This window comes from Haemorhous mexicanus, chromosome 2 (genome assembly GCF_027477595.1).
Source record: "Haemorhous mexicanus isolate bHaeMex1 chromosome 2, bHaeMex1.pri, whole genome shotgun sequence".
NCBI classification, from domain to species: domain Eukaryota; kingdom Metazoa; phylum Chordata; class Aves; order Passeriformes; family Fringillidae; genus Haemorhous; species Haemorhous mexicanus.
This window is the reverse complement of record NC_082342.1, coordinates 26,124,638-26,195,974: the sequence shown is the minus strand read 5'-3', so window position 1 is coordinate 26,195,974 and position 71,337 is coordinate 26,124,638. Positions and strand designations below refer to the sequence as shown.

Sequence of the window (71,337 nt, the reverse complement as noted above, 5' to 3'; positions counted from 1 at the left end):
TGCATAGTCATTGCTACTCATGCAGCACACTCAGTTAAAGGGAGCAGGAAACTTTGGGGTGCTCCAACAAATCCACAGCTAACACTGTAGCATTTTATGGGATGGAAAAGTTGCATTACTGGGAATCCTATCTTTTGTCAGTAAGGACAGAAAAGGCAGAAATACACAGAGGAGGTGATGAGAGGCCCACTAGAAGCAGCAAGAGAAAAAATACATTTTAAAAAATGAATCATACATTCCAGAGTTAAAAATATGCATTTTCTTAAGACTGGTTGCTTTAACAGGACATTTATAGGCCATGCATTTCCAAACTAGAATGATGGAACTTGTGTCATATCCTTAGGAAGCTTTTCAAGAATTACATAACAATGATCATCTACATGTTTGTTCATTTACTTTTCCCCCGCTTCTGCATAGTTTTATTGACTAGAAGTGATGATGAGTTATAAACCCACTTTCAAGAACAGCAGGTCTGAGTCCATGTCCTATGCAGGCTAAAATGGAGTAGGAGCTGACATTGCTGAAGTGTATTCTAAATAGAAGGAGTGACAGAGAAAACCACTGAATTTCTTACAATCTTTGTTTCTGTATTTACAGACTCTGGCTGACAGAAAGGCTGTCATGAGGCAAAGGCTGTATTTCAAAATGCCTCTATTGCAGAGGCTTACATATTGCTAAATGTCAGCTTCCAGTTTAGGACATCCAATAGGAAATAATAGATATAGACAACATTATCCTCCAAGATAGGCCACAATGTGTGAAACAGGAAAAGACCCACAGCACTGCCATAATATCTCCTTTGTGAATGGCGCGACAGGGACTGAGGCTTGTATTTATATGAGTCTGTTCAGAGCCACATAAAAACACTGGCCTGAGATGGGTCAGTGGATGTACTAAATGAAGGCACCATGGCATTGTTCAACATTGTCTCACTTGATTCTAATAAAAACACTTAGCAATGCCTAGACACATGTATTTCTGACCTGTTACATAGTGTGTTATCACACTTGCTTCCTAGAATAACAGAAAGGGAACTGACCTCCTACAGACATGGATCTGTGGGCAGAAGTTTTATAAGTAAAACAGGTTTATCAGACAAATGCGGCTTCTGGTTATCACTGCATCGCATGCACCCTCACAGCTTCTGCTCAAACGACAGGCTGCCTTCTAGAGGGCACCCAGTATTCAGTACAGATGATGGAGAATTCCCCCGGGGTAGAATGTGTTCATTTTTTCCCCATACACACGGAGTAGAAAGTTTTAAGTACCATTTTTCCCCCTATCAGTGAGTTTGGCCTGTGCAGGCTGCTGCTGAGAGAAGAGCATATCCCTTAATCACACAGCCCTCTGTCTAGAGAGTCAGCTAGAGAGAAGGATGAGGGAAGAGATGTCTAGTTTGGATTAAGGGATTGTTCCAAAACTTTCTGTTCAATGCAAAAAACACTGCACCAGACATTTGTGCTGTGAAACAGAACAGTACAGAGCAGAACCCTTCAAAAGGCACAGGATGGGAAGAATTTGGAAGATATAAAGTAACTTCTCATTATGTCCTGTCAAAGAAAGCAAATGGAGAACCAGAGTAAGTAAGGCAGAGAATTTAGTTATTAGCTTGTTACAGGATAAAAAAGGCTTCACCACTCCTCCAAATTACTACATTTTTCAAGCACAAGGTTTTCATTAATCCTTTTTTACAAATAAGTTGAGAAAAAGTATCGGTTAAAAAAACCCCAGCAATAATCCAACACTTTCCAAAATAATAAAGTTTCTTAAAGTAGGGGGGGAAATGGTTTGTTGCTTTCTAGACAGCTAAAGATTATGGAAGAAGGAGGTTATTGGTTTTACTGGGACTATATCACTCTTCTCCCCTCTCATTCCTCAGAGATTTATAAATCTTGGAAGCTTGTTATGTTGCAGGTTCATCAGGTGGGGAACTCATCAGTAACTTCTCAGGAAGGCTTCCATTTTAATAGGCCTATGATTAAATGAAGGGTATTTTAATTTGCTCAAAAAGAGAACCAGCATAATTTACACACTATGCTTATTTGGGGGCTCTTTCTTCATGGAACATAAATGGACATAGTTTTTTATATTGACATTAAAAGCAAAGGGAATCTGTGTATCGTGAAGCCTACACCGAGACTTGAAGCTGGGGTAGAATTCTGAGTACTGCTGGGAACTGGTTATTGCTTCAGTACAAATTTTTTGTCCCATTTAGAGTAAACTAACAGCTCAAATCCTATGGATCAAATACTCCTCTCCTATCTGTTGGTTTAATTGTCAGGGCTGTCAAATGCAAACATTTCTTCTCCTTGCAAGCCATTTCTGTTTAACTCGGTGCAACAAAATCAGAGCAAAGCAGTATCCCGAGCGCTCCGAGGACCCCCATGTGGCACTAGATGGCGTTGCAAAACAGCTACGGCACAGTTTGGTGGCAGACTACAGGGCCCGGGAAGGTTGTGTAACGGACTGCTCTGTTACAGTGCAATGCCCCAGAGAGCCTGTTTATGTCTACCCGGTCACTAAAACAGGCTTGGGTACCAGCTCCTATCTCTTTTAATCATATTTAACTCACGTGTGAATAAACTGCAAGAATCAACACATAGAAATCATCCATTTTCTCTCTCTACCACAGGCTGCTCCTGCAAATGAAGCCGCACACTCACTCATACCAAGCTAATCCACTGAAACCAGGGAAAGTGGCAAAGCTGGGGCTGTTTCCATACTGAATATGGCCCTAACTTGGAAAATCTGTCAGGCACATTGTAATGTTAAGCAGCCAAGTCAGTCACCGCCTTCCCTTAAAGCTTGTGGTGCAGCCAATTTTCCAAAAACTATATGGGAAGGTCTATTAATACTTAAGATTAGCTCATGGAACCCTGACAATATGAAAAATAAAAGCTAGGAGTTAGCTTGCTGCTCTGCTGGGAGCTTTGGGATTCAAGTCAGTATCCCATCTCCACCTGGACCAGGGCTGTCAGATGAATTTACCTCTGAATTACAATTGCATTGCCCCTTGCCTCTCAGGTCTGTGCTCAGTTACAGCTGTGTAGCTGACCTGGAGGCATTAGATTTGGCAGATATTAAAAAGGTGAACAATTTGGCTGTGCCTGTACAGTTTAGCTAACATGTTTGCGATGTTGTGTGAGCCTGGCACAGCCCAGTTCCCTTGCCAAGAGCTGTGCCTGTTCTGCAATCAGCAGATTCATGTTTACAAAAGGCCAAGTCACACCTGTAAGCTTGGGTGGGCACTTCCTATTTTCCTTCTTTCTGCACGGGATGTGTGTAGGCACCAAACACTCTCCAGGACTGGAATTCCAGATTGAGATGGAGCAGACACAAAAGGCCAATACAGTCATCTGGGACTTAATCCCGTGCCAACAAGAGATCCTTTAGTGCTCTGGCCAGCTCAGATAGACATGACTCACAATAAGTTCTTGCTATCTCCCTTGGAGAGTTACTTGAAAAGTTTTAATACAACTCCTCCTTAGCCTCCAAGGCTTCACCCTGGACTTGACTTTGACCAGTGATAGCATTGCTCTAGGCTCACTAGCAAGAAATCTCCTCCTCTCTGATTCTTCATATCACAAGCTGGTGGCTGGTCATTTGCCCAAGTTAACATAGCTACTTTTTTCACTACCTCCTCATAAGTCGGTCTCTCAGTCTCTCAATCACCTGTGCTGTTCTTCTCAAAGAAAATAAAATCTCTCCTTTTATAAATAGTTCTGGTGTGTACTTCGGTCTGCTGCTGATCTTTCCATTACCAAAATTTCTTGACATTTTAAAACCCACCATCTGGCTGCGCATGATGGCATGCAGATGTTAGTCATGCAGATGTCAGACATTTTTGGCTAGCAGTACAGCAATAAAGAAATATTTCTCTAACACAAAAACCTGAGATCTTCCTTTAAATGAACTAAATAATGAAAGGCTAGTTCTGTACTGGGCTCCCTTTGCTTTTTGCTGTTGATGAATAACATCACATTTTGCCACTTACATTTGGAAAAAATAGTGCTCATTCTTCTCCTTCATGTTGTTCCTTAAAAATCCCTAAAATCTCTTCTTAGCTGAAATGCCCCACACCACTGCCACTGAATTAATTGACCAAACTTTGGCGGCCACCACCACAACGGCCCTGACAGTCCTGCCTCCATAGTCTCGTTGCCCTGCATCCATCTCTCCACCTTGTCTCAACAGAGATTATAATCTCCCTGAAAAATAATCTCCTGAAAAGGAGATTTTCTTCATGTCCAGGTTTTAGACTGCAGGTACAATAGAATCATGGCCACAGCCAGGCTACTAATAGCCACTGGTGAAACCATAAACTCATTACAGGAATTCACAGCAGTTAACAAGAATAAGCTTTTTTCAGATATAATAGTGTATTTCCAAGGGTGAGATTAAGGACAAATAGGATCAGCATGCTGGCTAGAGTTTTAGCACCAGACAAATATTGGCAAAAGATATTTGCAGACAGTTTTCCAGGCGGGATGGGTGGCAATAGTCAACGAGTGAAAGAGTACTTTTCAGTAGGTAGTTTTTGATAAATTTGCAGTGCTGTTAGTCCACAATAGGACTGGGTTGCTTTCTCTGGTTTTTGGTGGTGATTGTTTTGGGATTTTTTTGTCCTCTGAAAGGGTTAAGAACTATAATCCTAGTGACACAATGAAAATCAGAGAAGAAAGTCTGTGGAAAAGGAATTAAATGGACTGGTTATCTGATCATCTCCTTTGTATCCAGCAGAGATGAGGCTGATCCCAAATGGTTTTGGAGAGCATGGATATATTCTTATGCTTCTGGAGATTAGAAAATCATTCATTATGCGAGGTGAAGTGAATTGGCTACTGTAATACGAGTCACCTCTGTAGAAAGGACACTGAAGAGAACTGGAGTTCCAAATACAGTAGCATTCCCAACAGTAGCAGATGTGCTGTGTCAGCTGAAGGTGGTATCAGTGTCAATTGCACTTCCTTACTCCAACAATGTGACTTTCAAAGAAAACTGAACAAAATGAGATATCTAAATCGTGTTTTACCCATGCCTACATTACTGTGCATTACTTGGTACTTAAGACAATCTCTTCTTGGTAGACAGAGGTTTTTGGTTAGTTGGTCTCCATTTTGAGTGCATGGACACACAAATTCAGTCACAAAATTTTGCTTTTGACTAAATTATGTCGGCTATATCTTGAATCTTCCAGTGCTGACATACATAAGTAAAAAAGCTTTAACAGTTTTGGTCATTTGTGTGTCAAATTTCCATTGCTACTGGAAAAATCCCAGGTCACCTCCCCTCAGTGAAAGCAGGAGTTTGTTATTGCAATTATGGAAAAAATAACAACATCCAGACATGAAAACTTGGACCAGTTATTTCACCTGGGATCTCTTTCACCACATATTTGCTTTCTCATTTCTTTCTCTCCTCTTTAATTTTTGGAAGGCTGTAGTCTCTCCTACTTTTCAGCTTAATTGTATCCTATAAATACGAGCAAAATCCAAGAGCCTTCACTGAACACAGGAACCTTGCCATTGATTTCAAGGCAGCTGGGTTCCATATACCAGGAACACATGTGGCCTCACATACAAGGCTGCCTTTAACATGAAGATAAGTAAGCAAAACGAGCAATGGAAATATCAGTCCTTACCATGTATTTCTCAGAAGAAGTCTGTTAGACAGATTTCCCTCTCTTTTTTGTTATTTTTGAGGTTTGTGAATTGCTGGGGAGTTTTTATCATTAACATAACTCTCTGAGATGAGGTGACAGTCTTCCAGGTCTTCCTGGGCTTCTTGACATTTCGAGTGACTCAGCCCACTCATTGGACAGAAATCTTGGCAGCACTGAACTCCTTTATTCCATGTATTTAGACAGAAGCTGCCTGGGCTAGAAAGTCTTTCTCTTATCATAAAATACTTACAGAGATACCAAACTCGCTGGTAAGAGCTAGCTGCACTGTAGCTATGCTTCTAGCACTAATGTGCTCCATGAGCAGCCCACAATGATCTTTTGGAGAAAGGCACTGAGGGTTTTTCCTCTGAATGCTTAAAAATAGGAATATGCATCGCCCCTGTATATTGTAAGGGAAAATCATCCAAAAAATAAACCTTGAAATGCTATCTAATATATAGACTATCTGATGTGTCATTGCAGATGTGAGCCTCTGCAGGGGTATAATCCAAGAACAGCAGCAATATATTAATAAAACATGCTTCGACCACATTTTTTCTGGCAGATAGGACTTTTGCACTGTAGCCCTAAATACATAATGAAATCCAGATCTTACTAGTTGCTGAAATGTCCTTTGTCAATAACTGTGAAAAATGTCTCTTACCCTGCAGTGTAAAATTGAGCTGTGGAATTTATGTGCATAATTTCTTCCACCCTTTAAAAGTATTTTATCTTGAATGAAAATACTGACACTGATTGTGCCTGGCAGAGACCAATCCCTACCTCTGCTGTATATCTTAATCCCTTCTGCACCAATTTTGTTTATGTGAATTTATTGCCTGTGAAGCAACTACATCAACAACATCAAAAAACCCCAGATTTTTTATTATTGTTTGATTAAAAAGTAGTATTAGTATTGCCAATCAGCAAAGAGATACATATGTACATCTCCTCAGTGTGAGACACTCTATCAGGGATGAGTCTTTTTTATTCTTTTTTTTTTTTTTTTCTGCTAAGGAAACCGTTAGGATTCAACTGTATTGTTAGGTTCTGGCCTGGTGGAAATCTAGCCACATGACACCAGGGTTCATTTCCAACCTGAGCTGAGATTATGTCAAAGACTTAAAAAAAACAGACAAGAGAACTCCTAATTCTCAAAATTTGGGCCAATGTCATGACTTCTCATGCTATTTTTACCCTCTTCCTGTTATCAGCTGAAAGCACCAGAGTAGTCAGCATTGTTCTATGGGCAGCTGCTGACCACTCGCCATCATCTCATGAATTATGGTTTAAGAACCAACCACCTACATTGTTCTGTGCATACTTCTACTTCCAGAAGTAGCACAGGGAAGTCACAGGATTCATGTCCCTGTCTTTGGAATGATGACACTAACCAGGTTACCCATTCTCACCCTCTCCCAGGTGAGTAGGTTCTGACCCTACAAAGCCACAGAAGGAAAAAAATCTTTCATGAAATAGGAATATCTGTATTCACCAGCCAAAGGGAATATTCAGGATGCTGGCATGGGCCTTCCTGAAGCAAATGAAACCCCTGAAAGGACATGGATCTTTTTCTCCCTCCAAATAGGATAGCTTCTGACTTGATTTTCTAAATACCTGAGTTTAAGCCGATACTTGTCCCCTTCTTGTCTGTCTCCCAGTGGACATTGGCTAGTAGACACTGCTGCTGAAAACTACTTCAAGAAAACAACTAACGGGCCCTGAGTTTCCACCTACTTGTACTCCTTTTCCCAATTTTTTTATTCCACCTACAGATACCTGGCCTGTGGAGTACCTGACAGAGCACCCCCTGCAGTGGGTGCCACCCTCCTCTACCATCCACCAAGGAGAGATTCCAAAAATGTCTGGCAGAGAAGATCTGGTTCAGGCCAGATGAGACAAGGGAGAGCCAAAGGTTGCCACTGAGTGAGACACAGGAATGCCTATTTCCATGAAGGAAAGAAAGAAGAGTGGCTCTTCCGAAGATTAAACACATGATTTACCTGATAACTTTGAAATAAAGACAAGGGCCATGTGTGCTTGCAAGTGAGCATAAACAGCCAGAAAAGAAGAGTGGTACATTATCCACACATGATATTTCCTGCTGTCACTTTCAGGCTTGAACTGTATTCTGTCTGACCTGAAGTAATGGGACATAAAAATTAAATTCTCATTTTACCTCAGTCTTTTGCCTTGCTTTGCCTTCCCTCCACTGAGCCATGCAAGCAGCAAAGTGAAGTGGTATGTCAGTATATGCTTAATTGCTTCTGACTTAAAACCATCAGAGAATTTGAATCTTCTCCATTGACTACCAATGAATGTAAGTCAAGAATGTGTGCAACCATGTAACTAGTAATTTTTTATATTCATCCCCAAGGCATTCTGACATGTAGTCCCTGAGAGTAATCACTGTGCACAGCCCTGTTTTGGAAGACTTTTCTACAGATGAACTGTGGCACAGTCTGTTTTTAAACATGATACTACTCCATTTTTACCCCTTCAATTTCATAATCAAAACAAGTCTTCAAAAACAAACCAACATTTTTAAAATTTAAATTAAAGGGTGCAAGAAAAAAATTTGTAAGGCAGGATGTTTTAGAATAGGTAATGACTCCCACAAACACATAAGGAACAATCCCTCCTGAATCAGTGCGCTCTGTTTTCTGGCAGAATCTTGTTGAAGTTCCTCTACCAGTGGAGAGGAGAGCTGAGTCTTTCCTGGTAAGTGAATGAGCTGATTGTATCGTAGGACAATTTCTACTTGATCTTATTCCAAGTGTGCAAATCCATAAGTGATTGCATTTGGGAAACGGCTGTCAAAGAGATCAGGCCTGGGAGCTCTGCATTAAGAAACCTAATATTTGTAAAGAGAGAAGTTGCATAAGCACCAGCACATATGAGAAGTGCACAAGAGAGAAGTGCACAAGCACCAGCATTTATCCTGCTTGAATCTGCTTTGTACCTCAAAATGGGGCTGTGAGAGCCATGAGGCTATTTCCCCTCTTCTTCAGAAAGGCTCAACATCAGCTGGCAGCCCCCAGACAAAGGGAGAAGGACAAACGAAGCACACCAGAGAAAGGATGTGGCATGGATCAGCATTCAGACCTGTGCTAGCATAAAGCCCTCTGCTATAAAAGTGTGAAATTGAGATGGGAATCCAAGCTCTTGCAGCTGGTGACTTCACTGCAGTGGCCAAATTAATTTAGCTGTGCAGGCATGTGACTTGGGAGCTGTAACTAACAGCACTTCATGGGACAGTCTTCAACATCAGCATTATGAGATGCCTTAGCACAGCTTCCAAGCGGGTTTCTATCACTGTAACAGAGGGATGCTGGCCTCACCTACTGACAATTTAAGTTAATTTAAGCCTATTTTCCTTATCATCCAATAGTTACAGACTGTCTGTCTGTAACTATTCTGGGACTGCTCCTGTGGTTTTTCTGAGTGCTTCACCTCAGCAGATGTATCATGGAGAGACCACTTGCAGAATGCTGCAGGGGCCTTACCACCCCCCAGCCTATGTCTGGGTAACACCAATTGCAAGGCCAGCAGATGGCAACCTTTGTACTCATTTGCTCTCTGAGTAACATTTTCATCTTAGTGACCATAACACCAGTTGCATCAGTCAGTTTGGTGTAGAACTTGTGTCAGTCCTGTCCAGAAGATATTTTGTTCTCACTGGCTGATGTTTCTACCCCAGATGTCAAGGAGATGTAGAACAAGAAATGAGTCTATGTGAGAGCCTTCTGCTCACCAGGAAGCTCTATAACTGGACAAGCAAAGGTGCTAAAGTCAAGGTCAGCTTGAACATAGGCCACTAATAACATCCAGGCATCAGAACTTCCCTGAATCTCAACTATAGCCTGAACTTTTGGGGCTGCAATCCTATCACTACCTTGGAAGCTTAGCCTTGTTCAAAACATTTAATGTTATGGTTTGTAATATTTATTTTTAAAGCTTGAGTGTCATATTGCATCACCTGCTTCTAGGCAGCATTCTTGAGGACTCCACAGAAAAATGTATATTTAAAAAGTGAAGATTCAAATGAGTCCAGCCATTAATCAAAAGCTCCTTTCTATTTTAGGAGCTTGATCGACTAACCAGGCACTGCTCTTTTTATCATGGGTCACTGCATTTGCAAGCCTCCCTGTACTGACTCCCTTTCCTGCTCACATACAGGGGGCTGAAGTGCAGTTCCCCTGTTTACACAACTAGTTGCTATTTCTCCAGCTGCTGGCTGGGTTATGACCCCAGTTAGATTACTAATAATAGCCTCTTTCCTCCTCAGGAAAGCGAGGACCCAGCAGGGTTCAAGATACCTGGCCCTTCTTAGAGGATCAACAATGTCTGGCTTCACAGGATTCAGGCTCTGGCTCTCTCCACTCTAATAACCCCCCACTGGCATCAGCAGGGGAGTCTACACCTGCTTATCTGGCTCCCAGCTTCCCAGCACTGTGCAAAGCAGACGATGCCAGTTTTCCTAAGCCTCTTGCCTCCTTTCACCTTCCTTGGGAGCAGTTTCTCCCTTGAAGTCTGCTTAAAGGAAAGATCTTAGTTGGCCCTCTGGCTGTCTCCTTCTTGCTGCTATCTTATTTCTCCAGGTTTTGAAGGACCGAGAAGGAATACTAGTTCTTGTGGTAGTTGACATTCCTATTAATTATTTAGCAGCTGAAATAGTGTACGTGTGTGCACACCTCTTGACACAGTTCACACATTTAAGTCTGATACCTAAAGAAGAGTATAAAAAGATTTGCAGAGCTGTCATCTTTAAACAGATACATAATTTCCCTTTGTGGACATAGCATTAACTTTCAGTTCCTTATTAAAAGCACTGGAAAGGATAGAGGTTTTGTACCTGCATTCCACTTTTCTCAAACTGCTCAATTTAGTTCAGTGGGCTACAAAATTAATTTCCATAAACCTCCAGTGAGCTGCACTTTTTAGGGGTGGGTGTCATTTTGATCTCAGATTTCCCATGTAGAGGTGTCCAGAGGGAGTTCACTCCATCCTTTTGTGATTACTTCCAGTCCAGCCAAGAAGGTCTCCTAAAGCCTTGATTTGAAGACCAATCCAGAGAAAACAGCTACATTCTTGACCAAATTATCCCAGGGTTAACTAAGATAATTAGTAAAAATTTCAAGTAATTGCAATTACTTCAAGTCTGCATTTAGCAAGATTTAATTCCTAATCATTGGTCATCCTTCTGCCTTCCTCTGCTGGACTAAAAAGCAATTTATTTGCAGATGTCTCTTTTCTGTATATGCATGACAAAATAATGAACAATGTGTGGCTGTGCCTTCCACATAGTTAATTCCCCACCTCTCTTTTAGTAGGATCATATCCAGCTATCACATCACTTTTTGAAGCTTTTGCAATCTTTTTGAAAAGCCTGATGTGTACATCATAAATCACATTATTGACACTACATGTGACTTTACAACTTTCACTGGGCTGCTGGCAGGCTTTCTCCTTGCTGCAATATCACACCAAAAGCCTATTTCCAGGGGCTTGTATACAGTGACCTTTAAGTCTCTTACAGAATAGCTCCTTTCAAGTATATTGTTCTGAATCTTATGAATGTTTTACATCTTTATTTTTTCTTCTCGCTGTAAAACCTTGCACTGGCCCTCCAAAATATGTGTTCACTTTACTGGGAGTCCCCTGTTGGCCTGTAAAATTATTTACTTTCTAAGAAATTTTTATGTCAAATACTTCCAGCAGTCATTTCAAGTTTATTCCTCGCCTTGGACAAAGGTACTATCCACTGATCTGCCACCCTTTGATATACTTAAGACAGATTTTGTAGCATACTACTTCTTCAATCAGGTTGGGAAAGCAAAGTCCTCACAGAAGTTCTTCAGCATATCTATGATTAGACAGGATAGACAGCAAAGCTAATTTGGAAATCTGTTTCTTTCCTCTGCAGTCATGTACTGAGCATATTTTCCTTGGCATAATTAGACTTGTGCAGGTGAGTGATGTTTTGCCTCTGTGTGGTTTCAAATTATTACCAAACTAAGAAAACTGAGGAAGTTTAAAATTCTTAATTGATTTACCCCAAATCAAATGCTTGGCTTCAGCACTGTAGAGTCACTTCTTTTTAAAATCTTTGTAATGAAACTAGATAAAACATTGAAATGAAAACCTCATTTTTATTTACAGTCTGTTTAAAATGTCATCATGAAACAAGGTAATTTTTATTGACATTTTTCCATTTTCATGATAAATAAACCAGCAGGCTTGACACTAATTTAAGTGGAAAATGTTACCCACCCTTACTCCACAGAACTCCGGTTTTATGATTCTTGTGAGAGGTACAGTCGCCTTACCTCCCAGTGAATCTAGGATGTGATATTTTGGGAAAGGCTGAGAATTTTTGCCCTCGTGTTAATATGAGCACAGACATTCAGCATTCTCCCCTACCTCCAGGGCAAATCATTGGCCACAAAACACAAACTGAATACATATTAGCAAAACCACTACTAATGTGGTGCATTTGAAAACTTAAAAAAAAAAAAAACAAAACTAAGAAAATAAGATGGAAAGAAAGGAAAAGTTTTTTCTTTGAAACATTAATTTCAAGGAAAGTAGAAGGTCCACATTCACCTCCAGACAATATAACTGAGATCAAATCCAGTGTGTTATCACAGACATGTCACAGCATCCCTATCAATAAACAAAATCTTGGAAAACAGTTAAAGTAGTATTAAGGTCTTGGATATTTTTAGGTGTTACCCATCAACTACAATTAGGTAGTGTTTTACACTGAGGGTGCTTGTCACACTGAAGCCAGTGTGAATCATCTAAAGACCAGGTGTTGCCAGCAAGGCTGTGCCAGTTTACGTCAGCTCAATAGATTGGTGTCATTTACACCATGAAGGGAGAGCAAAGGACATGACCCTGCCTTTATCCTTGTCTCTGTAGGTATTTTTGTACCTTCTCTCTCTTTTTTTTGTTTTTTTCCCATTGCTTGTGCATATTCATAGGAAACAGATATGACTCTAATTTTAGTACAATAGTAAACAATCTGATCTCTTAAAAAACTACAAATTAACAAACGGTCATGCCCATATGATGTTTGAGGAAATAATATACTGACATACATGAGGACCTGAAAGATAAACTGGTTGGAAAGTCAAGAAAAATTGGATTTCACTGAGAAACTCCCAGAAAACATTAAAAAACAAGGAAAGGGCAGAAATAATGAGGTTTAAAATAATAATTCTTAAACACCAGAGCTGTTATTGAGACAGATGGAGAAACATACTTTTTTTATCCAGACAGTGTCAGGGCGGGTGGGAGGAAAGAAAAAGCAGAGGTCGGAGAACACCAGAGAGCTGGGATGCGTGTAGGAAAGAGTTAAGGCTGGAGTCACCCTCTCTGAAGTGCTCTGTGATGCTGTGCAGTGTTTCAGCCCCCAGAGCCTTCCTCCTCCTCCCACCCTATGTCAGAGTGGGGAGGAGGCGGGTTCTGCTGAGCTGTTAAATCCTGAGTGAAGTTTCCCCCATTTCCAGTGGCCACCGTTGTCTGAGGCTGGTTCGGAGCAGCGCTGGGGTTGCCCTGACATTTCTGGGACAGCGGCCAGCCAAGAAGAATTGTTTTACAATTTGCTTTTGTCAAAGTGTGGAGAAAGGGGAAAGGGAAGCGTCCTTTTTTTTTTCAGCATCACATTCCTGTGTTTTTCTTCAGCCTGGAAAATATATTAGTGCTGGTGCTTTCCTCTCTGGAAACAAAGGAGCTAAACGGGACTGAAGAAGAAAGGAGTGGGAAGAAGGTTTGGGAAGTTTAAAAGAGAGGGACTTGGAGCAACCAGAAGTTCCCTTTTCTTCAATGAAATCCCTGCCTCTGTGGGTAACCGGTACAGCAAAAATCCAGACCTGCAGGTTAATGGAGAAGCAGAGATCACAAAAGAAATTTCCGCTAACCTCATCCCGCCTGTCAAGAAGGTGAAGAAGAAAGTCAAAAGACACACAACAGGCTCTGCGACCTGTTGGGCTGTGCAAAGATAAATCACTGAATTTATCACAGTAAAGCTGTATGGCATTGGTCTCCTTTTAAAGGAAAAAGACGTGAGAACTCGTCTCTGGCAGGGGAACTTCCCTGAGAGTGTAAGTTTCAAGTCAAATTCTTGTCTTTCTGCTCTCTGTACGGGACCCTTCCTCTGTATGTCTTTGTATGTGTGTACAGTGAGAGTGTGAGAGAAACGGGGAGAGTGAGAGAGAGACAAGGATGCAGATCACAGTGTCGTTTTAGATAGACAGTATCGTGTTACAGAAGGATGATCTCATTTTTTCACAAAGTGATCCATTCTGTGTTTTTCCCAAAAATAACTGTAAAACTTACAAAGCCACTAGGGCAAGGACTGAGGTGTAATCAAGCACTTATAAATCACAAGAAATAACCAGCCTGTGCTTTGCAGTTTTAATCACTTTTGCAAGATATCATCGTACTCTTAACATCTAATTTTTCTCCTTCTCCCCCCTCTTCCCCCCCCCCCGAACACAGATTGCGCAATGAACTGGAGGCCAGCTCTCAGCTTAGCCCTGCTGTGGGCAGCATGGTTAGTGTGTGGCTCTGAGAAGACAGAGAGGCTAGTGGAAAGGGGGAGCCATGGAGTTAGGAAAGTGCCCCTGCCTTACAGGGCTTCAAGCAGCCTCCTGAGAAGGTCTGGAGCATCCCTGAAGAATTCAAGCCCAAATCCTCAACACCCTGTTACCAAGAGGGATTCTTCAGCACCTCCAAAGCCACCCACCAATCTCCTGCAAGGGGAAGCACGTTCCCAGGCCAGGGGCACAGGGACCAGAATGAGATTGGTACAGAGACTCACAGCTGCAGCCAAATACCCCAAGTCTGAGATGATTAAGGATGAAGGGATATCCTCTGCCACCCAGTCACGAGGGGTACGTTTCCCTTCAGGGTCAAGTTCTCCCAATATCCTGGCCAGCTTTGCAGGGAAAAATCGGGTGTGGGTCATTTCTGCCCCCCATGCCTCCGAGGGCTACTACCGGCTCATGATGAGCCTGCTGAAAAATGATGTTTACTGTGAATTGGCTGAGAGGCACATACAGCAGATTGTGTTATTCCATGAAGAAGGGGAAGAAGGAGGAAAAGTTAGAAGGATAACCAATGAAGGAAAAATCCTGGAACAGCCACTAGATCCTGCCCTCATCCCTAAGCTCATGAGCTTTCTGAAACTGGAGAAAGGGAAATTTGGCATGGTACTGTTGAAGAAAACCCTGCAAGTGGAGGAAAGGTATCCTTATCCAGTCAGGCTAGAGGCCATGTATGAAGTCATTGATCAGAACCCCATCAGAAAAATTGAGAAGATGAGGCAGAAGGGTTTCATCCAGACGTGCAAAGCAGCTGGGGTGGAGGGGCAAGTGGTTGAGGAAGGCAATAATGGGGGCACCATGCAGCCTATTCCTGGCAGTGAACATGTGCAGGTGTCAGCAAGGAAGGAGGATCCAAGGAAGAACAATAATCAGCTAACAAGGACCAAAACAGTGAGGAAACCAATGACAACCACAGTGGCTACTCCTCTGCCTACAATAAGGACCACTACCCTCCCTCCCACCACCACAACTACTCATGCCACCACCCATGCAGTGACAACAGCCAGCCGGTCTACAACAACAATTACATCCCTCCCCAGCACACAGAGGACCTGGACCATGAAGTCACATTCCACCACAGAGTACCACAGGCTGCCAGTAGCCCCTGATTCCACCACGCCACAAGTCACAGCCTCTGAGGACTTCTACTCTCCTGTGTGGAAAACAAACCGCAGGGACCGGCAGCGTGGCCACCAAGAGAAACAACTGGCAGTCACACGGAAACCAAACAAGGCTGCCCGCTATGACAGTTTCACAGAACTCTCAACACCTCCCTCAGTGCACTATACAAAGGCAAACGTGGGTAGATTTAAAGATAACAGAACTGACAGAAAGGACTTTAACAACAGAGACCTGAATGTCACACCTGGGCAACACAAACCAACTAAGACTAAACCACCAAAAAAGAAGACCCAAGAAAAGATACTCAGTAATGAGTATGAAGATAAATATGACCCGAGCAAGCCTGCTAGTTCCCATTTAGAGGAACAGTTTGCAGTGGGAAATATTCCCCAAAAGAAAGGAAAAGAATCAAAGAAGCATGACCGAATGGATAAACCTGAGAAGAAGAAGAAGGACAGACCTGACAAGCAGCAGAAGAGTGAGAAGCAGTCCAAGAAGGTCAAAGCTGAAAAAAAGAGCAAGCAGGACAAAGACCGCAGTAAGAAGAAGAAAGGAAGCAGAACTGAGAATGAGGATTTTCCCAAGTCCAACAAGAAGACTTTCCTACAGCCTCCCAGGAAATCAGCAACTAACCTCCTGGAATATTTTGAAGGCAAGAGGAGGCTCATTGTAAGTAATTCATTAATCTGATTTTTATTACCTAAATAAAGTCTTATCTCTCTCGTATAGGTCCATATACTCCTACTATTCGTAGTAGGAGTATGTGGACCTATAAACTTATAGTGGGTTTCTATTACTCTTTTCTGGTGCTTTTGTCTTAAGAGGTAAAATTTGTAGACCTAAATGATTGTTTTCAAAAGCCTTATATTGGAAATCTTACATGCAGTATAAGAATCAGTCACCCAGAGATTAGGATAAAATCTCTTCCCAACCACTTCCATGAGCCACCATATAGCCATCAGATTATTTTGCTTCCAGTTAACATGTAGGCATTTTGTCACCACAGAGACAAAGACTGGACAAAGACTGGACTTGCTTCTAGTTCTCAGATTTCCGAGACATCTTCAGAGATCCTGTGCAAACTTTATTTTGGTTTGGGTTTTTCTCCTGCTGTTTGTATTAAACTGTAACACTCCAGTAAGTTTTCAAGCCTGAGAACTTCAGCATGGTCTGGAGTTACTTGTCCCCAGGTTTTATAGCACTGTATTTTTTTCCAACTACTTATAAAAAACACTTCACCTGGGACAGGAAACAGTTTTCGCTGTAGTACAAATGTTTTTTCTGGCAGATGACACATATCCTGAAGGGTACAATTTGGAAAACATTTCTTTAAAAATATTATTGTAGGAGCTGGTTTCTTGCAATTATCCTGCTGCAAGCTGGTCTGTTTCAAATTTATTGCCCAATAGTCACTGTCACAAAAGCCTTTGACTTTCATGTTCCGTATTCCAGTACAAATAGCTAAGGTGCCAAGCTAAGATGCCAAGTTAAGATTTCAAACATTGGAATGTAATGAATCCTTCTACTGATGATTCATGGGCCTGAAAACAAGGCAACTTTCTTCTCCCCATCCCCATTCTTCAACGTGTAGGGAATGTGCAGAGCTAGCCTAGAAGCTGAAAAAAGCCATATATTTGAAAAAATTGAACTTGACTGAATTTTGCAAATAATGACTATTAGTTACTTGTTAACTAATATTTAGCCAAAACAAAAGCTCAGAGAGAGAAACTATATAGAAGTTGGGATCCTTGAAACTTGGTCTCAATGTTGTGGTTTCCAAGAATATAGGTAGCATCAGGACAAATAGAAACAAACTTGAAAATAAAAGAGCCAAAAGTAAAGCTCACAGACATCAGGCTGCTAATTCATAACACCAGCATGGTCCTGGCAACTTAAAGGATTGTCCGTAATTTGAACCTTCTGATACTGGGCCACCTCACAGCTGGATCTCTGAGGAAAGAGTTGCACAATCTCAGGTTATCAGGCCAGAACTCACTGAAGACAAATGATTATGCCATGCTACACCTCACTTTTCCAGAATCTAATAACATCCTCAGCCTGCTTACTCTGAAGCTCCCTGAAGAATAGGTTTGGTCTGGTTATTAGTAAAAACAGTGGCTGAACTCTATTTTCTCATTGTAATATGGAAAACAAAGAACTTCTCAAGTTTCTTTGAATCCCCACACATGCCTATTTGCATTCCTTCCAATCAAACTCTTCAGTTCCCTTAGGGAAACAATCCTTACATTTAACTCTGCCATTCGTGAGTCTTGAGAATTAGCCCACACTGCTTCAGAAGCAGCTCTACCCAAGTTGGTCCCCATTGTTTTACTGTACTTTTGTCTTTCCAACTGGCTTCCATGGACACTGTTTCAGTCCTTTTCCAAACACCTTTCAAGAAGGTCATGGGGTTTTAAGCTCTACTTCATTAACAATTTCAGATTTCAGTGTGAATTTCAAACATCTGGAATTTTAAAGTCTATTCTGGGTTAAGTTCAATTAATGACAAATATAGGTCCCAGGTGTAGAAATTGAAAAAAAACTGTATGAGTTTTGAGTCCAACAGCCTCACCTCTCTATAGTGGGGGTTTTGTTGCAGTCCTACAAATGTTTAGAAATTTTGGCCTTGTGAGTTTGGGTTTTTTGTTTATTTCTCTGTGGTGACAAAATGCCAACTGACAGTTTATTTGTAACATTCCATATATACCCACATGCACATATACACATATGCACACACACACACACACACACACACACACAGAGGCACACACACATGCATGCAAGCAAATGAGGAACGGGAAGATAACCAGAGGACTGGAGCACCTCTCCTTTGGAAACAGGGTGAAAGAGTTGGGGTTGTTCGCCTTGGAGAAGAAAAAGCTCCAGGGAGACCTTATAGGAGCCTTCAAGTAGCTAAACAGAGCTTATAAAAAAGAGGGAGAGTCATAGTTGTGGATGATGTATCCCTATAAGTGTCCAAGTCCAGGCTGGATGGGGCTTTGAGCAACCTGGTCTAGTGGAAGGTGTCCCTTCCCCTGGCAGAAGGGTTGGAACAAGATGATCCTGAAGGTCCTTTCTCACCCAAACCATCCTGTGATTCTGTAATGCAAACACTGATAGAGACAGCGCACATACAGCCTGGGTTAAAACAGACCTGGCATAAAACTTTGGTTGGAAACTTGCTTTGTTCTACGAGGTTTGATGAAGTAGATCAGATTCAGGCTTGACTCTGCATTCCAGGTTATGACCTCCAAAAGCAGGAGGAGACAATACAAACCAAGGGTCTGTTTTTCATCTCAGTCCCCAAGCCCCTCTCTTAATCCTTTTTTTAATTTGAAGCTTTTTAATATGCATTTTAAAAGCAATGTGTTACATGCTGTAGCCCTGAAACAAAATCCTCTTTCTGTCTGTCACTCTCATTCACCTTCATGTCCCAAAGCTGTAGTCATGCCAGGGGCCTTTGCATAATTGAGAGGCAGATTTTATAAGCCTAGAAATGTTTTTACATTGATGAACTGGATTTATAAAGAGTGTACAGTAAAAATTAGCCTTCAGACCCCACAAACTTCAGAAGGCAGCCAGAAAATTATTACTCCTGTTACAGGTTAAAGCATAAATTTGTAATTGAAGGATTTTGGCGATTGTGACTTTAAATCATAAAACTTGAGTCTATATTCCAGCTCCCTTTGTATTTGGGGGATCCGTCACAGGTGCTTAATTGCTGTTCACTGCTGCCAGTTAGAATGATTACATTGCTAGAGTTGCATTATTCCTAGGAATCTTCTGCTTGAAACTGCTGCATTGGATCACTGAATGTTGTTATGCACATCCCTTCCCTGGAATATTTTCATCTCAGTCACTGATGAAGGGTCTGAATCATACGCCCTAAATTTTTAAAAAATTAAATCTTTGCAATCCTTAGAAGGCTTTGAAGTAAGTACTGTAGAATGTACTTTTTAAGTAAGTGCTGTAGAATGAGCTTTTTTATACTTTTGTTGTTGTAATTGTTCCTGTTCCCTTTTGCCCACAGTTGTGCCTTTGTGCAAGTATAAGTCCGGTAAGACATCAAATTAGCTTAGAACAAAGAAAAGCAAAATCAGTTATTTTAAGATGAAGTCACAATGGCCTTAGCAAGTCCTCAAGGTCTTCCTAGATGGCCATCAATTACATAAGTACTCATGTAGCCCTAATTGTACTCACCCCTTGGCAGTCAAAACAGGCAGGGGAGCCCTGCCTGGACCGTGGGGTGAGGGCAGAGCAGCCCTCAGTGGTGCTCTGACCCACTCACAGCCCTGCCCTGTGAATGAGTCAGAGCACCACTGAAGACTGTGAGGGAGACCTGGTGGGTCTGGCAGGGCAAGGGATAAAAGGAGAGTATGTGGCTTTCTGTAAAATATCGTGTTATTTCTTCTACCAGCATTGTGGTAGAAGCAGCAGAGGAACTGGTGCAACCAGCTGTACCTGCTTCCAAAGGTTTTTCTGTAGCTGGCTGAATGTCTTTGGGTCAGGCCTGGGCATGAAGGTACACTCCAAACAGAAATAAATAACAGCTTTATAGGAAAGAGAGCCCACTTTGCAGACAGCCACTAGTTCTCCCTCAGCAAAATAATCACCTGCTTCATTTCTTATACTAAACAAACTCTTTTGTCTCTGCCACCAATCAGCTGATCACAACCCCCAAGGCAGACAACACCATGTACGTACAGCAGCGAGACGAGTATCTGGAGAGCTTCTGCAAGATGGCAACCAGGAAGATCTCAGTCATCACAATTTTTGGCACCATGAACAGCAGCAGCATGAAAATTGACCACTTCCAGCTAGGTTTTTTTCTTTTAATACTTTCTTTCCATGCCATGGGCACAATACAGACAGCAACAGGAAAAATCACCCCAGCTTTGGACCCCCAGGGTCAAAATCTGAGATTATGCAGGACCTGAAAAGTAGTTCATCTGGACATATTTAGTGCCATCTTCTTCACATTCAGATTTTCCATGTAGACAGGTGACACTGGGCATCCATCTTTCTTAGGTAGCTTTGAAACAACTGCTGTCAGTGTTCATGTCCTGGGGAAGTACCCATCAAACCAGAGAAAACCTGTCCTTTTGTGACAATAGTGGCTGCACAAAGACTACAGGTTGCAGTCCAGCAAAGCACTTAAGCTTAGGTATCTCTTGAATCATTGAATTATCTCATTTCTGTCTGAATTGAAAGAATAACACCACTGTGGGTGCTTTGCTGGATGAAGCCAAAGAAATACAAATATTCTACAATTCTATACTGCAAATAGAATAAAAGCTTCTAATTTTGCTTACAAGTCCACCACATCTTTCCCCTCAAAGTTCATCTGGTTTTACCAAACCTTGGGAAAAGATGTGTGATGGAACAGAAAGCTCTGAACCTGACCAGCTGCAGGGTGTTTTAGGTCTGGCACAAAAATGGCCAGAAGATCACAGATTTATGTCTGATGTCTGGCTTCCAGCTGTGCTTCTGCTACTCTCAGAGGGACAGGATCTAGCCTTGTGTCACTGAGTGACAGTGAGTCACAAATCCTGCCAGACTGTTCATTTGTGCACCTCCTTGACAAATCTGGAGCAGTACAGGATTTTCCACAGCAGGCCAAGGTTACTCAAGGTCATGTTTTGTGTACCAAGATCTGTCTGCCCGTCAGTGGACTGTTATGGATTATATTTAGCTCTAGTCTGGCTAATATCCAGATATTCACTCTGACATAGACCATACTCTTTCAGCCTGTACCGAACTTTAACTACATCCAAACTTTCCCCAAACCACATAAGTGTATATAACAGCTGAGTTCTCATATGAGGAATTAAATTGTTGAAGACAAACAGGAGATTTAGAAGGGTATAGGTTAAACCTTAGATGAAGTTCACCTTACAATTTTGTCCAAAACACCAAATCCTGAGCTTCATAGCAATACACATAATACAAATAAATAATAGAAATATCTTTCTGTTCAACCTTCCTTTCTCCTCCACCCTTCCTGTTTTAAGGCCTCTTCAAGGCTCATTCTCTGTGAGCATCAGAGGCAGCAAAAGCTCCTAAGAAACATTTTCTACACAGTATGTTTCTGTAGTGAGAAGCTTGAGCACCCAGCATTATGAGGTCTACTAGGAGTGCTGCATCTTGGGACTGAAATACAAAAGACAACACAGAAAAGTCAACAGAAAAGACTTTTCACTTGAAATTTCAAGCACATTTAGCAGTGGTGAATGAAAGAGCTCAGTGACACTGGTTGAGATTAGCTCACAGTGATACCAGAGAATATTTCCCACTTTCCCACTGGAATGACACAAAAGCTGAGTGTCACTGCAGAGGTCCTCTTTTCAGACCAAGTTAGCATATGTGGTTTCTTTTCCTTATGAGAAACAGAGCTTTAATCAACTAAACATCAGTCCCTGGCTACTCATCCTATTATCAAAGGAAGCATCTAATCTATTAGGCCACTGCACTGCTAAAACAACCTGCTGACCTTCTTTGTAACTTCATTGGAATTATTTCTAGAGATAAATCATCTTCCCAGCCTGTCTAGCTGCCAAAGATGTATGGAGAAATGTTTCTCCATTCTTTCAGAGAAAAAGCAAAGAGAGTAAGGACTTTGCAGGTAGCAGCATAGTCTCAGCTCTGGTGGATCTTTATGCAGATCCCAAGTGTCCTTTATGAGGAGGGGGTCAGGGACAAGCAGTGACTTGGAAGGAAAGAGGCAACTAGAATAACCTCCTTTTTCTCCACAGAAATAATTTCCAAGTTTGAAAGGCAGGTCAGCCTTTGTGGCATTATTTTTTTCCTTGATTCAAATTTTGTGTATCACTCTGTAATTTAATATTCTTCTTCTCATTCTAAGTTTTGATAGAAAATCTCCTAAAAAGAAAATTCTAAAGAGCTAATAAACTTCATATTGATCCCTAGAGTTTAAAGCAGAAAGGTGCCATAGGTCAGTTGGTCTAAGTTACTCTTGTACCTTAGCTGTTTTCTATCACATTTCACAATAACAACTTTTGCATTTTTCTATCTCCATCTAGGCCAATGAGATAGTCTTTGCTTTTAAACATGAACTTTTAGTCTATGTTATATTGGTCATACTTGCCATTAGTAATACATAAATGTCACTCATCAAGCAGATTTAGATATGTTTATGAAGTGGATAACGAATTAGGAAATCTTGCAATCCATGCAATCAAAAGCTAATAGCATTGCTTGTTAATTCTTCATAAAACTTGGAACTGAGGTACACATAACAATGAAAACTCATGTAAATTAGATATATAGCATGATAACTATAACCAAATTTTAATATTTTCTGGCTTGGCTTTTTTTTGTAAGCAGTGAGTTCAAGGTGTGAAACCTAAACATCAGATTCTTATTCAGACATTTTCCCAAAATTTTAATCAGATTGGTATGCTCCTTAAAAGCCATGTATGTTTAGAAAACTATTTTAAATGCTTTGCTGTATAATGACTAAAATCTTTCTTGTTGCTGTGGATCAATTAATCACACCTCTATTTGCTGACAAATAATTATGGAGCAAGGGACTGAAAAGTTGTACCTCTGGATTCCATCTCTTGATGACCTGCTGCGTCTCTGACTTCAGGCAGGTCACTTAAGCCATGGCTGAGATTTCTAAGCGAAGAGATGAATATAACATTCATAGTGGCGTCACAAGGCATAGACAAGTTTGCAAGCTCTTAGTGCTCAGGTAACATTTCACTTGGTGTGTGGTTTAGCCTGTCCTTAGCTTTCCAGGCCTACAATTGCATATAGAGGATTGTTTCAGCACTGTTACAGTTGTATAGAGCTGTTCTGGATGCTACAGCTGAGGCTGTGCTGATGACACAGAGACTTTCAGGACCTGACTGCAATGCACCCTGGTTGCACAGGATATAAGGAACCTCAGTAGCTCCACAGATTTGTCTTCAAATATCTGTCTTCAGAAGTCTTTTTCTCATTGTTTCAGAATGTTTTCTTAAAGTGGACCACTGAATAGGTACAAGTCATAGTCAAAACTAACTTTTTTGCCTGTCAGGCTGCTAGAATCAGTAAGGAGAAGGAGGAAGGAGTGCCAAAGTGGGGTATCTAGAGTGGTATGCTGCCAGTACTGCAGCATTCAAGACATGTTGAACAGTTTCTGATTTCTTATAGTCACTACATGTAAATTTTTAAGACTGGTAAGTTTAACTCCACTGTCCTGGCCTACCTCAAGCTGTTCTAGCTATATTTTACTGACCCAAATAACCTATGTGGTTTCATTTGCACACGGTGCACATTGTCAAAATTTCCATTTTCAATTACAGAAGTGGCTACATTTCAGGAGCTTGTGAAATGATTAGTACATGCATATACATGTATGAGCATATTGAAAAAGTCTCAAAGATCTCTCCAGGAAAACGAAGATTTCTCAAAAGAAGGTAGAAATGATAAATACTGAAGTGCGTGAGTCCTAGGATTGACTGATTTTCAAAGACTATTGGGATGGAAAACTAGACAGTTAAAAGTCATATGAATGAAAAGTTCACATTCATGTTTTGTAATACATTGAATATGCAGGAGAAAAAGACCTTCTGAGAAATGAATTCTCCCTTTTCTTTTGAGGCAAAATCAAAGGCAGAGTGCTGTGTGATTCCATGACTATTTTTATTTCTCCTTTGCCTCACATTAAGATAATGAAAAGCCCATGAAAGTGATAGAAGATGAAGATCTTGTGGACCAGCAGCTCATCAGTGAGTTGAGGAAAGAGTATGGGATGACCTACAATGATTTCTTCATGGTGCTGACAGACACTGACATGAAGGTCAAGGTGAGGGTTTCAACTCTTTGAACTCAGCTCTCTTGAAAGAAAATGCATTGGAAACATATGGGGAAAAAAAAGGAAAATTTAGGAAATTACACTTCACTTGTGTGAATTTTGCATGTGAGGCACATAAGATACTGATGCAGGACTTGGTTATGGCTGAAGGACAAGCAAAAAAACAAACAGTAAGTTAAATTTTCAAAACTTAGGTAGCTATCTTCATTTTCTGCACTTAGGGGATCTCAGGAATTGTGTGTTTCTGCTGGAATGATGAGGAACAGAACCTCCTGACACCTGACAGGGTTTTAATGTAGTACCTGGCATTCTAAAACACACAGTTTGGCTGCTCAACAGGATGACAGCACATTACATTAGGACAAACCTCTAGTTGAATGGCCTTACAAAAGAATAACTGCAATGTCCTGGCTTTATCACTTTGGGCAAATACTGAAAATATAACACTTCCAAAGGGCAGTCTGACTGCAAAAATAATTATATTTTCCATAGTTTCTGATCTGTTTTAGGCCTTGTTGCCTGCATGCAAATTAGAATACTTGGATCTCCAAATATCCTACAGTGCTGTGATACATGCAGAAAGGCTGCTAATTTGAGCATCTTCATACCCGCCTGTCTTGATTTTTTTTTCTTAACAGCAATACTATGAAGTACCCATAGCAATGAAGTCTGTGTTTGATTTGATTGACACGTTCCAGTCACGAATTAAAGACATGGAAAGACAGAAAAAAGAGGGCATTGTCTGCAAAGAAGATAAGAAGCAATCCCTTGAGAGCTTCTTATCCAGGTATCACCTTCTGTTCTTATCTGCTGCTAGTTCTACTAATTATCTACTAATTATTATTACCAGAATAAAAAATAGCCATGTAACTATTTCTGGGATTTTTAAATATAGATTTCTCAGTATTTACAATGTTAAGCAAATACAGAGATGCAGCCAGAGCTGAATGTAGTCTTGTGTAGAATGCTGAAAGACAGGAAGCATGTTTCCTGACAAACTACGTCTTCCTTGGACACTGATTTTCAGGGCCTCAGTTTCCCCATCATGACATGGAGATATTAAAACTGATTTGTATTAGAAGAGCAAATAAGGATTAATTCACAGATGTTAGCTCAACGTTTTGAATGTATGAAGCACAGTGTTTATGTGTTTTGATCATCAACCATCCCAATCTCATTAATCCCATTCTAATCCCTCCCATGTAGTTCAAATCAGTAATTAATTCTCTCTAACTTCCTTCTTATCCTGCTTGAGATAACAGTTTGTCTTTGCCGGTATTAGTCATGCATATTATTAAAGGTCTTGCAGATGTCTTTTGCAAAATGTCGGAGACCTTCTACAGAAAGACAATTTTGTTTATGCAATCTCTACATGCTGTATTATTACTTTACCCTGAGACCTAAATTCCAGGCAATAAATTTATCTGGACTATGGGCATTCAGACCCACAGAAGAGCTGTGCAGTTACAAGCCCTCTCACAGCCCTCTCTCAATCATCACAGGATAATTGACATGAAATTAGGGCTACCCCATCATTCTAGACCTTACCTGATGCAACTGCATCCTCCTCACCTACTAGGAGAATCCATGGGAATACACTTAATTTAAAAATAAGCTTTAAAATAGGCTTTAAAAATTAGTGAGGCAGCATAATGGATTATGACAAGGAGGAAAGGAGCAACAAGTAAATTAATAGGTTGTTGGTTCATAAACATTTTAAAATTCAATGGCCACTTCAAGAGAAAGAAAACCTTTAACAAGGTCCACCCCACCCACTTCACCACCTCCTGTTTACGTCCCAGTGATTCATCTTTGAGACCACCAAGAAGAACCACAGTTTGGAAACAGATGATCAGCACAAGAAAGATCTTGTATACTGGAAAGGGACAGGCTCCAAATCTTTCTTTGCTTGGAAACAGCCCTAGTAATAAACACACATTAGAAAACTGAGCACGAAAAAGGCAGAATGTTGCATCTCTAAACAGAACTGCTGCTGCACAGAATGCATTTGTTGTCTGTGAAACAAGCATCAGGCTTTAAATATTGGGTGGACTTCTTTAGCCACGTTAACTGGTCGGATTCCCAGTAAAATTAATTCCAGCTTTATCCAGTATCAGGTTCCCAGTTGAACAAGAGCCCTGGCATCATCTCCCTGACATTACTCCTTGCAGAGCTCACTTATAATAATGCAAATATTGTTCTCAACAAACCTGCCTGGTGTGAAAGAAGACCATGAGAGCCAGAACCAGCTTGAGTAATGCTTAAAAGCCACATGTAGGAGGAAAACCTTAAGTTTGGGGGCGAGTCTCCCTCTTAGATCTAGACACTGGCAGCTCTCAGGGCTCACACATCAGAACAGGACACAAAACAGGTGGAGGAAGAAAGGATCCACAAAGGGAAGGGTCTGGCAGATTTGTCAGGAGTATTGGTCCATGGCTTCTGATGTCAGAAATAAAGCAGAAATCTGTACGTTAGTGTTGGTAAACTAACAGCTGGGAAGGACCAACTGAATTCATTTCTAAGATGTAGTCCCAGATGAGCACACCAAGTGCTCCTAGGGCAAGGGAATAAACAGCTTGAATGGCTTTCAACACTTTTCAGTTCTGTGTAACTCCAAAGGAGATATTAAAAAAAAAAAAAAAAAACCAAAAACAGAACCTGAAAGAAATGTAAAAGTATCTTAAAGTGACTTGCAGTTTTTCCCTAGGCAAAATATGATCCAACAGCCACATTCTCACTCATTGTTCATAGGTAACCAGGGGCTTTTCTATACAAAATAGCAAGAAGATTATTTTGTTCCGCATTTGCAGAATAACGACACAAAATTTCCCTCCTTTTCTTCACATCACATATGTGATCCTTAACACTTCTCATTCCTATTCACTTAACTGTATATGCACATTCATGTTTCTTTGCTGTTCCTTCTGAGAAAGATGAAAATTGAGGTTTTCTTTTCAACAATTTACTTTTTTAATGTAAAAAAACATTGGTATCGATCAACAAGCAAAGACATCAGCATGCCCTGCTCTTCTAACAACTTCTTCTCTGACTTTGAGCAAGTCCCACCTTATCTTCAGCTTCTCTTAAGTGAAGCAGAATTGACCCTTAGCATTAGCCTTTATTTTGAGATCTTCATATGGTACAGCAGAAAAGCAGGCTATTATTATAACAGAATAACATCTGCATCCATTTAAAAGATCATTTCCTGCTGTAAAAATATCCGTGCAGCTTTGCAAATTCCTGTAAATCTGATATATTTAGGTTAAGTGAAGAAGTACCTATATTTAAAAAACAAGTTGTTGAGAGAGTGTTAAAAACCTCTAGAGGTTAGAATTTTTTAAAATTTCAAGTGTCCTTACGGCACTGCCTTTCCTTGATAGGAAAGAAAGGAGATCCTTGTGCAAAATCTTGGATAGATGGTGCTTAATTTAAACCTATTAAAGAAAGATTCCAAGATCTATCTTATTGCCCTATACATTGCCCATGCATGCCCTATACAGCCATGGGCACATGGGCACACAAACAAGCTCAGATTTAGCGCCATCTTGAAGGTATTTTGAGCAAAGCCATCTTGAAGGTATTTTGGTGCAGGAAAGAAAAAAAGAGGTCAGTGATTATTTACACAGAAGTATGAGTTATGTCTGAAATGAAGATCCACCTTAATTCTCAGACAGCCCTTGGACTGCAAAATAACTGTGCAGTTCCAGCACTGGTGAATGACGTAAAAGCTAAATGCCTACTGAGGAATTCCACAGGAATCCTTCTCTCTTGATTATACACTTCTCAGTACTGCTGTAACTACTGAAGGGCTTTGAGCAAAGATCATAAACTTTGCAGTGTTTGTTTGGTGAAGCAGCAGCACTGCAGGTGTTTCTTTGAAAGTTTTGGAGCTGTATAGTTCAAAATAAGCTGTAAAATTCAAACAAAACTTTAACCACTCCCAGTGATGGACAGAACTGGGAAGCTTTCCATTCCAGCTGTTACTTAGAAGTTGTGAGAGATTTGACATATCTCAGCCTACAGAAAACAGAAACGCTGAGAGGACTTGAGTCACATGTCATGGCCATGCCTGGCCACACTCTCTTTTCAGGTTCCGATGGAGAAGGCGCCTGGTGGTGATCTCTGCTCCCAGTGATGAAGACTGGGCTTATTCCCAGCAGCTTGCTGCTCTCAGTGGACAAGCCTGCAATTTTGGTGAGTCAGAAGAAATTATATTCTTGCTCCCCCAAACTGCATCCTTCCTGGTGCTGTCATCACAATTCCTTTGCTCAAGTTTGAACGTGGACAGTCTGAGGAGTCTGACAACTGAAAACCTTCCTCCAGATTGAAATGGAAGATTGTGCTAAGCAGATAGTACAGTGGCTAAGACAGCTAAACAAAGTATTCCCTGGAATAATTTTTGAAACATTACACTCGTGTACCAGAAAATACTAGCAGTCCAAAGCTTCTCTTCAGGCTTGTACTTCAGGAGACTAATAGTTGTTTTGTGGCTTTTTTGTACTGCACAACCTAACAATACAAGGACAATGCTTTGGTAAGGGCAGATCCTTTAAAATCCAACTGCAAACTGGGCCAGGCATCAGGGAAATATATGGACATCAAGGGTTTTTTCTTTTCCTTACTACTTCATTGACAAAATCTGTAAGAATATTAATGGAATCCATTTCAATCCAATAAAGGCCCTCCCAGACCCATAACTAGGTACTTAAGATCCACCTACACAGTCAGTGGAGAAAGAAGGGCTCCTGCAGGAGACAACTAAGGGCAAGACCCAGAGGCATTCTTCTGTCTTCATGTCATATAGTGCAGAGAGACTTACTCCTTAAGTTCCTAGCAATGCACACACTATTCAGGTCTAGACTCGACTCCTTCAACAGAATGAAACAGGTCCCTTTGAACAGCTGCTATTTCAATGCATTTCAATTGCACCAGAAGAGAGATCTGCACAGTACAATTATTTATTGATAATCACCTGGCTTACATTCAGAACATCAGCATCACCTCATTTGGAAAGTACCAAAGTAAACTGCAACATGGGCCACTGAAAAATGCTTTCTGAAGAATAAAATGTAGTCAAAACAGTTGAGTATCCCCACCCTTTGGTAGCTTGAACATAATCCAGTGAGTTTCTAAAGCACTTAACAACTAAGCACTTTTAACTAAGTGGTATGTTACCAAGCATCTTACCTCCAAGTAATAAAAGCAGTTACATCAAAGATTTTGTAGATTGTACTGACTCATGTTACATGAACAGTTCCTGCTGTCCCTAAGGTCTTTCTTCAAAGCAGAGGCAACATTACAAGCCTCTGTGCAGAAGAAATGGAAGAAGTGAGTTTCTGTCATAAGCTATTCCCTGCAGTCATTCAGAGTTTAACTGGCATAAATTATGTTGCCTCTAAATAATTTTTTGCTGTGTGTGATAAGTAAAAGCTTTACTAGTCAAGAAAAAAAGTGTAGGAAGATCCTGGAGTTGGAGAATGGCCTCTGCAATTTACTGGTGATTCTGATACTTGCATCCCTATGCTACAGAATCACAGTACCATGCTGCTGTCCTTGAAACAGCTGTATGCAACTGATATAATTCAGTCAACACATCAGCTTATCCTTATGTTTGGGACAGATTACTTGACTGGCAGGGACTCCATAGAAATCAGTAATTTTCCTGGAGGGCTGCCTGAGATTGGGCCCTAATGTAGCAAGAACAGACATGGCTGATTAAACTGAAATCTACCCAAAGATCTGGTCTGACCCAAAACCTTCTTTATTTCCTCCACAGGTCTGCGCCACATAACTATCCTCAAATTGCTGGGAGTTGGAGAAGACACTGGAGGTGTCTTAGAGTTGTATCCAATTAACGGTAAGTGACAGTACTACCCGTGAAGGGCATTATACAGTGCTGAGTACTTCTTTGCTGTAATTTCTTTAGAGGAATGAGTATGACTGTTTTCCTGTTTTGTTTCTTTTAAGAAATAAGATGGCAAAAATAAACAAAAAGCTTTCTTGGTGTTTCTGCACTAAACATTTTATAGGTTCTTCAGGAAAGAAAAGCACAAATATCTGAAGTTCCCCTCACATTTTGATTTCTTGTGAAATCAGTCCCCAGGACATACTTCTGCCAGCCTTGCTGTCAAAGACAGGAACGTCTGTGCCTTTTCACATGCTCAAGCGTTTGCAGGGCTAATAGAAAACACACTCAGCAGATTCTTCTCTATGGATCCCTCACTTATATTCATAGAATGGCTTGGAGTAAATAGGACCTCTTAAAGATGATCTTGTTCCAACCCCCTGCCATGGGCTGAGACATCCTCAAAACCCTGTCCAACCTATCCTTGAACACTTCCAGAGACAGAGCATCCATATGGGCAACCCGCTCCTGGGTTACACCACCTGTATCCTAAAAAACCTCTTCCTTATATTGAATCTAAATTTACCCTGTTTCTGTGTTATCTCTCTGGGCCCCAGTAAAAAGTCTTTCTTCGTCTTCCTTATAAGTTCTCTTTAGTATTCCACTTGCATCCCAGCATACTCTTCCAGATAGATCCTTAAGCATTGTCAAATGCTGTGGGTTCCTCTGTGACCTAATCCAAACATCTGCCTCTATCAATGGAGGAACAAAGATGGAAAGCAGCTTATTTATTCTGTGCATGAAAGCATTTTAGTCCTTCTACAGCACAGGAACATTAAGTCCATGTATGAGGGGAAAAAATAAACAGAGGAAGCTAATGTCAGACTTCTTCCATCAACACTCTTGCAGCCTCCACTGATTTTTCACTGGAGGCTTCATGACTTTGTTTATAGTTCCTATTTGTTAAGATCAACAGATCTTTGTCTTATCTCCCCTTGAATTGATGTTGACTTCTAGCACATGTTCTACTGTGAGAGCTTCTAGAGAGGTACCTTTTATTTGGCCCCTATACCTTTGTTTGATTCCTCTTATTTCCTGTGTGGGAAAAAAAGGTGAACATTTAATCCCTAAGCATCCCTGCAGTAACACTGACATTCACTGCCACCATGCTTCTGCTTCAACCATACTATCATAGGACCTTTTGAAGCCTTCTGAAAATTCACATAGCCTTTATCAGCCAGGCCACCCTTAACCACCTGCTTGCTGACCTCTTCCAGAGAACCTCAAGTCTGTAAGGCAGGGTGCCACCGTGTTCAGAGTCCTGTTGCCAAACAACTATGTATATATGTGCCCACTGATCTTAGTTCATTTACTGTCTTACAGTTTCTACTCATTTACCCAACACAGACTTCACACTTAAAAGCCTGGAGTTCACCAGGTTTACCCTAGAACATATACACTGAAGAGAAAATGACATCTACCACATCCCATACTGCACATATCATGACAGTTCAAGAGTGAGGCTCTATAGGCTCTATGTCCTGCAATTCTTCTATCACACTTCAATTCTTTTCATTTCTTTCACTATTACCATTTTCCACATATGCCTTCTGCAATACATAAACTGGTGACCCGAGCTGAAAAGACATCAAAGAAATTAATGGATTTTGGGTGACAAAAAGATGGACCACACTAAAATAGCTTCAGGCTACTGTTTACTGAATAAGGAGAAGTTTACTAAACTTAAAAAAGCTGTTAAAAATACATCTGTAGTTCACAGTAGAGTAATTTCATTTCAGATCCAGGAAATGGATCTGAACTTGCAAATGACAAGAATCTTATACTGCCAACTCTTGGGCTGTATCCTATCTCCTGTTGCTAATTTTTTTACCTAGAAACCATCATCATCTCCTGAACAAAACATTAATGCTGATTTTATATGATCACTTTCTAGGAAGCTCAACTGTAGACCGAGAAGACATCCCGGCTAATTTAGTGAAAGACATTCGGAATTATTTCCAAATTAGCCCTGAATATTTCTCCATGCTTCTAGTGGGGAAAGATGGCAATGTCAAATCCTGGTATCCTTCTCCCATGTGGTCTATGGCGATTGTGTATGACCTGATTGATTCCATGCAGCTCCGGCGCCAGGAAATGACAATCCAGCAGTCGCTGGGCATGCAGTGCCCCGATGATGAGTATGGTGGGTATGGCTACCACAGCTACCACCAGGGCTACCAGGAAGGTTACCAGGATGACTACCGTCACCATGGAAGTTACCACCATGGATATCCGTACTGAACAGAGTGACTTAGCCTCTGGCTGCTCCCGTGTCTGTCTTCCAATAGCTATCCAAGCAATAGGTGGCCAGTTGCAGAAAATCTTCCGAGGCCACCTAGATATCCATGCTGTTCTTCTGCTGTTCAATCAAGGGACTTTGGTTATTTGCCTTCTCAAAAAATGCAGAAGCCTTTACAGTGAAGCAATTCAAACCAGTAGCGTTGAAGCTTTAAACAACAAAGACTCCTTTATACTTTTAAACCTTTATAAACAAAGGTCATCAGCAGGTGCTGTTTGTATTAAAACCAAACAAAAGAATTCCACATGGGCACTAGAGTAGGGTAGGAAACCAATTGTCCAACAATGTGCTTTTTACTACTTTTTCTAAGGAGGAAAAAAAAAGTGTATTTATTGGAAAGTGAGATTTCGTTATGCTTATGAAGAGAAACAAAAAAATCACATTTTGGGTCTCTCCCAGAAAAGAAAAATTTAAGAAACAAGCATGGGGCATGCTCTTTAATAATAACAACAACAGTAATAAAATCTTTTTGAAACACCATGTTTAAAAAGACAGCATCCCTTCTACATTACCATTGTAATTAGCTGACTTTATGAATGAAAACAAGACTTATGGCTATGGCAGAACTTGTTCCAATACAATACAATGTAAAGTTCTTAACTACAAAGCTTACTGCATGGCTATTTATTCTTGCAGTAGGGATCCCTGTTCTTTTAGGTCCTGCCCACCTCACTGCTAAATCCAAGTTAATGAGAGCTAAGTGGACACACTAACCAGGGTTAGCACTGTCTGAAATACAGAAATCTGAAAAGCATTATTTTCATCAGAAAAAAAAATCTCATTCAAGTATATTTTCCATGAGTTGTAACTAGCTCTCTATAATAATGCTTTTAATTAAACTGTTACTCTAAATTTGAAATTTTCTTTTACCTTTTCTGCTCATACCCTTGCCTATAAAAGTGATCTGGATTAAATGTTTATAAAAGTATTTGAGATTAATTTAATCTGCTAAACCATCTCTATTTCTGCCACACGTTTAGAAATGGTTTTTTTCTCCCTTCTCATTGATTGTCTTTGGGCATTGGAGCTGTAGCACCACTCTACCCTGCTGAAACCAGTGTCAGGAACTGCTTGCATAGCCATGGTTTCAACCATGCATAGTCATGGTTTCTAGTCATTTGGGTTAGATTTCTAAACATTAAGATGCAGCAGAAAGATTATAGAATATCTTTAAGTGAAGATACTATGTCAGCCTTTATAATGAGATATTGGTCACTTCTGATGTCAAAGGTATGCCTGATCAATCACATTTCTTTTTATAATCCATGTTGTGTGTGCACATCACATATAGATGCACACAACAGGGCACTTGTACTGGGTATTGCCATCACAGAAGTAGCACAGGAATAGGGAGAAGCTACAGCTCTAAGCTGACCAGAGCATGCTCTGTATTTTGACTTCTGCCATTTTCCTGATTACTTTTTTTCCCAGATGAAAACAAAACTGGATAAAGCAACAAGTTCACTCAAAACCAGATACTTTCTTTAGAAACTTAAGTCACAAAGGGTCAAACATCACTTGCCCTTCTGAATGTCAGAAGGCCCAACAAATGGCCACAAGGCCTTAGCTTTATAAACCTGGTCACTCTCTGGGGCAGGCTGCCCTCCCTATCACAAGATCTAGTCAGTGCTGGGTACAGCTCCTGACTAACCTTTCTCAGGTGACTGGAACTAACTGGGAGAAGACATTTAACAGTATTATTTTGAGAGAGTGCTGCCTGCAGAGAGCTTCTGAGCTCTCAGTAGCACAATAGCACTTCCACAGCTGAAAGCAGTGGACAGAGAAATTCAAAAAACTGAAAGAATTACAAGATGGAAGGGTTTCTAGAAGAAAATGAAATGTCCTTTAGCTCACTTTTAGAAAACAAAAGCTCATTGCATTTCTGTATCAAGGTCTGCTGCCTAACTTTCCTTGCCTAAAGCAAAAGCAGAGGAAAGTATACCAGATGCCTAACAGGCACCTCCTGTAGATGGAAAGAAACATGCCCTTGGAGCATTTTCTTTCAGGGGTTCATTTAAACTTTCCTGTAATCTTGCTTTCATGTAAAGTCTTTAAATGAAAGCCCTTTTAACTCACTCACACTACAAATCACATAAATTAAATGTCCTGTGCTGCAAGGGTTAACTTAAATTAAAAAGAGCACAGCACCTGATCCAAATGGTTTTTTTTTCATACCCTTGTCTGAAATTCAAAGTCAAATTGTGCAAGTACCAAACCCCGCCTAGGCATTCAGTGGGAGTTGCATTAAAAAGACAACTCCAAACAAGTTGTCCAGTTATCAAGGAAGGTAGGAGTAGGCTCTTAACCAAAACTACAAATATTCATAGAATTTGTAGAACACTCTGCATTATTCTACATTCTGGTGCCTATTTCTGTCTTTATTACAAAATGATACGAAATACCCAGAAACTTAAAGCAATGATTTAAAATCCTGATTTTGCAACCCACTTTTACCTATGGAAAACTAAAAGCAAATCCAGAAGGAGCACCAAGCCAAAGTATTATTTCAATGACAACATGTAGTTATCTTGCAGGCTATAAGCATTGAGGAGTTACATTTCTCCAAAGACTTCATTTGGCAAAACAAATCAAATCCAGATCACTGGATCTGCCCCTGCAGCATCACTCTGAGGACAGACTTACTGAGATTAAGGTCCTTTTTCAACATATCTTAGTGGGAAGATTCTATGTGATAAAGAAAAATCTTTCTTCTTATACATATTTATGGCATTTGATTCAGCGCCAAGAGGGCTGTTTTCATCCACAGTTTGTCTTTGAAGCTGCTACATTCACAAAATAGATGAAATTAACCAAAATAAACACTTCTTTAATTGACTTGTTACAAGCAAGAGGAACACAAACACACCTCTCTTCCTGGGATGTTTTGTGAACTATTTCCTCAAACCCAGAGGGAGGAACATAACACCCTTAGCAGCAATTAAGTTCAAACATTTGGGAATCTGGGCTCTAAATCAAAGTTTAGCAAGAGCACTCTGCCCAAAGTATTCATTAAAGATTATGTGCCAAACAAATACTGCTCTCCAAAAACATCCTCATAAATTTCCCTATTGTAATTTTGAATGAATATAAGTAAGCTTTCCAACATGGAGTAGTTTTCTTATAGTGGAAGTACGTAATCAAGTGAGATTTCATATGATCTATCTGAAACATGTAACTTCATGGAATTGCTCCCCCTTGCTCACCAGGGCTGTTCTCCAGCTGACTAGTGTTCAGTCACTTTGTCTAACAAATCTCACCTGTACACTAAATTTTACCTTTGCCACGAATAGCACAGCTGCAAACATTTGCATGTTAAGCTTTGGGTTAGTATTTACCCTATGTTACTGCTAAGTGGTTGCAAATCCTTACCCATTTTTAGACATCAGTTAACATTCCTATTGCTGCAAAGGGGATATACAGTTCTCCTTCATCATAATAAGAAACCTGCCTGGTCATCCAACACAATGTCTCTGAGACCTCCAACCTGAAGATAACAGAAAGATTTCTACATGTTAGACAGAAACAAATCTGCACCATGAGTAAAAACTTGGATCAACAGTTACATAACCGATACCTTTGCACAACTGAGACTTTGGCAAACAAGTCAAGCATGGTAGCGCTGGAGAAATTTACAAAAAAGAAAATCATTAAGCAGGACAAGAGTTGAAAGCAAGAACTAAATGCACTTTAAAATAGCTGAAGATCAGTCATTTCCAAATTTCCTGTCTCTTGATGCAGATATTTCAGGCACAGGTCAAATATGGTTTTTAAGATATTCATCTTTGGTTTGACGCTCTGCCTTTAGAAGTCAGATCTCGGCTGATTTCTATGTTCCCACTTGATGCAAGGCAAAGGTCTTTGGAACTTAATGCAAAATGTAACTGCTCACATAAATGCAAAGCAATCTAAAGCTAACAGTACTTTCACTCTTTTTGAAAGTACCTGCCAAAGTTGGTAGCTGTGACTGAAAAAGGCAACAAATTCAGGTATATATTGTAAAGCTGAATGGAATGAAAAAAAAAAGTCTCATTGCCACTAAGCCTTTAACAATTTGAGGATTTTTTTTTTTTTTAAGTTTCATTTCCCAACATACAACATCATAAACCAATGAGAGCAACGGAGTTTCTGGAATTTACACTGAAATATACCTTCTATTCATTCTGCACAAACTGATTCTGATGCAAACAACTAGGATTTCTTATGTTGAAATGGCCTGCTATACAAGCACAATGAAATAATGCAAAAAACTTCTCACCAACAACATTAAAATAATTTTGTATGATCATTAATAATATACACTCTAAAAAATACAGGAAAAAATTTAGAAATTTTAGATTCATTTATAACTTGACAGTTATAAACCATGGGCCACATATGAAAACAGGCTGACCCTCTTGATGGATAAATGACAAGAGGTATGTTAATATAGCAATAGGACATCAATACAGTACACATAAGTTTTACACACAGAGCCTGCACAGGATGGCAGAGGGGAACAAAGGCAAGACTGTCTTCAGTCCAGAGAAATGCATCACTTACTGCTTACTATACACTCTGGTATGAGGCTCTCACAGTGAACTCAGTGCTTATCTTAAGAATTCTTCTGACAGTATCTTTCAACTATGAAAGACACATTTTTGAAGGGAGGAAATTATAAACCAGCATCTTTTCCACTGCTCTGAGAGAAGAGGCTTTGGAACACAACAGGAATCCCTTATTGGCATCCCTGTTCCTTTGCCTATTTCAAAATTCTCTGAATAATTTGGAACCTATTTTTCTTCTCAGTCAAAATACAATCCAGTACATGCCTCAACAGAAATGCTGAGATCACTAGGTCTGGCATTCTGCAGAATGACTTCTCTCTCTACAAAATGAATGCAAGACCTTATCAGTCTGCCAGGGTAGAACAACACCAGATGATATTGCCACCTGCCCTCTGTTGCTCAGTGCTCCAGATGTAGAAGGGCATTACTGTCACTGCATAATATTTGTTTTCAGTAGTGGGCTCAGCGCAAACTAAGCCTCTACACAAAGCCTTTCTAAACACACACAAAAAAGATGATGCATTCATATAATTTAATAGACTTCTGTTTTATTCAAGCTCTTTCAAAGTTAGGTCACATAAGCTGCATGTAAAATCCACCAGCTACAAAGGCATTCCAGACTTCCATTTCTCCAGACACTGGGAGACAGGCACAAATGAATACAACTTTCCATATACACAGCTCCTCATCCACATTTGACATCCAGCCCCAAAACAGTTCCAGACAGACTATTGTCTGTCAGTGGGGAAAAACAACTCTTTCCTATGTTAATGAAAGATTAACTCTCTCTCACTGTGAGCAATAGCACTCCTCCAAGACAGCTTCATGTTAGAGGGAATCTTCATCTGTATCGATGTCACTGTTTGGTTTGTTCAACCTCTCAAATTCCTCTCCATCCTACAGGAACCAGAAGCAAAAGAGAGCAATGTGAGCAAAAGTCATCTTGTTATTAATACCACCACCAAAAAAAAAAAAACAACTAAGGTTTATTTAAAGCAAAATCCTGTAATTTAAATCTCTTACAAATGTGTCATAAGGTTTAGGAAATACATACTCATAAAAAACATTTCCTGCACCTTTAACACTTTTTAGTGACTCACTGCCTAAAACAGCTTGTATCCCCTTCTTCCCTACAATCATAAAATGATTTGGGTTAGAAGGTACTGGAAGGATGGTAGAAAGTGTCTCTGGAGCCTTCTCTTCTCCAGGATGAACATCCCCAACTCTCTCAGCCGGTCTTCATAGGAGAGGTGTTCCAGGCCTCTGATCACCTTTCTCTGGTTTCATTCCAGCAGATCTAAGTCCTCAGAGCAGGACACAGTACTACAGGTGGGGTCTCACAAGAGCAGAGGGGCAGAATCACCTACCTTGACCTGTTGATCACACTGCCTTTGATGCAGCCCAAGATATAGGTGGCTTTGCATAGTGCTATTCGTTTCTACAACAGCTGCCTAGGTGTAAGTGCTAAAATAGATGACACCTGGCACACCAAAAGTATATTAATTTGTGTTATTTATTGCTCATTAAACAATAACCTAAAAAGGCACTATGTGGAATTTCTGTAAAGTTTAATGTTTGCTCTCCAAGCTTAATGTTTGCTGGAACGCAGTGGGGACAGCGCTCTCTGCTGGTTATAACGTGCATCCACGGCCCGTCCGTACCCACGGGCCGACGGACACAAACATGAAACCTTCCCCATCAGGCGATTGCTCAGCTCAGCTGAATGACAGCTCTAAGAGCAAGCTGTCCCTGACACCTTCTAGCTAACTAGATCACTGCTCAAATCAGAACAAAAACACTAGCAGGCCTGGAAGAAATATATAGCAAGGAAAAAAACCCAAACCATGTTAAAAATCTGTGTTTAAACTTTGCCTTTTTGTCTTCAGCTATCTTTGACTCCTATGGTAGAAAGAACCTTAACATCAAAAGTGGCCTAACCTAGAAAGACTTACCAGTTCTACTTAGTACAGTTACTTCCCAGGCATCAATTCCAGTTTCTCAATTGGGTAAGTAAACTCTCTTGGTTATAAAACTTTCAAGAAAAGATTTGTACAAAGCTGAAGTTGCTCACGGGACTACAGTTGCAGCAGGAAAGCAATGCTTACCTAGGCTTCATGATTTCAAAAAGTGGCAAATGGAAAGCAATACCCAAGACTTTAAGAAATACTGCAGAACTTTGGTGTTGAGGGATGAGTCCCGTTGCACAAACTTTGGTGTTGAGGGATGAGTCCCGTCGCACACAAGTTGATTCCTCCAAACATATCATAGCATAAAGGGAGGTGAAACAAAAGAGAAACCAAAGGAGACATGTACTGAAAAGCCTTACCCCACTTGATCTTTCCCATGCATCTCCTTTGATGAGTTTTCCCCTTTCCCGCAGAGTGGTGTATTCCAGGCCTCTTGCTTTACTGGCATTATAAATGAATATGGAGAGAAGCACTACAGGAGCTTCCAAAAAGAACTCTAGAGAAGGCCTGAAGTCAAAGATGACAAAAGACACAGTGGTGATGATGACAGTGTTGATCTGAGCAATCATAACATGGAACATGTTATCTCGGAACTTCAAGATGAAGGCTACAGAGAGCCCCAGGAAAGCTGTGACAAATATAAGAGCCACGGAGAAGATGTTGTGCCCATAAAAGAAGCCACAGTTCCCTATCTGCCTCCGGTCCTTAGCCTGCAGTGTGAGCATGAGCCCATTGAACAGCACTCCAAAGGCATAGAGTTTGCTGTTCTGTGTGAAGATGCTTTCCCCAAGCTGATCCACATCTTTCAGCATCTTTTCATTGTAGATGTTAGCCAGAGCAGACACAAAACACTGCACTAGAATAAGCAGATGGCCCAGGCTGAGGCGGAGAGGCTTCAATGCTCCTGCCATGGTACTGGTCACATTCCACTGGAAGCTGTGAAGGAAACTTGGTGCAGCACAGTTGCCCTTTTCCGCACATTGTTCCTCAGGTCCAGTAGCGAGAAGGCAGTGGTTAGATGGTCTAAAAAACATACTGTGATGAAATCCATGTGCAGCCAAGCTGTGCTGATGGCCTCCAGTTCCTCGAGTCAGGGCAACGATGGACAGGAACAAAATCACCAGAGATGCCCACTGTACCCAAGAGAGTCTTCGCCTGGTACACAAAAAAGCCACTACATTTAGAAACACAGTGGCATAAATTAAATGACAGAACATCCAGATCTATAAAACATATAAAAGACATAATGCCACAAGTAAGGAGACAGACAGGTGTAAAGAAAAGTCTCTTCAGAATACAATAAAATGCAAAAATGCTACATGATTTACTATGGCAAAGGGAGCCGAGTCTGGCAAAGAAAGAAGTATAAAATAAAGTATTCTGAAGAAATAAGGAAGGCCTTTCAAGATCATGTTATTTCTAGATACTGATTGCCTAACAACTTAAAAGCAACTCTTGTCTCCATGGCAACAAAGGTCTGATGAATAAAGTAAAAAGCATCACAGACATCCAAATAATTACCATCTTTCTTTGGAAAATGTTCATTATACTGCTCTTTCCCCCTATGACTTGGAGCCCTTTTCTACTGTATGATGGTAACTCTTATAAATCTACAAATGTAATTCATAAGACGATTAGAATTATTTATACTGTTTTTCCACTCAAAGCCTGTTTATCTTGGTGAAAATCAAAATTTTGGAAGATTAAGTGAACGGTGACATCACAAGAGACAAAACTAAAATGAGAAAAAGCATTTCAAGTCAGACTATCAGGCACTGTTTTGGCATATTAACACATACAGGAAAGGCTTATTTGTGCCATATTCAACACAAGCAACTTTTACAGTGTAAAGTTAATACCCATTTCCCTGACAGTCTTTTTTGAATCTAAATAATACTATAAAGAGCACAAATTCAGCAAAGTGGAACACTTAGTCTGGCTTTTGTCACATGAGTAACGAATGAAACACACCTCTATCTTTCACTCTTATATATCTCATTTCCTCTTACTAGACCACATTTACACTCAATTAAGAACTGCAACAGACTGGTAAGAAGCACTGGCAATCACTAAATAAGATATTTAATGCATAAATGAAAGCTTTATTCTTACCATTCAATGACTATATAATCATGATTTCAACTGTTTTCTACTAGAGTTGACCAAATGTGTAGACATATGAAGGGACTCCTAATAACATATTTCCTACACCTTCAGATGTAGAAAACAAAACCACCTCTCCAAGTTGGTACAGCCACAAGAAAAGAGAATTACCATTCCCGTCAGACAAAGAGAAAAAATGTAGCTTAACTTCATCAAAGCTGGGAAGATTTAAATTTCATTTACTTTGGCAAATACTACTTACTTTAGGACTATCCTGAAGAGAAGAGCTGTTGTTATAATGACAAAATTTGAGAAGAGTACAGCCATTGCCTTGAAAGAGAAGGAGAGGAATAAAGTTATACTTCAGACACACCGTGGACACCAAAACCTACAGACTTCAAGTGTTCACCTTCCTGCAACATGCCAGAGTGAAAAGCACTGGTACTGAATTTTCTCTCTCACCCAAATGGTACAATAACACACCTGTAAAATGATAGTCAAGTCCCATTTCAAAATCCCAGGGAAACCATCGAGCCCAAGCTCCACTGCAGTGAGGAAAGCTATGCTGAAATGAAGATGTGAGGAAACCAGTGCAACAGAAAACTTACTTAGCAGACAACAGTTTAGTTTCCGGTCAGATCAGTTCCCCAGCTGGGCTGACCATAGAGCAGCAAAAAGCGGCAACTTCCTCCTTTGTGTTGACACAAAGGAGGAAGTTGCTCCAAAATGAGAATAAGCAAAGAATAAAGCAAGAGGAGGCTGCTCCTGGCTGCAGTGCCATTTGCAGTGTTCATGAAATTCCAGACTTGGACAAGCCATTTGCAGAAAACAAACTTCTTCTATGTCAAGTGCTTTTGCTGTAGCGTTCAAAGATAAAAAGGTGCTTGACTTGAATTTTTAAGACTGCAACTGTAATTTTAAAAAAATAATCTATTTTCAAGTACAACCGAAGACAACTCTAAAGCTTCTGTTTATTTTTGGAATAACTATATAATAACATCAGTGCTCTAATCCATGGCCATGATCCCAAGCTGCAAACTCCTTGTGGCAAGGATTGTCTGTTTTGTCTCTGTATTAGACACTCTATACTGGGAGATCAAGAAAAAGCTCTTTTAAGCACTCCAGTTACCAATAAAGACCAGAATCCACCAGCACCACTAGGAATAAAAAATCTTCTTTATGAGAGTGGGGGTGTTTTGCAAACTATGTGTTATTCCAGACTACCCAGCATAGTCAGTAAATGTACAACAGATCCAGGCATTTGAAGTTTTTGGTCCCACTGAACCTCAGCTTTTTAGACAATTTTACACATAAGCATATATGGATTCAGGAGTGTCGCAGTGAGGGAGGCTCGGGTCATCTCAATATGAGAATCGGCAAGCTTCGTTTATTGATTAGAGCATCAGACATTTAAGCACAACAAGTAATAAGCTCATGCATATTCTGTAAGCTAAGCAATCTATTGGTTATTCTTACTTCCTCATTCTTTACAACTTACATCTCTCTTTTCTCATGCTCTGCTCTCGGCTACAGCACCTTTGTTATCATAATACAGCTATACCCAAGGCCACAACATCTTCACAGGTGCGGGGCCTCAGATTAGCTGGGTCTGGTACTTTTCCACTTCTCAGCTATCTAGAGTATGTCTACGTGACCTTTGTCATGTAACCAGTCCCCAACACAGGAGTACAAAACACAGACTTTTTCTTGAATTTTCTCATCATTTCCACATTCCCAATTCTGCTATAGAGTGTCTTTTTCCTTCATCGGAGGAAAAGCACAGACTCTTTTGTCACTTTATCCCAACATACCATCTGCTGAACAATAATTCTGATGAAACAGCACAACACAGGCTCTCAAGTAAGCTGAACACTTACTGACAATGAAACACCACCCTAAGAAAACACATCTTAATTTTCCACTTTGCAAAATTAAAACTCAGTAAATATTCATGTTAGGTGAACACTGTGGAAGGAGAAAAATATTGAATAAACAAGGAAATTTGGCAGAAATCACTCTGGAAGAAAAGAGCCTTTATGCAAAATATAGACAAAGTTCATGCACACTGTGGTTTTGCTTTACAGTCAATGCTTCCCATCCAACATCTCTGGTAACATTATCAGCAAAATATTTCAAAGGATAGTTAAAAAAATTAATTTTGACTCACTTCGTTGTCTGAAACCTCAAGAGATCTCTGTCCTATATGAAAAGGAATATGAATATCAAAGTTCCCCATGCCACTAATCTGTGTGTCACAAGCAAAGTCTCAAAAGGTAAGTCTCTAGGAAATTGAGCCACTAAAAAGTATCCACAGTTATAGCTGAAGTTTCAAGCAAAAAAATCTCACCAAAGCAACTCTTTAATTCCAGCAGCTGCTCACCCAGGTACTACTTAGTCCCAAAACTACTTTGTATTTAAAGTCACATGACCAAATTCAGTCGGGTATGGGTCCTCCTTTTAATCTTCACATTTCACATTCATGGTCTTGTACATTATCAAGATATTCTATCTATCTTGGTGATATTCAGTTATCTCTTTTAATACATCTTTATCATAATAACGTTACAGTTTCAGCTAACCATAATAAAGTTTCTCTAATTAAAAGATGCTAAAAGTTCTAAAACGAGGAATCTTAGAGCACATGTTCTGAGGGGACAGAGATAAGGTATGTCTGAGTGTGTGTGTGTATGTAAAACAAAAGCTGTTCATTTCACAAATTATTACCTTAACTGAACCAAATGAAATTGCTTAAGAGAAAAATAGCATTTATGTAACCTCCTATGCATCAGGCTTTTTTCTACAAATCTTATCGCTGAATTTCCTTCCTAAAACTAAAACCCAAAAAAAACTAAAACGACCCACAAATAAACAAAACAACCCCCCCATCCAAAACAAAACAAAAAACCCCCACCAAAAAAACCAAAACAAAACACCCAAACCCAACCCCTACCAATCAAAAATCACCCCAACCACTACCAACAAAAAAATTCCATCAATAAAAAAACCCATACAAAAAAAACACAGAACCAAGCAGTTGTGCATGTTATTTTAAGATATCTAACTCTTGATTTTACTAGGTTTTTACAGCTGAGTCCTGGTCTAGACTCTGGTCTGGTCTGTCCCCGGCAGAAATATACACCTAAGACAACAATATTTTAAAGAGGAATTCAGATAGAGAAGGTAGAAAACCATTTCTTTTTAATGTTCAACAAGGGCAGCCACGGTATTTTATAGCAAGCACAAACCATCTGTTTCCATCTTATTGCAAATATAGATTCTGAACCAAAAAGTATCATGACACAAAAATGAAAGCAAGCACAAAACCTGTACAATTTCCTGAGCATATGCAGTTTCATCCAAAAGGATGAGGGTAGCTAAAAGAAAGTACCTACTAAATTTTATACCTAAACATAGCTAACAAACAAATGCAAAAATTAAGTCTGGTTTCTTCATCCCCTCCTCAGTTTCTGTTACACCTATTCCCTTTGTGAGATTACATTTATTCACTTTATGTCACACACACAGAGTGGTAAAAGCCCCACAGAAAGGTGCAGCTCAAATAATAACAAGAGAAACAAATTGTTTGAAAGAGAAGTATAGTGTTGAAGAAGGCAAAGGAAGAAAAGCACCAAAAAGCCTCCCACTTCTTAAGCACTTCACCCTATTTCTAAATCACGTTGGATGGAGAAAATATAAAGAGTCGTCCATTCTGAAAGCTATACAACACTGACCAGTGGGAAAGAGAATGGGAAGGTAACAAATTATTCTTTCTGTGCTAAAACAGCAGACAGTTCAGTTACAATCTTGCCTTGCCAGTGTTACCTCAGCAGACAGCCTAAGAGCAGTATTGCCCACTAAGACATGAGAAGTCATGTTATTCAGTGTAAGTATACTTACCGGCTGGAGGTAGGACAGTACATAGAAGACAATCAAGTTATCCAAAAAGTAAAGAAAGGCAGGAATTGACCATTTCATGGAATTGCATACATTCTTCCAGGAAAAACATTCAGAGAGATGATCCATACTGCCTTCTTCTGAAAGGAAAAGAAATCAGTAAGAAAGACATTCATTCCTATTATTGAAAGCCTGTTCCCTTGTAACAGAATAGGTAGCACTGTCCTCTTTTGACAAACACCATTATACTGAAAACTCTTGGGTTCCACAGCTCTCTGGCAACACTGGAACCTGTTTTCCAGGGCAGAACACACAGCTAGAGCAGCAACCCTGTGTGGTGCTCACTTCCTTGCTTCAGCAAAGGAAACATCACAGAACCTGTTACATCCATCACAGTGTTTGTCCACTCTGAGCAAAAATTCCATTGTCAACAATTCCTTGAGGGCCAAAAGTCCCTATACAACAGTGACATCCTTACTGGGTGTGACTTCCTGTTGATTATTGATCAAATCTACAACAGAAACAATGACATAGACAGTGGATTCCTTCATAGAGCACCCAAAGGTCAGCCAGTAAAGTCAAAAGTACAAAATAAACCAGAATTCAGTATTTTCAGACCACAGCACATGATCTGGGTATAAAGAGAACATATAGGAAGAAAATAAGAAAGAAAGGAGAAAGCCCAAATAATGATATTTACTTAGGTATTCAGGACACAAACTTTAGGAGGAAGACTGTGATAAACTTTAGACTACTCCAAAGCTGCTGCCAAAAGTACTTTGTTAGCATAGATTTTAAAATACCCAATGATATCTAATCCTCTCCTGAAGCACCAATACGTTGAGTTCAGCAAAACTCAGACATCTGGATTAAAAAAAAAAAAAAGAAAGAAAAATAAGAAAGAAAAGAAAGAAAGCCAGAAAACATGCAGTCAGCAGTAGGCAATGATGGCAAACACTGATTGACTATATTTAATGTCTTAGGTGAGTCTGTACTAAATGGGGAAGGTGAAAATTTTATCAGCTTGCCAGAACCATGACTGTTTCCCTGAGAAGTAGACAAAATCAACAGTTCAATTTAACATGAACTTCCAGTGCCTGACACCCTCTGCCAATTTAAATATTGGATCTGTACGATTTTGAAATGCTATTAAGTTAATCTCTCATAGTTTTTACATCAGGACAGAAAAGAAAGACAAAACAAAAATCACCTGCAATGCAAAAACCTGCGGCAAGTGGAGAGTGTCATCTATTGTTTAAAAAAAAGTGTTTGTAGGACAGCAAATCTTAGAAAGTCAACAAATTTTAGTTATTTAAAACATAGGTACTTACCTTTTTTCCTATTCCAGAGTGCCAACACTACACATAGGACCAGTTTTACTACTTCAGAACACATGTTCACTGTTGTAGGAAGGTAATCATACTTGTTATCTGTGGGATAAAGCAAATCAGAGAGTACACAATCAGTTTCTGTCTCCTGCATTCATAATTTGAGCAATAATCTATTTTAACCATTACAACCACAATTTTAGTCGCAAAAGGCTTTGTCAGAACTTCGGTCATAAATGTTTCAAAGCTTATGACATACAACTTCCTGAAGAGCCTCTTTTCTGAGTTGAAATCTTTCCTCATTTGGTCCCAGTTTACAGCAGAACTTTTTTGGAAGAATTTAAGAACACAGCTGTTTTAAAAACAAATTAAAATGGGAAGGCTTTCCCCAAAGACCAGTATGGTATTGTTTAACCCCCACAAAAAATGGCTTCCAGGATGACATAATCTTCTTTTAGAACTGGCAATACCAGCCAGTTTTAGCACTTTATCCAGTAGGATACCACTTCTCTTCTAAACCTGTTGCAAGGAAAATATTTCTATCAAATCATGTACCATCAAGAGTGCTTACACAACAATGTCATCTTTGAAAAGTTACCTATAAAATAAATCACCTGCCTCATCTTTTAAATGTAGATCATACAACTTGCAACCCAAGTTACACCTTTATGATAGTCTACTGGCTATACAGAAATTTTCCAGTGCAGAAACATGTCCCTATAAATACAACAAGATGTTTATGCAAAAAACTCTGCAGGTGGAGAAGTAGGTTTTTCGGGTATGTTTTAGCTCAACTATCAACTCTTTCTTATTCAAGGTACATCATGGGTATTGCCCAACTGTACCTTCATTGGCAGAATACTTCATCAGGAGGATTCGACTTGAACCTAATGCAATGAACACTCCTCCAAGCAGAAACGTCTGGCTGGTTGTCTTGGAGCAAAGGGCAAGTCGGCTACACCACTCCAACTTCATCCTGCTGCCTCACCGTCAGTGCCCTTTGGATGGCAGGATAAAAAACCACTGTAAACAGTACTTCCAGAAACTGGTTACATGAGGCAAAATAAGTGCATTTTACTCCTTTGTGTTATACAAAAATGCTTACATAATAGAACAAGCCATGATCTTGTTCTACAACTATCGTTTTCGTACTTAAAAAAAAAAATCGAGCTCAACCTATGACCAAACACTGCCATGTCAATTAGACCATGGCACCAAGTGCCATGTCCAGTGTTTCCTCAAAACACCTCTCAGGACAGTGACTCCATCACCTCCAATTCTAATACATAATCATCCCATTCGTGAATAAATTCTTCCTGATGTCCAACCTAAACCTCCCGTGGCACAGGTTAAGGCTGCGTCCTCTTATCCTGTTGCTGGTTGCCTGGGAGAAGAGGCTGATCCCACCTGGCTGCACCCTTCTTTCAGGCAGAGAGCGATAAGGTCACCCCTGAGAGAACGATACGTTACGAGTACCATCGAAGTCCGCACCTACGGCATACGGGCTAGCTAAAAGGATTAAATATTTCACATACTTTTTTTCTTTAATAATTTTAATGTGCTGTTGCTCCTAATCCCAGCAAGGAAAAGCGCTACAGCAGCGGAGCGAGACCAACCCCTTAGGGCTGACCTGGCGCCGGCTCGTTCCCAGCGGCGGGGAAGGCACAGGGCAGCCGGAGCCGAGCACCCGGAGCCACGTTCTCCGCCTCCAGGCCGCCGTTTCTCGTCCGACCCGTTAACGGGCCCCGGGGCCCCAACAACCGGCCGAGGGAGGAGCGGACAGGGAGAGCCCCTCTGGACCAGCTGCGGGCTGGGCTCCGTCTCATACCGGCAGGGCGGCCGGAGCGCGGCTAACCGGACTGGGGGGACACCCACCTAGCCACCTCCTCCGCAGCCGAGGAGGAACAGCCGCCGGGCTTAGCCGACAGCCTCCTGCCACGCCGCTGCTCAGGCTGCAGCCGCGAGCGGCGGGCGGGGCTCCGAGATAGCAGCGCCCGGTGCTTGGACACCGCGGCCAGGCGCACCCTGGCGCACCGGGTCCCGGGAGACAGCGGCAGCAAGGTCCCCCTCACTCATCCCCGTCGCTCGAGGCCGAGCTTCCCCCGGGGTCCCGCACGAAGCCCCTCCAGCGCCCCCTCGCTCCCAACTCATCCCCCCCCACCCTCCGGCCTCACCTGGCGGGGCGGGGGCGCTAGCGCGCGCCCCCAGCCTAGCCTAGTCTTGCCTAGTCTAGTCTTGTCTTGTCTTGTCTTGCCTTGCCCCGCCCCGCCCCGCCCTGCCCCGCCCCGCCCCGCCCTGCCCCGCCCCGCCCTGCCCTGCCCCGCGCGGACGAGCGCTAGCCCTCCTCCTCGGCTTCAGCCGGACTGGCCCCGCCCCCACAACTTCCAGGGACGCGCGAGCTCCGCCCCCGAGCTCGCGCACGCCCCCCGGCGGTCGCGTAAGCCGCTACACCGCCCCGCCCCGCCCCGCCTTCCCGCCCCGCGCGCGCGCGCCGTGCGTCACGCGCGTGCGACGGAGGGGTGGGGGGAACGTGAGGGGCGGGTCACGTGGGCGGCTGCCGCAGGAGCGCTGTGCCGAGGATTGGGGCGGCTGGCGGCCGCTGTTCGTCTGTCTGCCCGTCCGTCCGACCGACCACCGCAATGCAGAACGTCATCAACACGGTGAAGGGGAAGGCTCTGGAAGTGGCCGAGTACCTCACGCCCGTGCTCAAGGTGCCGGTCCTGCGCGGGAGCGGGATGGGGAGGAGGGGCACCCATGGCTGCCCCCGCCTGCGGGCGCACTGCCCTGCGTGAGCCCCGGGAGGCGGCTGTCGGTGCCCTTGTCGGCCGGGCCCGAGGAGCTGCGTGGCTGCGGGTCTGGAAGGGCTCGGTGCTGGGCGTGCCAACACAGCCATCGGCCCTCATCCCGCGCTGGGATGGGGGGAACCCCGGCTGGCGCTCACATACCGCAGAGGAGGGAGCATCCATCTGGGAGGGGCAGGCCTCTCGAAGAACAGGTGTTGCTGCTCCTACTTCTCAAGGAATGACTTAAATATGCTGCCGTTTTCTGTAAAACTCACGAAAATTTTACGTGGTTGTGTGTCCAGTAATTGAAATCTGACTGTACAGACAGGCTTGAGCCTGGTTTCAGGAATTGTGTTACAATGGTTATTTTGGGTAAAGGGCATCTTTTTCAGCTGAAATAAAAAACCCCAAACTAAAACAACAAAGTTAGCCACACCTTTGTTGTGTGAGCAGGTTTTACTTAGCACAGCTTGTTTCTGTGTCAGAATTACAGTATTATTACAAGCTTCTGTGCACCACAGTAGCTGAGAATAACAGAAACGAGCTATTGGGTCTTTATAAAAGTAGGCAGCTCATCTGTTATAGGTCATGTTACAGCATATTTAGGTAGAAACAAATTAGGGTTTTCTGCAGTTGTTATATCACATCCCATTCTCTGACTCTTATTTGCAAACAATTTTTTATATAAGTTCCAAATTTTATACAAGTGCTTAACTTGGCAGCAGTTTTTTCACAACTGATTTTGATGCTTCTGCCTGCTTTTGAAAAAAAACCTACTTGTTTATGACAACAGTCTCTCTGCCTGTGACTTTGTGGTTTGACCTTTTATGTGCTTTGCACCCTGCAGCTTACTTCTCTGGGTAGATAGCAGGGACAGTCAATTATTAATTGAACTTGTCCCTCTGTGGTGTTTGGGATGCTCTCGTCTGGTCCTAGAGTTGCCCACCAATGTGAAATGTCTGGGTTGCAGTAAGTTGTGCCATGGGAGGGTGAAGTGAGTTGCTCAGTAGTACAGTTGTTGTCGCACAGCTGGTGTAATAGTGGATGAATTATTGTGTCCACATGGATTATTGGGATGACGTAGGAGTAGAACCTCCCAGAAATGGAAGGTGTTGATATTATGTGTATATGTTCCCTTTACAAGGGGGAAATAAATACTCCAACTTGGTAATTTTTGAAAGAAACTAGACCTGTGTCTCTCATAATTGAAGAATTTACTTACACATAAAAATGAGCTATTTGCCCTCAGGGAACAGAGGACGGATATTTTACATGTTTTCTTTCTGTAATTCCAGAGACACAAGTTTGTGCATGTTCTCTACTGCTTATGGTTCGTTTTGAGGGGAACCAGTAAGTTGTCTCCACTGTGGTGTTGCCCAGTGTGTTATTGAGGATTCTGAGTTTTATAGCAATTGAAATCACTTTGATTTCAGTCACCTGGCATATAATAATGTTACAATGTTTGTAGAGCTGCTGTTATCTTTAACTTGTTCTTAAGGGTTTCTTCCTTAGAATTGAGGCAGAAAGACAGTAATCAGTATTTATGAAGCAGCTGTGCTCCTTTCATTTTCTGTAGCACAGGTGATAGCACACACTGGGGGAAGGAACTCAAATAACCAAGTTTAGCTGGGGCTGCTTTTATTCAATGTTTTCTTGCTGGTTGAATTTGGTGCAGTTGTCGCTGGGAGCAAGACATGTTCAGTTGATGCTTTTAGTCTAGATAAGGGGAAAAAAATAGATTCCTTAGGACAAAAAGTCAGCTATGCCATGGTTGAAATTGCATTCTCTGTCAAAAGCCGATTTTGAATAGCTCTAATGCTGGGAAACAGTAGGATACCTTCGTACTTGAGGTTTTTCTGAAGAAACAAACTATCAGAAGTCAAAACATAATACACTTAGTCTGGATTTGAATATGACACAAGATGTGTTATCCTTAAGCTTCATAAATATTGCCTTTAATGCTAAAGTACTTAATTTCTCTTACGCAGAATAAGTCTGGTGTCTGCTCACCATTTATTCATCTATTCTTTTATCCACAGAACTCCTCACAACAACATGCAAAAACTGAAGCTGTTTCCATGGGGTTCAAGATAAAAGCACAAAAATGGGCATTAAAAGAGAGTACATTACTAAATCTTTGTATTTAACTTTTTCTACCCCAGAGAAAAGTTAGTTTGGTCTTTCATTCATGACTTTACTTAACGGCAAAACCTCATATTGATGCATTGCAGAGCTTTTCAATGCCTAGAACTCTGGAGTCCTTGACAGTTAAAATCACTGATTCCAACTGATTTTCTGTTTCTTATTGGCAAACATACTACTGAGTGCTTCTTCCTTATTGCTATAATTTGCAGTAGCAAAAAAATTTTTTTTTGTATAGATGATAATTTTTCATAATACCTCATACTTTGCAACAAGTAATTTTGAGGAGCCTTACTTCCTTATTTTCTAATGTGAATTTCCTGTCAGTCATGGCAGAGGTTGCCTCCAGGCTGATTCTTGGCTCTCTGGACAGAACTAATTGCAAAATGAGAGTAGAGAAGGTGTTTGTCTTTCCAGTAAAGTGGATTGTGTTGATTTGTCAGCAGTTCTCAAAATTTCTAAACTTTTCTCTTGCAGGAGTCCAAGTTTAAAGAAACTGGAGTAATTACACCTGAAGAAGTAAGTATATAGAAACTTAAATTTATTTTGAAAGTAATGATGCATTTTTTAATGTAAAATGACCATGCTAAACAGATCATGTCTTTGCCAATTATTGCTTCTTGAAACAGCTTCCACAAAGTGAAATTTCTAAGTGGCCTTTTTTACTCTACAGATAGAAGTAGATCAATATAATTTCTCCTGAGATGGCATTAGGCATCTGAATGTGGGATGCTTCTTTCCTCTGTTATGCTGTGAAAACATTGTAAAGAAGCTGGGTCAACAGCTCCATTTGTCACGGGAGCTCAGGACTGAAGTAGGAATGTATTGGTTTTTAAAATCTTTCTTCTGAGGAACTTGAAGGGGAGCTTTTATCTTTGGAACAGTCTTTGCTTACCTCTGTTTTTGTACCTTCCAAGGTTCTGTGAAGATCATTGCATATATTTGTCCACACCGTGTATCCACTGATTATTACTTTTCCCTCTTCTTCTCTATAGGCTGGTTTAGGCTGGCTGTATTTTGAATTGCTACCAAGCAGTTGTATTTTTTTGAGAACTCCAGTGCAAAGAACAACAGGATTTTTTTCCTGGAACAGAAAGAACACTGACTGTGTTGAGCTATTTTAATTTCCCCCTTACGCTTTTTCTCATGTTGAAGTGCTATTGCTCTGCAAATACTTCGTCTTTACAGAGTTCTAATAAAACAGTGTCAAGACTGTTAGGTAGAATGAAAGAAAAATGAAACAAAATCGTAGCGATGGGTGGAAAAAAAATGGAACAAATGATGACTGATGCAGGTAGATAATGTGGACGGAAGTATTTTTTCCTAATATTGGTACCTGTATTTTTCTGCTGTGTTGCCCTGGCAAGCAAACACTCATTCTCTCCCTCTGACATAGAAGTACCACACAGAAAAACAGGCTTAGCAACATGGTGTTCTGTTAACTGTATGTGTGTGTGTGTATAAATATTCATATATGTTAAACAATAATACATAGTCTTTATTGTATATAAGCTAGAATAACAGAGAAGGTCTGGACAAATGCTCTACCAATACTTAGTCCCTTTGTGGTTTATGGGAGAAGAATTTGCAGTAGTATTGTAAGAGAAGGCACCTTCTATAGAACATAGCAAGAACCACACTGTATTACATTAAACAGTTTTTAGCCTTTAAACAGTACTAGGAATGTGAATAGTCCATGTTCTCTGTGTCAAGTTAGATGCTGCTGGGATGAATAAATTGGATCCTTCAAAACAGTAGTCAAGGGAACCAGTTATACATGAAGATTAAATTTTTGGTAAATTTAGATGAAGCTGGAGCATGGACCTGCTGATTGTCTCTTTGACAGTCTTTATATAGGAATGGTTGCTAAAGAAAAATAATGACACTAGGATTTTGTCTTTGAATGAGTTTGGATTTCTTGGGTAATTTAAGCTGTATTTTAGTCTGAGACACTAACTGGTGTATAGCTTTTTTGTGGGGTTCCGGTGGCTTGCCTCTGAGAATGAATAAATTAAGACTAAAGATGACTCATTAATCAAACTCAGCACCTACTCCCTTTTTTCACTTATCTGTGCACTTGATTTATTTTCAAAAAATTCTTGCCTGTTATGAGTTCTTACTAGTTAATACCTCCAAAAGATGACACCTGTTTTAATCGTGTGTGTAAATACAGGGAAATTCTTAAAATCATTCTCTTCAGGATTAGAAATAAGATGTTCTAAACCTGACCTCCTTCCACTTTTCAGTACTGATTCAGATATGAGGTAGCATCACTGCTTGAGAAATAGAAAGTGAAACCAGTGAGATAATTTTGCTGCCTAAGGTGAAAAAAATGTAGATGAAATTTCAAATGCTGTTTTAGGACTATGTATCTGTTAGACCCACAAACTATGCTGGTTTTTCATCGTTAGTAATATATTTCAACATTGCTGTCACAAACAGAGTTCCAGTTCTTTGGGCAGAGAATTTTAAATAGTTCTGGAGTTTCATTTACGTTTACTATGTGAGAGATAATGAGTTTTAAAATTTCTGTGTGTATTGGGAGAGTTTTTAAAGGATTCAGTTTTGCTAGAGGTTTCTGTTGAAAATAGGTGAAAGGGAAGCACTTTTGCAGAGATAGGGCCTGTTAATCCTTGTGCAGTGTGCACTGTGGTGTTTTCTGCTATGCTGATCCATGCCTCCCTTTGGAGGATGTGGTGAGGAAATGGCTGTGACTGGCTGCAAGCCTGTTATGTCACACTGCAGCAGCTCCCGGGCAGCTGGGGAGGGTGGTTGTATAAACTGGCACTTCAAAACAAGACAGCACCTGCAGCAGTAGCTGTGCACCTCATATTCCAAAGGGACTGCTGCAAAGCCCACAAAAATCACTTGAGTGCAGGCTTGCCTTCCTTAATTTATGTGTACAAAGACAAGCCCAGAGGGTTAGACTTTGCTGCATGAATTTTGAGTTTGTACACAAGTCTAGCATGACATTGCTGGCAAGTTTAACATGACAGTGTCACTCTGAAATAATAAAGCAATTTTATAACAGGCTTCATTTTTGATACTAAGAACCAGCAGAGTGAATATTTTTAAAAACTATTTCTTCAGAACAAAGTTACTGATAAGACTTTTAGTGTACTAAGTAAGTGGTAATCCGTTTTTAGTTTACATCAGTGGTCAGCTATTATAGTGATGGTCATTATAGAAAATCTGTGCTATTTATTTCTTTGTTGTAGTTCTCTTAGTGATTCAGTGGATTGATGGTCTCGCTTTTCTTACTGCAAAATTGTTTTGAAAAAGGAAAGAGAATTAAACATATTTTTTTTTTACATTGAGCTCTTTGTTATCTTTGCAAAAGTTTGAATAGTGGCAAATAAAAATAATTTCATTCTTACAGAGTAAACAGTCTTACTAGGTCCAGATACTATTTTGGTTCTTACTAGACAGGCAGGTAGTATCACAGCTTTTGAAACACTGAATTTGCTATGGTGCTTAGTAAGCATTTCAGGTGAAGTTGATTTAATCTTTGCATTTTCATGGTTAGCTGAGATATGGGGTTAAAATAAAGAATCAATCTGATTAAAACATTTGTTAAATACACAGTTAATTGGTCAGAAGAATGTGGAACTGAAATACTAATGCTGATAAAAAAATTGAGATTGTTGCCTTTGACCATATGTAACAGTAATTTTTTTTCCTGCCTTAACAGTTTGTTGCAGCTGGAGACCACTTAGTTCACCACTGTCCTACTTGGCAATGGTAAGGAAAATTCAAAGAATTGTAGAAAGCTGACATTCCTGCCTGTGCTTTGGTGTGTTTCCATTGGATTTAGCCATACAGTTGTCAGAGCAGTAAGTGTACTTTTCCAGTAAAACTTTTATGATGGCTCTTTAGAGCTTACTAATTGCTGTATAACAATAGCTGAGATGCATATTTGCTTGGGGATTATTTTTTTGTTTTTCTAAGGTTTTAGGAGTAACAATCTGTTATATACTGTGAATGCTTTTAGTGCTTAGATGCAGTAGCAGCATGTCTCCCCGGGTTTGTCTTGGTGATTGAAAAAGCAAAGGCCATGTGCAACTGGAATTGCCAAGCAGTAGCTGTAAATGGTATATTTTGACAAGCATTTGTTAATAAATGTATTCAGGTTAGCCCATGGCAGTTCACTGTGCAGTGTTTGCCTTTAGAAATCCCTTCTGTTTAGTGTACAGTAAGGGTACAAATAAGGTGCTTCCTTATGTTTTACTGGTGTCTTGCATGATGAAACTGCTCCTAAACGAGCATTGTCTGTGCAGTTGGTATCATCAGGGTCTTGGCTCTGTACTGAGCCTCGAATTGGTGAAGGAAAAATTACTATATTTGAATCATTGTTTCCCTGCCCCTTTGCCGCCTCCTTCAGAGAAAACATGATGTTGAGTCTGGCAGCAGTTTGAAATGGGCTGTTTAGAATGTTACTCTTACTTTGAACCAAAACCCACTAAAGATGAAGGCAAATACTTGAGTAATGTGAAATTAAGAGTACTAAAGCACTAGTGACTATGGACAGATTTTGTATTTATAGAGGTCTTTTTCTTGCTTTTGTGAAGCTGCTTTCTTCAGATGTTTGCTTCTTTGTTGTTGCTGATCCTAGAAAATTTTATATAGAATACATTATTCTGTCAACCCATCTTTGCTTGGCCATCTCAAGGTGAATAGTTTTTGAGGCATAAAATGGTTTTGATCTCAGAACAGTTAGAGGTGGCCAAGCTTTCTAACACCATACCAAATGTACGTAGGGAAGAATAAAGTCATCACAAACCAATTCTGAGAATAGGTCAAAAGGATTATATAAAATGTTCTTGACACAACGTGAAAATAGAATAGTTCTTTTGTTTGCACGTCATCAAATTCTCAAATGGTGCACTTCATTTTACAGGGCTTCAGGAGAAGAACTGAAAGTCAAAGCTTATCTGCCAACAGACAAACAGTTTCTGGTAACTAAAAATGGTAAGCCTGGAATTTAAATATAGGTGTTCGTAGAATTGACAGTATGGTTGACTGTGCTGTCAACTCTACCAATTGTATTGATAGGGAAAGCAAATACCTTACACTTCAGATGCTCTGGCTTTGCAATATTAAAGAAGTTTTTCCTGCACTCCTTAATTATTTTTCTTAGACCACTTTATAGTGGAGCTTTATATGAGACATAAAGCTTGCCTTGATGAAGTATAAATGAACTTTAAACATTATTAACCTCTTTGTCTGTCTTTGCTTCAGCTCATGTTCAGTGTCTAAAATGAAGATATGTTTATTGTCCTCATTCCTTTGGAAACTCAGGCTATTATAGAGTTCTTAAAATGTTTTTCATAGTGACACTGATACTTCTAATTCAAGTATGTAGTTAATGGCAATGCCCTTGTCAATTAGAATCATATAAATACAATCTTGAATTAATTTTTTTCGGCTTCACAGTTGTGTTTATATAATACATGTGGTGACGACTTTTTAATGGATAAGAAGGATAACATTTTGGCACAACTATGGGGAAATCTTTCAGATTTTGCATCAAAATGTGTCAAAGGTATTAGATGCAGCATTAGCACTAAGAAAGCCTGAGGAAATTTTTGCCTGCAGAGAATTGTATTATATACTTGGATTTTCCTTGCTGGCTTTTGGAGTCTTGCAGTGCACTGTCATGTAAAAATTGCTACAGTAGTTAGCTTCCTTGTTGCTCTGATCCTCTTGATCACATTGCAGAGTAATGTGCTTCCTGCTGCTGGTGTCACATTGGGCTCCCACCTGAATAAAAGTTGTGGGCTGCAGTTGAGACTGGGAACCATCCTACAGACCTCATTTTAGAAGTCTTTGGATGACTTCACTTTGACTTTCACAACTCTTTTATCCCTTTCTGAAAGGTTAAAGAGCAGTTTTCAAATGCTGCACTTCATGCAGCAGATCTGTTTTTCTCCACATTAATAGAAAAGAAAGGAGCATTTTCTACATAGTGCTTGTTTATACTATTGGAAAATGCCTGCTTTGCCTTGATCAGATATTCAGTCTTTATTTGACTATTTTCTGAAAACATTATCTAAGTCTCTATTTAAATGGCTCTGTAATGCATATGGCAGAAGTTATTCTTAATATCACATGAATTCTGACCTTCTAAACTTCTAGACATTAAATTGTAATTAAACATACCTAATGTCTTGCATAAGTAGCTGCTGCAAACTTTTAGCACAATTCTAAAACCTAAATGAGTTTGGAAAACTGATGAAAATTAAGGCAAAGTTGTCCTTAGTTGTTTACCAGTGTGAAGAAAGCTTACAGGTTCTCTCCAGTTGTTAGCAAATGAGAAATTATTTTCTAATCCTTAAGAGATTGTATGAAGCTGCTCTAATACTTAACAGAAAGATGAACTTCTAAGGCTACAGCAATCATTGTATTTTACATTGAGTAAAATATGTGGTTCAGCATATCAACGTATTTTTTCAAGTTCATACTTTTGCATTTGAAATACAACCTTAGGATTCCTTAAATAGAGATATATAAAAGATTTTCACATTTTAGAAGGCCTTGTAGGACAATATCATGCTCCAGTCTGGTTTTGTATAAGAATTACTGACTGCATTCTTTTTGTTTTGTCATTTTTTTGTAGTGCCGTGCTATAAAAGGTGTAAGCAGATGGAGTACTCAGACGAGCAGGAAGCAATTATAGAAGAAGATGATGGTGATGGGGGATGGGTAGACACTTTTCACAATGCAGGTATTTAAGGTCTTACTGCAGGCTTTGCATTTGGCAATCTGATTTTCAGTTTCCACTCTTAGAAAGTAAAATCTTTCTTAAATACACGTCTGTGTACCAGCATGTAGTCTGGAGGAAATAAAGTTACATTATCAGCTACCCACCTGATTGGTACACAGTGCTTAACTGTGTGGCTGTATATGCTTGAAACAGGCTCCTTTTCAGAGATGATAAAGTTCTAGGAAATCATTTTAAAATATGAGCTGTGTAGTGACTCATTCCTTAGTAAGGAAATCCTGTGAAGACAATGTTAGTTTAAATTGTGGATGCTGTACTTAAAAGAAAGATATTAAGAACAGAGATGAGAGTGGGAGATAGTCCTATTTTACACTAAGGCCTTAAATGAGCTAGTGTTTATAAAGAAGTCTAAAAAATGCTGCTTATATGAATCTATCTCACTGGCTTTTCTAGCACAGTGTCTTAAAAATACTTCTGTTTTTTTCTAATTGGCAGTTACATTAGTTTTAATCTGTTTCATGATGTTCTGTCATGTGTTAATACAATTCTGTCCCTCAGTGATGTTTTCTCCACCATTTCCAAAAGTACTCCTCCAAGTTTTTACTTTCTTTGGTGTAAATGTTTTTACTGTAGTGTGGAGAAAGCTCTCTAAATAGTTTGCGAGGGTGGGGAGAAAAAGGGTTGGAGATGATGCCTTTTTTTTCTGTAGACAAACATTTTTCATCATTGGCAATACTTAAAGGTATCATAGTTCATAATGTAATGCCCCCACACCAAAGAAATAATTTGGAATAGCTTTGTCATGTCCTTGAATTAAGTGTGCAGTATCCATCCCTGCTGTGAATAGACTCCTCTGCCAGGTTTTTCCTTTTAGAGTTGACTGGTTTGGGCACCATACAGTACAGCACAGCTGTAACACCCTGACTAAACCTTGCCAGGTCTCTAAATGCTGTCAAATGAGATAAAACCTATTTTCACAGTTGACGAGTTAACCAGATAAATGTACTCTGTCAAAGGAGAATCTTGGCATGTATCCCAAAAGGCACTGTGTGAGAACTGCAGTAAGACTAGAAGGCTAATGGGGAGGATCTCAAGATTGGACGCTTCTGTGATTTGGGGTGGTTTTATACCCCCAGTTCTCCTCAGCTAAAAACACTGAGTGCTGTGCTACATTTTTCTTTGTCATTGCTTTCAGGAAGCTCAGAAATATTTATAAATGCCTGCCTTTTTCATGAACTTGAGTTTCATTGTTGTGATGTGAGTGCCTCTCCTGAGTTCACTTTTATGCAAAAATACCTTAAAATAGAAGTCCAAATTCACAGAGTTCCATCATGGATTTTTTAAGACATGGCACATGTGTGATGTGGCGCTCTGTGTTACTGGTATGGTGTGCTTAGGGATGTCCAGTACCTGATGAACAGACTTTCACATATCAGGGTTGTTGAGATGTGACTTGGAAAGATGAGACACTGCTTTTGAAATCCTTGTAAACTCTTTCTATGCTGTTCTCTAACCAAGAAAAAAGCATTTTTAACACCAACTTCCTGTTCAATTTACAGGTATAGTGGGTGCAACAGAAGCAGTTAAAGAGATCACACTAGACAGTAAGGTACTTGTTTCTAAACTTTTCTGTTGCTTTATCACAGACCTGAAGGTAATAGTAGTTTTACCAGTGTCAGTCTAGTGCTCCAGTACTCCCTGTGAAAGATTACATTATACTTTGTCATGAATTGTTTTGCAGATGTGCATGACCCTCAGAGCCTGCGATATTGGTCTAAGCATGTGCATCTCCTTATTGCTGTGTTTATCGAGGCATTTGTCTTTTGAAATGTCCTCAGCCAGTGTGCTCCTGGGCCAGGCTTCTACGAACTGAAAATGAAATTCTCTTTACACTGATGTCACACATTTGTGTTCCAAAACATTAGTGTTTGGAAATCCAATTTAAAGAAATTTTTATGTGGAAAAATATTGTGGGAATGTAAAGTATTTCTTTGTGATCTTCAACTATAGCAAGTAGACTTTTAGCACATTGGTCCAGTTTGACAGGTTTATGCCCTTCAGTTTAGAAGAACTTTACTTGTTTAAATGTATACATGTTATGAAATCCTCAGTTTCTGCATGTTTCCAAAAAGTCCCTTCAGCAGGAAACAGACCTGAAACTTAATTCCTCAGGAAGTACTTGAAATGCAAATGTATTGGCTAACATTTTTAAGAAACATGAAGAAAGTCACAGAGATACAAAATGCTTTTAAAGATGAATTTGTATGGGGAGTTCTGTCTGTGGGCATACCAGAAGCTTTGGATTCTAAAATTAAGGGGAAAAAATGGGCTGCCCTATGCTACTGTGTGATTATAAACAGCTCAAAATGCTATCGATTTGATGAACAGTGAAGTGCAGGTATTCCAAATGACTTTGCTGAATACAGTAAAAGTACTGCTTTTTTACAAGTCAGTAACATGAGGGTGGAAGAAATACTCAAGGAATAACTAAAGTTGACCACTTTTTCTGCAAAGTACAGTACTTGCAGAATGCTACTTTGATTCATAATTGCTGTTGTGTGTTTTGCATTGGATTTTATTTCTATTGTATGTAGAAAAGCTTGCTTGCTTGCAGATCCAGTCCAGGAGGACAACTCTTTCCTTCTGATGTTCTGTTTGACAATGCACTTTGTCACTTAGTTTCTTATTGGTTTTGGTGGTTTGGGCTTTTTAAATGAAAAATCAGCCCCCTCATGCTCAGAATTAGAGGAGCTTCTTAACTGTAGTAGTTATTAGGAGTATTCTCCTAAAATTTTGATGAAATCTCTGTAAATTAAAACCTTTACTTTCTGATTTTCTTTGGAGTTGTCCATTGGATTCTATGCTATGCATAACTAACAAAAGTTACCTGTGGGCTTGTGCTGTATTTGTTTCTGTTGGACTGTAATTCTTGCATTGCAGAATTATATCAAAATGTGATACCTTTAGTGACTCTCTTGTATTTTAAAACAATTATGGACAGGGCTCACAGTCTATGAAACTGGATGACTCTTTTAGTCGTATAACAGAGTTTATGTAGTCCCACAAAGAGTAGGGGGTTGGACTTGATCATCCTTATGTGTCCCATCCTTGAGATATTTTATGATAACTGCTGCACAGTTGGCTGTGGGTTAGAACTTAAAAAAATCTTAACCTACGTGTTTAGTCTTAGCTGTTTAGTTACTGCTTTTCATTTGAGATAGGTTGATCTCTTGATTGTTTAACACCATGGTTGCTTTTCTTTGTTCAGGAATTAAATAATTCCAGATTGCAAAATAAAAAGGAAAACTTTTAAATGGATTTTTAATGTCATATTAGGACTTTGAAACAAGGATGAGTTATTAAGCAAATATTTGAGTTCAGTGTAGTCCTCCTTAATATTTCAGAAATTATCATTCTGGCTCACTGAATGTGTTGACTGGACTTAACACCTTCAATTTTTTGAGGCTGTTAGGCTATGTAGATGCAATAGTCATTAAAACAATATTTTCAATTTAACTTCTAAAGGATAATATAAAAATACCAGAATGTTCAGCATCTTGTGAAGATGATGACGAGGAAGATGAAGGAGAAGCTGCAGACATGGAAGGTATTTCCTTAACTTGGATGGGACATAGTTTATTTCAGGTCTTTAACCAAAGCAGTACGGTCTAAAACACCACTCATTCTTTGCAAGGAATTCATGCTGAAAAATTTCAGTAGACCAGTGCTCTTCAGCATCCTTTGTATGGTTTTATTGATGCATGCTTACTCTAACTTGTGTGCCGAAAACCTGACTGAATGTTAGTGATTGGAAAACTGTGTAGCAGAACAGATCTAAGAAAGTATAAATTAGGGATTTAGCACAGTTTCCTTCCAGCTTTGTACCTAGACTTAAACTCAATCTGCCTATATAAAATCACTGAAATATAGCTCCACCTACTTACTGTAGTCCTGGTCAAATTTGTGTTTAAAAAGGGATAGTCTGGTTTGGGGATTGGGAAGGTTACCTGAATAAAACTTCTTTAGATACATGTAGATTTTTTTTAAAGTAGTTGTTTATGAATGACAAATACAATGACTGGCTACAAGCTGAACACAGAATTTTATGGGTCTTCTTTTCAGAGTATGAAGAAAGTGGGCTATTGGAGACAGATGATGTGAGTGAACAGTTCTCTATCTTGCCTATTACAATATAAGCACAAACAAAATAAAAATAATGATAAATGGCTGAAATAACAAGCTTATAAGTAGTAGGGTTACTGAGCTTGGATTCCTACGGATTTGTCTCCTGCCAATCTACTGCATTAACTTGAACCCTTGGGTCCTCAAAGATTTTTCCCACAGAAATTTTCTTTGGTTTTGCTAAGCCTTTTTGCTCTGCTTGTACAGGCAATGCTGTATTCATGAGAAGTTGAAAAATGCAGTGGTGGTTCTTGGGGCTTACACAGGGAGGATGAGTGGCCTTGTAGGTTCAGTAGATTACACCAGTCCATCAGACTTTTATATAGAAAACAGAAGGCTTCATTATTTGTGGTACTGTGCTAAGTCTTCATGAACCTGCACAAATTGAGACCTTTGCCTTCTGAATTTCATTGGAATCGTCTGTTGTTTGTGAAAGAAGGTAGGGAGTGTAACAACATAGCTGCCTACTTCCTTAAGAAATCAGACCTTTTTTGAAAAGTAAAAAAAAAAATCCCCAAAAATAAAACAAAAAGTACTTTTTGGGGGAGAAACTGATGCTCCCAATTTAGAAATAAAAACAAACCATAAGTTGGGGTTTTTTTGTGCCCACTTAAGAACATTATTAAAAGTTTTACAGTTTTACATAACTACTTAGGATGGGAAAGGAGGGAACTCAAGCAAGATTATTCTAATCTTGTTATTTTCACCTTGAACCAGGCAACACTTGACACACGACAGATTGTAGAAGCTAACAAAACTAAAGTTGATGTTGGAGGGGAAGATGCTATTCTACAGACTAGAACCTATGACCTCTACATCACTTATGACAAATATTACCAAACTCCAAGGCTCTGGTTATTTGGATATGATGAGGTATATATATTTTGGAATTTTTTTTCCTTCTTTCTGTGAAATTAGGCTCACTGTATTAAATAGGCTGTTCTGTTGCTTATTCACAATAGAAATGTATAGGAAAAAATGGTGAGAAAACCGTTAAGCAATAGGCTTGTAGGCAGGACTTTTATTGTACTTGCCACAAGTTGGAACAATTCACTGAAAACTGCACATGATAACTGAACACATTTTGAACGAAGCCGCTGGTGTTTTTGTTAGCACTGTAGAACTAGTAATTACCCCAGTAAACTCAGTCAAGTAAGCAGGTATGTCCTTTCATCTCCTTCAAAAAAAAAAAAAAGAATATATTAATAGTTCTTCCCTTTAATCACTAGGTTTCTTGAGTTAAAGTTGTGTAGGACCCACTGCTCAAATACCAAGGTGGGAACCTAGTTGGTTGTTAAATGCGTTGACTGCACTACTCAAAGGAAAATCTGTGCAGTACTGTTTTTATACCATATGGATTTTAACACAGTTCTTTCACTGTACCTTCAGAACCTTTATGTTTTAGATGCCTGTAATTTTTGGGGCATCATCTGTTACTGATGTTAGAAAGGAGCAAGATTCTTTGTTAGTAACGCTTTTGTTCTCGTGTTCCTTGTTCCTCTCTAGCAGCGGCAGCCTTTAACAGTAGAGCATATGTATGAAGATATTAGTCAAGATCACGTCAAAAAAACAGTGACCATTGAAAACCATCCTCATCTTCCTCCACCTCCCATGTGTTCAGTTCATCCATGCAGGTAAGTCTTTATTTCTGGTCTGATACAGCCTGCAGATACAAGCCACTTCGCTGCTCTTGTTAAGGATTTTTTTCAGGTCTTCTGGACATATTTCTACAATTGGCTGCTGTAGTGATCTGTTAGCTTCTGAGGCAGTATAAAAGGAAGGGATCAGCAGTTCTCTGAGTTCTTTCCAGTGCTCACTGCAGCACTTCTCATCTTCTCTGATCAACTTGTTTTTTTAACTCATCTTCCCTATGTTCTCCAGGAGGTGGCAGACTACCAGAATTCCATGAAATAAAGTTTTATCCTTTTGTCTACTTTTTGGAAAAAGTAGAGGTACAGTGTATACTTTTGGCAGCTGAAAAAGCTATTTGAACATTAAATAGCAGTTTCTTATTTTATGCTAACTACCTCCCACTCCCCTTCAAATTTTGCAGTGATTAATAGAGAGCCTGTGACTGTCACACCAAAGTATTTGTTGAACACAACTGCAAAACACAGTTGGTTTTTTTGAGTATTTAATGTTCCATTTTCCATGTTTCTCACCCAAGACATAGAGAGCCTGTAGTTGGACTTGCTGTACAGATATTTTTTCTAGGTCTTTGAAGGGTGCATCTTGTCTTAGATGTAGGCCCTAACAACTTTTTAGGTGTCTTAGTGATATAGAGCCAGTATCTGAAACCGTGTAATTCTTGACAATATGAAGTTCCTGGAGGTACAAATTTGGGCTTTTACCTTTTAAGAAAAGATACTCCTTGTATGATTGCATATGTTTAAAAGAAAAATAATTAGAGTTCAGATTGCCAGTTTAAGTTTAATTTCCTTTGACTTAAACACTTAGGCTATCCATGTCACTAGCTGAGTGTTAAATAATCAACTTGTTGACAAGCTTGTGGTCATTTCCACAGACTCAAAACATTCTTTGAACTCTAAGCTTCTGGCTTAGCATTTATTTGTTGATCAGTCTTTAGAGAAGTGAGCAAGGGAACTTTGCAACAAGAATTTTATGGCTAATTTTGGTCTTAAGAGGATATATATTCATGTGCTTTGTAAATCTGTATATCATCTTTCTTGCTGTCACAGTTTGTTAGCCACTGCTTTTGAAAAGTGTTTGGTTTTGCCAAGCAGTCAGACTTACATATGGAGAGTATTGAGCAGGGAGGCTGTTGTACTGGGAAGTAATTTTTTCCCCTCTAGTGGTCTAGTTAAAAATTTTGGAGTAGTAAAATTTACTTTTGGTCTTTAAATCATCAGGTTTATGTCTGCATTAACATGAAAGTGTCAGTCTGAGTGCTCAAGAGTAGTACAAGAAGCAGAACTGGAAGAACTGCAAAGCAAATGATAAAGAATAGAACATAAAACAACATAAGGCCTCTGTTAATCTGTGGGACCACCACATGTTGAATACGGGAGTACAGCTCTGGTCATCTGTTCTGTTGTCTGTGAGGTGAAAGAAGACTAAAACTGGGAAATACAGGGAGAGTTGTGTGGGATAACTAAAGTTATAAAGCTCTTTCCTATAAGAAAGAATTGAATAATCTGTGTCCCTTAATATTTGAAAAAAGCTGAGCAGGGAGTTTGATCACTGATCAGTGACCTTCACTATGAATGACGTGGGAGGTGAAGTAATAGGATTTAAGTTTTCTTCCAGCAGTGAAACTGGTGGCACTGAATGCTACTCTGCTGACATTTTCAAAGCCAGAAAGGATTAATTTCTGCACACACCACTCAACTAAACTACTTATTTAAGCAATAGTATGTTAATGAAATAAAAATTTGTCAAGGTTATTAAAAGTGTAGCTACTAGAAGGGTTCAGAATAAGAAAGTCCCTAGGTAATTTCCAGCAGTCTGCTGGAGATGCTGTTGTAGTCGTGCTTTGGACAGAGCATGTATGAGGTGCTTGTTCCAGTATCTTTATTGAGCATGTACTATAAAATAGGGAGGAGAACCAGGTAGATCTTTGGTTTGAATCCAGTAAGGTGTTCTTATGATTTGTACCTTGTATAAACATACCAGTCTTAATCTCAACCTGTTAGTGTCTTATTGTTTGCTGTCCAAATGATTTTGGGCAAAAAATGGATGCATCTTTTTCGTGAAACTAGTGTTTTTGATGAAGTGTCAAATGGGAGGAATGTAGGAGGTCTTAACAGACTGACTGGGAAGATGATAATTAGAAGAAAAGGAAGAAAAAAATCCTGAAGCCAAAATTTAATTTACTTTGTGTTTGCTGGAAGCCTTTCTAGTAAATTGTTTGGGAAGAAATTCCTGTTGATCTGTATTTGGAGGGCACTCTAAGAACAAAGATGCAGAGATATTTCAGCATGATAGCCCTCACTGACTAGGTAGAACTGCGGGGTTTATACTAGGCTGTGGCTACAATTTTATCTGCTTAATTTTAGTTATTACTCTGCAGAGGTGTCAGTAGTGCACTGCTAATCTGTGAATTTGGTTTGAGTCTCTTCACAGGTGAGAGCCTTGTGGTCATGTTTTCCCTTCCTCTGAAGCCAGTGAAGTGCCAGTTCCTTTGTTATATAATCTACACTTATGCTTGAAGGAATGGTTTACATCATGAGACTTGTTTCAGCTTTTTAGGCATGAAAGAGATGATAGTAAAGTGAAACAGTTTCCTCCATTTTTAAGACTACTTGTTAGTCTTAAAAATGGAGGAAACTGTTGCCCTTCTCAAAAAGTGATGTCATGGATCTGCAACTTCTTAACGCTGGAAAGAATTTAAAAGATAGTGTTGAGGCTGTGAAGAAAGAGACTAACAGCATATCTAAAATGGAGGTTTTAAGAATGTTTTCTTACTTTCCAAGTAAGCTATTCTATTTTTTTTCAAATTGGTAAGGCTAACAGCTGAGAAGGTCTGGGCTTCTGGATAAAAACCAATAGCCAAACTGTTGCTTTGTTCTTAATTCAGCTAGGAGCTATGAGTCTTTACTTATATCTGCTGCTGTTGCTTCCCATCATGTTATAGGAATTGTGTAATGTAGGATATTTGTATGATTCCAGACATTTTTATTGCAATGTGCTTATCCTCATGTCAGGTGTCAGAGAAAGGAAAGAAACAGCAGTTGGATGCCTCTGTAAGCTGCTTGAGATGGCTTCTATTTTGAATAGTTAGTGAAAATTGTTCAAGTTACAACTCTTCTCTAAGTTGTAGTTCTTGTCAGCGTTTTTATGGTATTGGGAGGAACATTGTCAGCTTCCTCATTAATTGCTGTAAACTGCTTTAATCACGAATCTCGTCTTTTTCTTTGTGTGCTATGAAGGGCCTTTCAAACAGGTTAACTACTAAACACATTTACAATTAAATCGTAATCACTTGCACTGATTCCAAGGACTTATTTGTCTCCATTTCAGAATAGTGATAGGCTTCTGAACTCTTTTTGCTTCTAATGTGCTCTAAATATCTGCAGGGAAAGATTTCTAGATAGCAGGATATTTTAGCTTACATTTTTTCAAAAGTTATTTATTTCCTTTGTAGTGTATTTATATGTTTTATGCTCATTCCTCCAAGAATGAGCATAAATACAGAAGGAGGCTGAAAACAAGAAACAAACTTTATGAAGTTTTTAAAGCACCTGCAGAGCTTTTCATGAGAAACTGTATGGCAGTGAGAATGACCATTACTCTGTGGCCATGATAGAATTTTAGGGACCGGAATAGTTCTTAGAAAACAAAAAACACAAAATGTCATTAAGAGGTATGAAGTTGAGTCAGAATGCTGTTAAGGACTTCTAATGGCTGCATGGTGACCTGTATTCTGTGCCAGTAAAACATAACAGTCCACAGTTATGCCTAAGGTCAAAACTTAAGTTTTGGCAGTTCCCAGCTTCCTACAGAGAAGCAGCTGGCCTTGGCACCTGAAATGGCATGTGTTCCACAGGGCATCGTGGGGATCCAGAATTGGAGTCAGCTCTGAGGGTTAGTTGACTTGCAAAGACCAGCAGTAAATGACAAATGCTGACCTTTAATATTTCCCCAGACTTGTATGTTCCTGTGAACAGTTGTCTTGGTAACTTTGCAACAGCTTCCTTCCTTGTTTGCAGCCACTGGCAGAATGATTAACTTTGGAGGTAATTACTAAATGCCAGTTGCTGGTCAGCTATTTAGATTGACATACTGATTTCAAGACATAGTCAGAAAGTTTTGCAAACTCTGCTTCCCATTCATCCTTCTTTTCAGTTGGCAGTTTGGTTGTTTTGGGAGGGGTATTTTAAACTACTGCTGCTTACTTACCTGCAGTGCTGTGTAGATGGATACCCATAGCCCTGTATTACGTCACTGGTGAAGATTACCTGCAGAATCCTCTATTTAAAACAAGGCTGAAGTATAGATAAAAGTAAGGTAATTATACAACCTGTGAGTTTGTTTTAAAGATACATAAATAAAACATAGTTTAACATACAGTAGTTCTCCCCTCTGATTTGACATGTTCTTCATCCCTTAGTATATGAGGTACAAGAACTGCCTTGAACACAAGAACATTACTTCCAAATTGTAACTGGTCATTAAAAGTTTTGAAGTCTTTGTCATTAAGGATATTCCAAACTATAGCAGACAAGTCATAGCACTCAACACTGAGTGATCTGCTCTTGTTGACTGCTTGTTGAGCAAGGAGTGTTTTAGACTAGATGATGACCGGTCTCTTCCAGCCCTGGCTGTTCTGTAATTTTGTGTTGCATTCCCAGGACCAGCTTTGTGCACAAATATCGTGTGGTTCATAGTAGGTCTGGGACATCACTGATGAGAATGTAAAAACTCAGTGAGCTGAGAAGTATTTATCTTTCCCTGTAGTGGTTTACAATAATAGAGTTACAAGAAAGAAGAAACTAGCTTAGAAACTAGCTTAGAACTGTTGATTTGCTATCAACAGTTAACAGTAACCCAAGTTACCACCAGAGAAAGTTTCCATACCCTTAACCATTCTTAGAGTGATATTTCTGAATTTATGCAGGGTTGATTTAATCTGCCTTTCCTAGGAAACTATTAATTGTTTTAGTGTTTTAAACTTCTTCAAGCTTTACAAGTTTGAGTGCAGCAGAGGCAGCTAAAAATGATACAGCAGTTTCTAGACATCATCTTAGGGGCATCTGGGAAGTTCTGGTGGCTGGCTGCTGGTCAGTATTACCTTCTAGGGACTTAACTGGGGGCTTTATTGGCATTTAGCAATTAAAAGTTCTACTGGTGTCAAGCAGTATGCATTCACTCTCTTGGCACTCTACATTAGGGCATACAACATTTGACATACCACATTGATCCTACATTGAAGCTTACATCATTTTTGGCTTTCTGTGGGAATGTAAGGAGCTGTTAGATAATGTTACATTGATCACTTAATATTAATTTTCAGTTACTGTTGCTATTTTACTTTCTCTGTAAACTGAAAATTTCATCTTGCTGCTTCTGAAGGTAATGGTCCAAAATTATTTAATTTGCACAAAACCTATTTATCCTGATGAAGAGGGAGTTGCATCTTCCTTAAAATGTTTGGTTTCTGATCTGTTTTTCAGGCATGCAGAAGTCATGAAGAAAATAATTGAGACTGTTGCAGAAGGTGGGGGAGAACTTGGAGTTCACATGTATCCTTTTTCTTTATTACACAGATTCTTGGACACTTCTTGCAGTGTAAGGTCTGTTATCTCAAGGTTCATAAGCTGAAGGACAATCATGTGTGAAAGCCGTGAATAGCTGCTTGGGGTAGCACTTGCTGGAGTTCTGGGATGAACTCCTTTGTGCAAACAGACTCTATTAAGTTTTTGGGGAAACATGAGGTGGTGTGTGGCAGGAGCCATGGGGAAGGCAGGTAGGTTTGAAGGGACAGGATTGAGCCCTTGTTTGTAAGGGTGTGAAGGTGGTAGCTGTGAGCATGCAATGGAGATGCCAGTGGAGGAGGGTGAGACTGTTGGCTCCCAGACTCCATCCGGAGTCTAATCACTGTTTAGTAGAACAGCTTTTGTATTAGATTTTAATCTGAAATTAATTTGTGAAAGGTGTAAAGGTCCCACTATTCTCTATTCTGCATGTGAGCAATATCTTGGTAAAACAACATTGCTGACAAAAAGCAATGAAAATCACTTAAACCACTCTGAACATCAATATCAAATGCCTTGCAATTAAAATTTTCATTCAGGAAGCTGAGTGATCTTAGTTATGCTTTGTAGTAATCAATAGTATACTTTCTGACTGGAGCAACCTCTATGATAAAAGCAAGTGTGTCCTTTCAAGAAAATGTTATTTGCTGCTTTAGGGCAAATAAGCAGGAATTACTGAGCAGCTAAAGGTCTTGAGCCAGTAACATTCTCATTTACTGTACGAGTTGAGACTTGCTCAATTTGCGCAACAAGCAACTGGAACTTAACTGGGAAATTACTTGCCTGTCGCGGTTGTTCAAGTCTCCTAGTCTTTTTTTCTTGTTTTTCTTTTTTTTTTTTTTTTTAATCACTTGACATATTAGGGCATTTTTAACATGTCTTTACTCATTTTCATACATCTTCTGTTTGTGAAGAAATGGTCTGTGAGACTGTTTTGTCAAAACAGTTGGGTTTACTTACGTCCAGTGCCAATGTAACTTAATAGTCAATTGAAAGTAGTGATTTCTATTAAATTTTCAGTTTCCTATCTGCCTCTTTCCCACATGGACAGGGACTTTAGATTGTAATTATTCAATATACTCCAGACTGCAAATTCAGGCCCAACATGCATTTGAAAGTGACATATACAAGGGAATTCTTCTCTGCAAAGAATGTGACTTCTGCTTTGTTTTGCTGGATTTCTAGCTATTGTACATTTTCCTTAATAAGAAACTCAGGTACCTTCTTATTTTCTTGAAATTTGTACAGGCGGTCATTCCAACGATAGAATACGACTACACAAGGCACTTTACGATGTAACTAAAATAAGAGATGTGTTCCTCTAATTTTCAAGTCTTTTTTTAAATAACCCATCCATGGGACTTATACATTATACACAATTTCTGTAACTAATCTTTTATCAACTTGATGCATTAAAATAAAATGTTCCATTACCAGCCTTTTTAATAAAAATCTCTGTGTGTAATATAAATAAATCACTTTCATTCCAGTACAGATGCTGCACTAAGAGGTGGGATTTTTTTTCTCCATAATTCCTTAATTTCCTTCCATGAGATTATTTTCATGTATGTTAGAAACTGAAATCTATTTTTGTAGTAGAAGCCTAAGTTTTGGCTTTGTTGCTGATTCCTAAAAATGTACATTTTTTTTTTTTTCCCCTGCCATTTAAATTCACTTGGGAGCTTTGGGGAGGGATTTTTTTTCCAGGTATGAATGGCTATATTTCTTCTAGCTGGAGGAATATTTTAAAAGATGAAAAAAATAAGTGATTGTCTTGTTAAGAAAGTCTGACTATAGCTTTAACAAGTAACTGTAACTAACCAGTCTTTGAAAGGTGATTTACACTTGAGCAAGACTAGAGATGGAATATTTGAGGCGACAGAGGAGGGATATTTATTATGTGGTCTGTTTCTCTTGTAATAAAGGACAGTCTTATTGACAAAAATACAGCTTGAGGGTAAAAGAAAAGATTGCTATGTCAGAGCAAGGTTCAATCTTGATTATTTGTCTGCCTCAGCTACCCTAGTTGCGAGTCTAA

The 71,337-nt window shown here is 39.8% G+C and overlaps 3 protein-coding genes across 7 annotated transcripts; 2 read left to right on the top strand and 1 right to left on the bottom strand.

Annotated features, from left to right (window-relative positions):
- The first annotated feature begins 13,154 nt into the window (after positions 1-13,154).
- CCDC80 (coiled-coil domain containing 80) lies at positions 13,155-34,571 on the top strand. The gene is made up of 8 exons (XM_059837972.1): positions 13,155-13,770; positions 14,168-16,065; positions 20,061-20,217; positions 24,072-24,208; positions 24,856-25,004; positions 28,308-28,411; positions 29,994-30,074; positions 32,017-34,571. The coding sequence occupies exons 2-8, from the start codon at positions 14,176-14,178 to the stop codon at positions 32,361-32,363; spliced, it is 2,865 nt and encodes a 954-aa protein (XP_059693955.1). The 5' UTR covers positions 13,155-13,770; positions 14,168-14,175; the 3' UTR covers positions 32,364-34,571.
- A 2,922-nt stretch (positions 34,572-37,493) lies between these two features.
- SLC35A5 (solute carrier family 35 member A5) lies at positions 37,494-48,538 on the bottom strand. Of its 5 annotated transcripts, none has more exons than XM_059837974.1 (7): positions 48,432-48,538; positions 47,103-47,255; positions 46,261-46,359; positions 44,933-45,069; positions 41,298-41,365; positions 39,292-40,087; positions 37,494-37,862 (listed from the first exon to the last, which is right to left on the bottom strand). In XM_059837974.1, exons 2-7 carry the CDS (start codon positions 47,230-47,232, stop codon positions 37,794-37,796), a joined length of 1,299 nt encoding a protein of 432 aa, XP_059693957.1. In that variant the 5' UTR covers positions 47,233-47,255; positions 48,432-48,538; the 3' UTR covers positions 37,494-37,793. The 5 variants fall into 5 exon arrangements, with proteins under 5 accessions (XP_059693957.1, XP_059693958.1, XP_059693956.1 ...); XM_059837975.1 differs by lacking the exon at positions 48,432-48,538 and adding an exon at positions 48,133-48,273 and having other exon boundaries at positions 44,933-45,066; XM_059837973.1 differs by lacking the exon at positions 48,432-48,538 and adding an exon at positions 48,133-48,264.
- A 243-nt stretch (positions 48,539-48,781) lies between these two features.
- Positions 48,782-70,793, top strand: ATG3 (autophagy related 3). Its single transcript, XM_059837971.1, has 12 exons — positions 48,782-48,968; positions 51,660-51,701; positions 54,874-54,923; positions 56,080-56,150; positions 57,799-57,906; positions 59,463-59,512; positions 61,429-61,510; positions 62,026-62,060; positions 62,803-62,958; positions 63,592-63,719; positions 69,219-69,287; positions 70,517-70,793. The coding sequence occupies exons 1-12, from the start codon at positions 48,897-48,899 to the stop codon at positions 70,596-70,598; spliced, it is 945 nt and encodes a 314-aa protein (XP_059693954.1). The 5' UTR covers positions 48,782-48,896; the 3' UTR covers positions 70,599-70,793.
- Positions 70,794-71,337: the final 544 nt, after the last annotated feature.

Bases quoted from the DNA above. Each gene is read 5' to 3' on its own strand.
- CCDC80 (XM_059837972.1), top strand. From the start codon at position 14,176: ATGAACTGGAGGCCAGCTCTCAGCTTAGCCCTGCTGTGGGCAGCATGG. The intron at 16,066-20,060 runs GTAAGTAATTCA...GCCACCAATCAG, and splicing joins AAGGCAAGAGGAGGCTCATT to CTGATCACAACCCCCAAGGC. The intron at 20,218-24,071 runs GTTTTTTTCTTT...CCTCACATTAAG, and splicing joins AATTGACCACTTCCAGCTAG to ATAATGAAAAGCCCATGAAA.
- SLC35A5 (XM_059837974.1), bottom strand. From the start codon at position 47,232: ATGAAGTTGGAGTGGTGTAGCCGACTTGCCCTTTGCTCCAAGACAACC. The intron at 45,070-46,260 runs GTAAGTACCTAT...TTTTCCTTTCAG, and splicing joins ACTCTGGAATAGGAAAAAAG to AAGAAGGCAGTATGGATCAT. The intron at 37,863-39,291 runs GTAAGGCTTTTC...TGGTTCCTGTAG, and splicing joins CATGGGAAAGATCAAGTGGG to GATGGAGAGGAATTTGAGAG.
- ATG3 (XM_059837971.1), top strand. From the start codon at position 48,897: ATGCAGAACGTCATCAACACGGTGAAGGGGAAGGCTCTGGAAGTGGCC. The intron at 51,702-54,873 runs GTAAGTATATAG...CTGCCTTAACAG, and splicing joins GAGTAATTACACCTGAAGAA to TTTGTTGCAGCTGGAGACCA. The intron at 57,907-59,462 runs GTATTTAAGGTC...TTCAATTTACAG, and splicing joins AGACACTTTTCACAATGCAG to GTATAGTGGGTGCAACAGAA.